The sequence below is a fragment of the Equus caballus genome, chromosome 5, assembly GCF_041296265.1.
Source record: "Equus caballus isolate H_3958 breed thoroughbred chromosome 5, TB-T2T, whole genome shotgun sequence".
NCBI classification, from domain to species: Eukaryota; Metazoa; Chordata; class Mammalia; order Perissodactyla; family Equidae; genus Equus; species Equus caballus.
The window spans coordinates 78712633-78768281 of NC_091688.1; the positions used below are offsets into that span (position 1 = coordinate 78712633).

At 42.6% G+C, this 55649-nt stretch overlaps 1 pseudogene; it reads right to left on the minus strand.

Moving 5' to 3' along the window:
• Positions 1-856: 856 nt before the first annotated feature.
• LOC100060537 (peptidyl-prolyl cis-trans isomerase G-like) lies at positions 857-24423 on the minus strand (annotated as a pseudogene).
• Between the last annotated feature and the right edge of the window lie 31226 nt (positions 24424-55649).

The following is a 55649-nucleotide window of genomic DNA, read 5'->3' on the forward strand; positions in this document are numbered from 1 at the left end:
ATGATTACTTGGTTTTCTGCACATATATTTCCTATTTTAAATGCAATATGGTGATATAGCTCTTGTTTAATTGCCTTTCAGTATAGGTGGTTTTCTTCACCAACTGTGTAAATTATCTTTATAATTCTCATGCATCAACTCGGTATTTTTTTATGTAGCTTGAGAGGCACTTAGATGCTCTATAGAGTTTTGTTTTAATTAACATAATAAAAGTAGATGATTCAAAAGAGCAATCTCTGTCTTGCTTATTTTCACATTTCAATTCGGAAACCTTTCCACAAACTAACATATGCCTTAAAAATCCCTACATACTTCAGCAAAACAAAACGAAACAAAGCCACCCCATAGTATTCTGAAAGATTTAGAAAAATGTGCATAAACCTGCACTCACATATTATATGTTGTAGCTATAAAAATTTTTATTAAAAAAAATTAAAATTCAGTTGACATTAGCATTTTGCCTAAAGTAGCACCTTATGACAGTAGATGGCGTCGGTCTTTTAGAAACTACACACATGATAAAGTCATCTTTTTTTTTAGTTTCTGTATTGATCAGTTTGGAAACTTAAACCATTTACCATTTAGAAATTTAAACATTTTTAAAAAATCAAAAGAACTTTGCTATAATATTTTTTCTTATTTCAAGTTTATTAAAACTTTAGGCAGTACAAATTATCCAGGTTGCAGATTATTGAAATAATCAGCTCAATGAAGTCTGCCTTAAAAAAAAAGGGAACAAACATAAAACAACCCAAAAACAATGAAAAGAGGAAAACAACATAAAGGAGATTCACCAGCAGGCCTCTAAAACTTAAAATTTGAGACAGAATGGAAATAAGAAGTTTATACAACTCACTCATCCACTTTTGTCTTCATTTGTTCAGGGCTTGATACATGATCAAGGTGATTATTTTTATCATGTATATATTTGGTCGTTTCTTAACCTTTGGATTTTTTCTTTTCCTTTCCCATCGAGGATCTGGTCTTCTCACCTTCTCACGTATTTTCCAGTGTGGAGAACTTTTAATTCATTGTCCTGACTACTTTGTTTTACTTTTGAGAATGGCCTTTGATCTCTATCAGCCTTTTTTTCTCCTCTTATTTGAACTATTATGATCATGATTTTAAGAATACATTCTTTTATCACCTTCAGAATTTTCTTTCCCGTGTGAACTCTTACTTTCCTGGTTTCTGTATTTTTCTTTGTTTCTCCTTTGCCTTGCTTCTCTCTCTAAGCTCTGGGAACCTCTCCTTCATCTCTTCCTATCCTTACTTCCTGGTGTGGCTCTTCCATCTCAGCTCCCTGACCTTCCTCCTCTCCTATGCTCCTGTCCTGTGTCTTTGGTACTCCTCGCTTCTGCTGCAATCTCAGTCATGGTTCCTAGATCGCATGCTTCTGCTCTTGTTCCTATCTCTGCTTCCTTCTGTTGTTCCACCATTGTAGCTGTTTGCCTTTAGTTATATCACCTTTTCTCCTAGACTGTGCATGTCCATTCTTTTCCTTACTTGTAATACAATCACGCTCATTACTTCTTAATTCTGTTTAGACTTCTATTTTCTTCTATTCCTTTCCTGATCTTTTCCTTTACAATGAGACTTCTTTTTCTTTAATATCCTCGTGATCCCTTTCTTTACTCTTTTGCCTCATTCTTTGTTCTCCATGTCTGTTATGCTTTGTATCTCTTTCCTTGCTCTTGGATTTCTCTTTGCTCTTACTCCTACTTTTAGATTTGGCCCTTTTCTTCACCGTGTTTTTATTATACTTATCTTTTTCTGAATTTCTTCTGATGTCTCTCTCTTTGCTCTTAGATTTATGGTCTTTAACTTCCTTTCATTTTTTTCTGTTTGGACTCTCAGATATATGCCTGTGATCAGTTATATATTTCTCTTTTATTCTAACTGGGCTTCTTTGATTTTCTATTTCGTTTAACTCACTCTTATCCCCTTTGATCTTTCTTTTACCACTTCATACTCTCATTCTTTGAGCTCTCTGCATCTCTTGCCTCCAATGTGAAGGGTCTCACTGTCTGAAGCGATCCTGGATTTAGGTCTGGAAGGAGTTTAGTAGCACCTTGGTCCTCTTCCTTTCGTGTTTCTGCCAGACCTAGTAACTAGAAGTCGCCTCTGGTATGAAGCTGCCTGGGAGTTAAGTGGATTATATTCACCTCTCTGTCTCTGTCTCTATCTCTGTCTCTCTCTCTCTCTCTCTCTCTCTGTGTTTCCTTTCTTTTTCATCAGCTTTAGGAGCACCTTTTTCTGGTTAGGAATCTATTTTCACGTATAGGAGGGAACTCTTCTGGACAGTAGACTGAGGTTATCCTTCAAGAGTTTCAGCCTCCCTTTCACTAGATGCACTTTTCTTGACTTTCTCCCTATTCTTTTCTTTCTTGTGTTTTTGGGAATTTTTACCATGTTTCCTTTTCCTTTTTCTTTGTAAAGTTTCTCTTCAGAAGCAATTGCAGAATCAGAAGAGGACTGAGAATTTCTTGAACTGAGTCACTGGATGATGAGGAGGGGAAAGAGGAGAGTTTATGCCTTTTCTTCTGTCTTAGCTTTAGTTGAGGAATTAGCTCTTCACAACTGAGTGTCTTTGCCTCAGTAAATGGTTTGCTAGCTGTATCTGTTTTCTCTCTGCATCTGCATCTCTCACAATTTCTTGACCAGAAATCACCCCAAAACAATGTGATGGCCATCTAAATAAGGAATTAGTTTCATTGTTATGAACTGTGAACAATTTGTATCCTTCCCTCTGTTGGCTATTGATAGGAGAAATTCTCCGTTGTGTTCAACAGAAACTCTGATCTTAAGAAAATCCTCCATTAATAGATTATCCTCCTCCATTTCCTTCACTAAAGTCATTACCTTGAACCATAAAATCTTAGACAAGTCTGTGAAAGAGACCACTCTTATAATGTAATGGCTTCTGAGTTGATTTCCCCGCCCCTTCTCACCTGTACAAAGACAATGGAAGTTCTCCTGTGTTTTGGGGCACACATCAGAAAATAATTCAAAGACAACTCTTCCGGTAGATTGATTGTTAATGATGATGTCAAAAAATATTTGAGGATGCTGAACCCTTATTCCAATGGCTCCAATACTTCAATCGTTAAATAGAGAAAAAACAGGGAAACTGATCCAACCCTTTCAGTCCTGCACCGGTACACTCTCCTCTTCCTGGGGTCCTGTTCTTTAAAGCTTCAAATCTATCGCCACCAGAAGAGACACTAAAGCCCGTTAGTACAATCTTTTTTAGTGACTAGCTTACTACAAGAGTTTTATTTTACTTTAAAAGTTACTTTAATTTTTCCTTTCTGTTGTTATCTATTTTTAAATAAGGGAAATAACTGAATAGTACAATAAAAAAAAAAAAAACTTAGAGATTCTAATTCAAAATTTCAACTTAAAGAAGGGAAAATTGAGCTCCCCAAAATACTAAATTACTTGCCTATAGTTTCCCAGCTAATAATTTGTAGAACCAGAACTGAGCTCAGGTTGGTTTCATACTTTTCTTACTTCAGTTCCTAAGTAATAGTTATGGCTCATGCTTGCTTTTGTAAACTTTTTATCTTTTGATCAGAAATGTAGAACATATTTTACCCTCTTCTTCCTTAAACATATTAAAGAATTCTTTTCTAGCTATGAACCATAATAGTTCAATTCTAAATCTAATCTTACCCATGGTTGTTACACTTATATTTTTAAAATATTGCATACACATGTTGTAGTGTATGGTGTATGTAGATTAGAATGGTCTTGCTCTGCATTACTGTTTGAAAACAACCAAATATCTTATTGTTCTTTCATTCAATTTGGTTATTGAACAGCTGCTTTATACTACCCGTTGTACTATGAACTAGTCCTAGAAAGATGAATATGACCAGGTCATGTTTTAAGGGGCTCATAGATAATTCAGGTAACGGTGATCAAAATACAGCAAAAATATGTGGCCCTTTAAAGTTATCAAGGTTTTTAAAACATTAATATCATCACCATTAAATGATATTACCAAATATCTCTGATTTTGAGCGTTTTCTAGACTCTACATAAGATTTATAGTGTCTGGACTTCTTAAAGAGGTAACATGCAGTCATAGTCAAATTTACAAAAAAGCAAGCTACACACTCCTTTGGACAGTGGATTATAAAGAGTGAAGTTAGAGGATGGAGTAAACTTGGAGAGGAACAACAGATCACTGAGGGAACAGACTGATAGCTGATGGAAGGAAAAGAAGAGGTAGGGAAAGGGACTGAGGCATCCTCCTCTGGCCGAGTGATGTCAGGACCATTTATATGCAAATAATATATGTAATTAAGACTACAATTTGGGCTGAAAGGAAATTATAAAATCAAGCCCTTATCAATAATATATAAAGTAACCCATGATTTTAACTAAAGAAAAATATTTTAGTTGGTAGACTTTTTATTCATTATGGAAAGATAAAGTATTTACAATGTAGTTTTAGATGGAAATGATAAAACATACATCCTTCCCTACTTTGATATATTAACCAATGTTTTTGGTTGTTTTTTTCCTGTTGCTTCCTTCATTGAGGCAACCAGACTATGAAGTAGACATTCCTCAAGGGAGGGTTGTCAAATACTTGATTTTTTTTTATTTTTATTTTTATTTTTTATTTCAAAAGCCAAGTTCCAGACTTGAGAAAAAAGAATTGGAAAAATAACTGATGGGTCAAAACCTGTTTTCCGTGTCCCCAAAATCAAAGATTCTCTAGATTTGTGGAAAAAGAGAGAAGTCAGAAGAAAAGAAAAGAGCTTATATGCTGGGTACCTGAAAAAGGACCTAGGCCCAGCTCTCTTTTGGATTTAATCTAAAGTAGCGTATGGTAACGTTTAGGCAATAATAGAACACTCCTCTCTGTATAACTTTGGAGATTCAAGAGCAGAAGGAATGTCATTTTTCCTGTTTAACTTGAGAAAGTGGCAAGACCCCAGACTTCTCCCTCATTCCCCCATGCTAACGGCATAGAAGCAATAGAGATGGGAGTGTGGCTTGTCAGAGTTAAAAAGGGGGACTGACAATCTCTGAGTGACTCCACTCATATGTGGAAGTTAGACATGTAGACAAAGAGAACAGATTAGTGGTTACTAGGGGGAAGGTGGGGTGGGCAGTGGGCGAAGTGGTGCACCTAGAACACGACTGACAATAATGTACAACTGAAATTTCACAGGATTGTAAACTATCATAATCTTAATAAAAAGTTAATAAAAAAGAAAAAAGGGAAAGTAGCAGATTGTATTAACTAGGTTTGCTGTGTATCAAACAACATAAAAATCCTAATGTTTTTTTATTGCTCATGTGTCTGTGTGTGTGTCATACAGAAATAGAAATTAATCTTGAGCAACAACTGGATTCTTCTGAAGTAGTAGCAGTTAAAAAGATCATCTAATCTTTACACAGATTTCATTAAAGTGACTTATAATGTATTAAAGACTTCACAAGAATAAATCTCCAAATAAAGAAAGGAATAGTTCATGTCCAGATGGAAAAAAAAAAGGGGGGTTTGCTGAGCTGGGCTCATAGAGTTGCTTTGTGTCCCAGGATGGCATGGGGAGCAGCAGAAACATTTCCCGTGAGCCAGAGGCTGGTAGGGGGATGAGGTAGGGTCTTCTAGTGCCCCATTCCTTTTCTTATTCTCCCAAAAGTCACAAAGCTAGTGTCCAGCACGAGAGGATATAGCTGTAAACTTTGTGGACGGGCAATCAGGAACAGAATGTGTCCCAGCAGATAGAAGCATAGACAGATGACAACAGCTGACAACAGGTGATAGCCCCCTGGAGCATATGTGCAATCCCAGTGTCAGGGGAGGGGAAACTTGAGTTGACTGAGAGTGTTTCTCCAACATTTAGTGGATTGGGGGCTTGAAACAGAAAAGAAAACTTAACATTTCTTGCATACTTGAGTTTATGGACTGAGTTCATGGACTGAGATTTGTACCCACTATATTTATAATAGTGATAGATTTGTGCAAGAAGTCTCATTTCCTAATATTATTAGTAACAAATAATGTCTTCTTCAGATTCAATATGATCTTTCAAACACATTACAACACACTAATCTCATGTAAAAATTCAGATCTGAGTCTCAGGCAGACGCTCAAATGGTAAACATACCTCCTTTTTAAAAAAAACTTACTACCATAATTACCCTCAGTACTAGCTAACATTATTGAATATGCACTATGTGTTGGAACTTGTTCTAAGCCTTATAGATGGGGGATTTGGTTTAATCCTTTCAATTGTCCTAATAAGGTGAATTCTCTCATTATGTATATATTCTATAGATGAGGAAGCTAAATAAATTGCCAAATGTGACAAAGCTTGAACTTTGTGTGATTCAAGAATCCTTTGCATAAGCATTATGCCATTCTGCCTAGAAATGAATGAAATACTGGCTACATTTTTAAAGTTACATCAAATCATCAAAATCCAAGTCTTTCCTAATCTTCAGAGTTTTTGTGTTGAGAATATAAGGCAAATTCAAAAGCGCTCTTAGCCAAGACGCATCCTACAGCCTCTGTCTCCAGTTCAACTCTAGTTTCCAGAGAAGCAAACGCCTTATATCATCTGGTCCTTGTGCTAGGCCTTTCCCCTTTGCAGGTCACCTATCAATATCAGCAGTCATCGCTTCCTCCCATTTTGCCCCAAACTCTCAGATCACTATTTTGTTTTTGTTTTCACATTTAGCTTCTATACTTTTTTATTTTTGTGTGTGTGAGGAAGATTGGCCCTGAGCTAACATCTGTTGCCAATCTTCCTCTTTTTGCTTGAGGAAGATTGTCACTGAGCTAGCATCTGTGCCAATCTTCCTCTATTTTATGTGGGATGCTACCCATGTCGCTTGACAAGGGGTGCTAGGTCCGTGCCTGAGATCCGGGCCTGCAAACCCTGGGCCGCCAAAGTGGAGTGCGTGAACTTAACCACTATGCCACTGGGCCGGTCCCTAAACTTCTATACTATCTGCTTTTCTGACCTGTCTCTGGGTCCCTAAAGACTATTTGTTTATCTTTTCTAGGTCAATGACTTCATTCTGAAACCCAATACTTTAGAGAGAGAGAGAGAGAAAGAAAGGAGGTCCTGTTTTCAACAAAATACTCTTAGTAAGGGCCGCTTGGTTTCGTCTGGAGTGCTGTGTTATAAGGTTTCTCTGCTGCTCTCAGTGTAAACTGGCCTAAATAAGACAGTGAAGAAACAACTCTTTGTGACCTTTCTGGGATCATCATACTGCAGTAACAGCTGCTTGAAATATGACTCTCATCTTGCCATTTTTTCCCCCATAATAGATAGTTATACATGATTTTTTTCCACATCTCTCATCCAGAAATATATTGTTTTGAAGAAAAGTTTGAAAGTTAAACACAAGTCTTTCCTGAGAATATTTGATATCTCTCATAAAAATATGACTGAATAAAGTTACTCTTGAAGTTCTATTTTTATCCTTAAATTAAAGTTTAAAGAAAAGGGATTAGCAGTTATTATTAGATTTTTGTGTTAAAAATTATGAACTTTCAATATATAAATTTCCGGTTTTCCCCAATAGGCTTTATTACTTCCTCTGATTGTCTTTTCATTTTCCTGTGCTGTCCATCAACCGTTTCCTATCCTTTTGGGATTTTCCTCAATTTCTGTTTGCAGTACAGTGTCATGTTTCTTTTATTTTAAATTATTTTAATTTCATTTTTAATATATAGTGAGAACACACTGTAATAAGTTCATTTCACTACTTCCCACTTTCAAAATAACTTTGTCTTTCGAAATTTTGGCTTCCTAAAATAAGTCAAGCATTTTAGAGTCTTCATAGCAAGAAATATTCTCTTTTCTCTTTGCGTTTTCTATGTTTATAGAAAAGAGCTTCATGTGCCCAAACACTTTTCTAAAGTAGAGGTGTTTAGCAAAATATAATCTCCAGTGTAATAAATATTTCTCCATTTGGATATTTCCACTGACAAAATTATGTAAAGTAATTTATGGCTTTATGCTCTTATGATCGAAGAAAGATTGCGTTCTTTCTTTTTTCTTCTTCACAATAAAAAGAACTTTATTGAATTTTTTTTACTATGAGAGAAGCACATGCTTATTTACAATACCTATACTATAAAAATAATTCAGCAATAGACTAGTACACATAGCAACATAGGTATAAAAAACATAGGACTAAGCGAAAAATGAAAGAAACAGAATGTGATGCTAAGTAAATTTAAAATACCTGTACAAAAAAACCAAAAAATATACTTTATAGGAATACAAAATACATGTAGGAATATATACAAATTAAAAGATTTACATCGAATGCATTAGAATAGTTGTCATTGGGGAGTGGTTTGGGTGATACAAGTAAGAAATGGGGGAAAAAGAGAATAAAAGAAGAAATTTCAGAGAATACAGAAATGTACAAAGAAGTTAAAATCACCCTCAGTCTAACTACTTGGTGGTAATCACAGATTGCATATTTTGGAATAGAGCCATCCAGATACATATACACACATGCACCCACACTTTAAGATGGGATTATAATCTGTTCTTTAATCTTTATTTTCATTTAACAATACCATATAAATGTGTTGACATACACAATCATTTTTTATGTAGTACGTGCATGGGTGTGCATAACATTTAATGATTACCCTATTGATATACACTCAGAATGTTTCCAGCTTTTTTTATAACTGATGGTTCAATGAGCATTCTTAAACCTACATCTTTATCTATTCGCCTTTCACTAGAAATGCACGTTCAAATTACTGAAACAAATTGGGAAATTGCCCTCCAGAAATACCATTTTTACATTCCCAATATGGAACTTTCTGATTCCTACAAGGATCTAAAACTTAAAATGCTTGTAAAACAAATCAACAAACAGAAACAAAGTTATCTCCACATTCCAGGCTGTCCAAATGTTCAGATCTCAGCAGAGAGTAAATTACTCACAGAGTCCTTTCTGCTCAGTGGGAGATCCAAGGCTACAAAATGTGTTAATGTCAACACACAACTGACAACGGAGTACTGCGTTTGCCTGATCTAAACACCAGGGACTGAATGAACCACAGCAAGAGAAAGCAGAAAGGATGCACCCAGAACCACCGCTCATCCCATTCGTATGTATTCATTAAGTGGCCCATCAACTTTTTTGCACTTGAACATGCATCAGAATCTTGAAGTTAAAACAAAACAAAACAAAAAAAAAAAGGAAGACTTTGATTACTAATAGTGGGAGCTGCATTCTAGGTAACTAGGAGTTTTCTATTTATCAACCTGATTCCTAAAGTGCCTTTTTCTTGAAGGTTCTGACTTCATTAGTAACCTTATGCCCCAAACAGTGAAATGAGTTTTCAGACATAGCTACCAATCAGGCAGCAGTGTGAATGCCCGCACTGGAGCAGCCTGGTGGGGTGGGGCGCCGAGCTGTGGAGCCGCTCAGACTCGCGGCTTTGTCCAAACTCCTGTGCTGCATGGCCTTGAGCTAGTCCCTAAACTCCTGTGTCCCATTTTCCTCGACTATTACTTGGAGATAGGACATCCACTTGACTGTATCTCCAGCATCTAGAGCAAATATTTCAACAAAGATTTGTTAGTCAGTTAACTCCAGGTAACAATTAGGAATAACGAATGTGAAATGTCTGGAACCAAGCAAATACTCATTAAGTGGTAGGTATTGTCAATATTAAGATAAAATATGGCAGTGTTGTTGAAGGAGAGAAGCAGAGAGCAAAAAATTCCAGATAGTCCTGACGGTGGGTGAGAGGCCCAGTTTAGGTGCTAGGGTTAGTGTGAGTCTAAAAATGTGGGGATTAATAATGACAGGTTAGAAGAAGGGAGGGAGTTGTCCTGACTTACACTCGGCATTCAGTGTTACCAACAGCCTCTCCGAATGGAAAATACCCGTGTGGCTTTTAACAATGTGTGAATGTGAATAATCAACTCACCAAGGTAAAGTCCTTAAGCTTTTTCTACCCAATATCATTGCTATACCCAAAGCCGCATTGCAGAAACAATTGCTAAATGCGTATTTTCCTAATGTTACTATGTGGCAGGAATTCAAGTTGATAATCTCTTTTCAAGGCACATCTTTATTAAAAGGGAATTATTCAAAGCCTTCTGAGTGGTAATTACTATATAAAGGCTAATTGACCTAATTAATCTAATGTGGGTCAATGGCTGTGTAGTACCCAAAGAAGAGCATTTTCAAATGAGAAAAAAAAAAAAAGAAACTCCGAAAGGAATTTCTGTAAGCCAACATCCTTAAATTTAGTGAGTCTGATTTATTTCTTGCACACAGATATTATATTGCTGCATATTATATTGCTGGAGTGGCTGAGCTGGGATAAAAAGAGATAGAGAGACTAATTCTCTGAGGATACTGAGGAATATTCTGTTCATCACTCAGGGGAAGGCACTATATAAATTACATTATAACAACATTGCCTCTTTCTGATAACGTAGCACTGAAAGAAGAATTCAACATGACAAGAAGCCAAATTTACTATCATACTGTTCTGATTCTCTTGGTGATGTGAGAAAGTGCATGCTGATACCTCCCTTTTATTTGATTAACTTTGGCTTCTCTGAATGCCAACTTGTCCCATTTGAAGTATTGGCTGCAAAATATAAACTGGGACTGATAATATCTAGGCCCTGTGACTGAGGAGAGAATGTTATAATCCACACATGTGATAGACAAAATAAAGCTGCCAAAGATGTCCACGTTTTAACCCCCAAAATTGTGAATATGTCACATTACACAGTAAAAAGGACTTTGCATGTGTGAAGTTAAGGATCTTGAGATGGGGAGATTATTCTGAATTATCTGGGTGAGCCCAATGTACTCCTAAGTGTCCTTATAAGTGAAGGAGGAAGGCAGGAGAGTGAGTCAGAGATGGAGATGAGAGGATGGAAGCAAAGATCAGATAGCAGCGTAGGGGAGAGAGATTTGAAGATGCTGTGTTGCTAGCTTTGGAGATGGAGAAAGGGAACACAAGTCAGGGGATGCTGGCAGCCTCTAAAAGCTGGAAAAGGTAAGGTGATGCATTCTCCCCTAGAGCCTCCAGAACGAATGTTGCCCTGGATTTTAAAATCAAGCAACCTTGACTTTAGCCGAGTGAGACTGATTTTTGGGCTTTTGACCTCCAGAGCTCTAAGATAATAAAGATGTGTTGTTTTAAGCCATTAAATTTGTGGCAATTTGTCATAGCAGCAATAGATACTAATGCACCACATTTGGGCTCATGGCACAGAGCTACACTGCCATCATTTTAGTTGGATTGAAATAATGTTCCCATGCTGTGCCTATAATCCAAGACAGAGCTGGGACCGTCACCCAGAGGCCCTGCCGCGGAAGCTGTTGCTTTGCCTTCTGTTCATCACAAGCTCACTTTGCTCCTATTTATTTTCAGGCCTTTTGAGAACTGGAGTGTCAGTGAGGTTCCTAAGCAGAGGAAGGAAGTTTCATGGCTTAATTCTCCTCTCCCAGGTTTTTAAAACCCAAAGACATTTTCTAAAAAGATATTTACAACTATACACAATGTCTTTTAATCAACTGGGCCTCTGTTCTGTGCTCAAAATTAAACAAGAGTGAACCACGTGGAGGATGAAGAGAATGTTTATGTTCACAAAGTCTTTAGAAAATGGGTAGGTGTCTTCATCAGAGTCACGAGTTTGGGATATGCCCTTGGGCTAATACGGTAGGCTGGGGAGGAGCTTTGGGCAGCTGATTAAAATTAAAATTGCACATGGGGCCAAGGAGTTGAATAACAGTAATATTAACCGCTACTGTGCTAAGCAGCACTTATAAGGAACATAGGCATTATCCTATTATCCTGTTCTTACTATCGCTATTGTCAGCTGCGTAAATTAAAGCTTAAGGAATGGCACCATCCGGGGCCAGCCTGGTGGTGTAGTGATTAGGTTCGTGCGCTCTGCTCTGGCAGCCCGGGGTTCATAGGCGCGGATCCCAAAGACCTAGCACTGCTTGTCAAGCCATGCTGTGGTGGCATCCCACATAAAGTAGAGGAAGATTGGCACAGATGTTAGCTCAGCAATAATCTTCCTCAAGTAAAAAGAGGAAGATTGGCAACAGGTGTTAGCTCACGGCCAATATTCCTCACACACACACACACACAAGAAAACAACACAAAAACAAAATCACAACGAAAAAGAAATGGCACCATGCCCCCATCATCTACAGCAGACTCACTGTCAATTTGGCTCACTCGAAGCTGGGCTGTTAGTCACTACTCCGTGTCCTTTCTCTGCCTGAGCTGCTCTGCGGCTGACAACTTGGAAAGTTTTCCATATGACAGAGTCATGGCAGATTTGTTGTTTTCTTGATGTTCTAAGTGTGCTACCCCAGCAAATTCTTGAGAATGCAGGAAGGGCTTCCTAGATGAAACATATGCATCGTATATGACACCAAGCAAAGTCCTATTGCCATATGCAGTCAGAGAATGGGCAGACTGTGCAGGGCAAGCTTGGCTTTCTCAGAAGTGCGTTCGTTCTTATGGGCCCAATGGAAAAGCTAGCTAACTGATGTCATGATAGTGACTCCATTAAAAGTAGGGCAAATGATGAAAACGAATAAGTGCACATTTTGATTCTTACCACTGCCATGGTCCACTGAGGATGAAAAGCTGGAGGAATCCAATGAGACCAATTAGGTTGGACGGCAAGCTTTGTGGTGAGTGTGGATGAAAGGTGAACGGGATGACACATACTAAGGTCTCGGAGTAATTCAAGTCTTGGAGGAAGACTAGTGTTCAGAACCAGGTAAAAATGTTAAAGAAAGTAAGAAATTCAGAGTAGGAAGAGTTCTGGGAAGGGAAAGGCCCCCAGCTTGAAAATAATGATGCTGGGTTGGCGTATAATAGCAGCAGAACTTCTCCACTCCTATTCTACTACCTTTTTTTACTGGGTAAGGAGATTACTCATCAGAGTTGGCCAGAAAGGGTGGAACAAATGTTGACAAGAAAGAATTGGCATCCCAACTTGTTCAAGACTCCACATTTGAACCATTGCATCCCAAGGGAAGGTAACACGATATATTGATTGAGAAAACAGGCTTTGGAGTCAGACAGACCTAGAGTCTACGTTGTTCTCCTGGAAAGCTACTCAACAGCTCTAAATTTCAGTTTCTTCACCTATAAAATTGGGATAATAGTATATACCTCTTAGGGCCAGGGTGACAATTCAGTGTAAAACACTTTAACACAGCACCTGGCACATAATAAATACTTGATGCATGGTAGCTATTCATTTTATCATTATTATTTTTATAGACTAAGTAGTTGAAATGACATCAGAAATCTTTAAGAAATTGAGAGGAAAGAATAAATATTGTGAATAAGTAAACAGTCGATAAAACTAGAACTAATTATTTTAAAGATAGTCTTACCAGTTTCCACAGTAAACAGTGATCTCTAGGCATCGTGGAGGTTCAGTAAGAATGCATCATACCAACCCAAATGCATTTTCCTTTCTCTAAAGGGCTATATAATCCTGCAAATCAGAGAAATTTTATAGACAACTACTGGAATTTCAGCATGACCAAGAATCCCATGATATGCTTGTGGAACAACCGTGGGCTGGTTGTTACACGTAGGAGGATTTTTAACCTGTTGAATAATCCAAATGGTGTTGGTTAAGAAATATTATAACTCCAGAGGGAGATTTCCAGGAAGAATAACTTAGAGGTTAGTCCCTAAGCCCTAAATTGTTCAACATTTCCACTAATGACTTTTATGCTAACATCTGCAGCATGCTGATCAATGAAAGAACGCTGAATTACAGAATTAGGATTCAAAAAATTCTCATATGGCTGAAACAGACCAAATCTAACATTACGAAATTTGCCCACAAAAATTCTAGTCTTTTACTTTAGTCCAATATCAAACTCTATAAGCAGAGTATGGGGTACATGTCTTGGCAGCTTGTATTTTTTTAAAAAAATGTTTTATTTAAGAGCAAAGTTAGTATAAGTCGACCACGTGGCTTTGCTTCCATCCTTGGAGATGTCAAAGCACAGAGCAGACAACCGCTGGACAGGACTTTATTGAAAGGATTCCGCTGTCGATGCGCGTCTGTACTAGACGACCACTAAGATCCTAGGACCAACCGTTCATTAGAGCCTGGTGTATTCTCCGCCCTACCACGAAACATGGCCTGAGGATCTGAGATGTGGTTCAGCAGAGTCCTGCTGTGATGAAGGTGAGGAAAACAGGCATCCTAAAGAGAGGCCAAAAGGCCAGAAGTGGTACCTTCCGTTTTGCCGGTCAGAGATGAGGAGAAAACATGGCGCCTGCTGAAAGTGGTGGGCAGCCCAGCCGTAACCACGCGATCACCGTTCTGCTGGCACTGGGGCAGGTGGCGCCGGGGCAGGTGGCACCCTCTATGCCTCACCTGAGGGCTGATGTGGGGTGTGGCTTGAGCAGGGACTGACTGCAGCACCGGCAGAGTGATGACAGCAGGGAAGCTGCAGGCACGGCTACTGGCTGCTGGGACTCAGCTGCCATCCCCTGTGTAATAGAATTGAGTTGACCTGAGCTGCCATCCACTTGCACTAGGGTTGAGATTAACTTTTCCTTCCCTTCTCAAACTTTAATGTGCATATGCATTTCTGGGGATCTCATTAAGATGTAGATTAAAACAATATATAATACAGGTGTCTGAGCAACTCCTAAATCATTCTCTACTGTAGTTATAAGTGCACTTGGCACATTAGTGTCTGATCTATGGTTAAAAAATAAAAACCAGGGGCCAGCCCAGTGGCATAGTGGTTAAGTTCACACACTCCACTTCAGCAACCCGGGGTTCGCAGGATCCTGGGTGTGGATCTACACACTACTCAGTAAGCCATGCTGTGGCGGAGTCCCATATGCAAAACGAGGAAGGTTGGCAACAGATGGTAGCTCAGGACTGATCTTCCTCACCAAAAAATAAATAAAATAAAATAAAAATAAAAATCATTCCAAATGTGAAAACTTTTGTGATAATATTAGACAAATATTCGTGTAGATGATGGCATTAAAAAGTAATTCAATATATACCATCTCATGCCCATTAGGATGGCTACTATCAAAAAGACAGAAAATAAGGGGCTGGCCTGGTGGCAGAGTGATTGGGTTTGTGTGCTCCACTTTTGTGGCCTGGGGTTCCCAGGTTTAGATCCTGGGCACAGACCTACATACTGCTCAGCAAGCCGTGCTGTGGCAGTGTCCCACATGCAAAATAGAGGAAGATTGGCACAGATGTTACCTCAGGGCCAATCTTCCTCACCAAAAAGAAAAAAAAAACCAACCTAGAAAATAAGTATTGGTAAAAATATGGAGAAATTAGAAGCCTTGTGTGCTATTGGTGGGAATGTAAAATGGTACAGCCACTCTGGAAAATATGGTGATTCCTCAAAAAATTAAAAACAAGGCAAGGGAAACAAAAGAAAAAGCAAACAAATGAGACTACATCAAACTGAAAAGCCTCTGCATGGCAAAGGAAACCATCAACAAAAGGAAAAGACAACCAGGTGTGGACCTACTCCACTCACCAGCCATGCTGTGGAGGCATCCCACACACAAAATGGAGGAAGACTGGCACAGATGTTAGCTCAGGGCTAATCTTCCTCAAGTAAAAAACGAGGAAGATTGGCAATGGATATTAGCTCAGGGCCAATCTGCCTCACCAAAAAAAGAAAAAATTAAAATAGAACTACCATATGATCCAGCTATTCCACTTCTGGGTATTTATCCAAAGAACATGAAAATACTAATACAAAAAGATATTTGCACCGCTATGCTCATCGCAGCATTATTCACAACAGCCAAGACTTGCAAACAGCCTAAGTGCCCATCAATGGATGAATGGATAAAGAAGATGTGGTATATATACACATATACAATGGAATACTACTCAGCCATAAAAAAGGTGAAACCTTGCCATTTGTGACAACATAGACGGCCCCTGAGGGGAATATGCTAAGCAAAATAAGTCAGACAGAGAAAGTCAAATACCATATGATCTTATTTATATGTGAAACATAAAAAAACAACATCAACAAACAAACACATAAATACAGAAAATAGATTGGTGGTTACCAGATGGGAAGAGGGGACGACAGAGGAGGGAAGGCAAAAGGGGTAAAAGGGCACATTTGCATGGTGACAGATGCAACTAGACTTTTGGTGGTAAACACGATATAGTCTATACAGAAGTCGAAATATAATGATGTACACCTGAAGTTTATATAATATTATAAACTAGTGTTACCTCAATAAGAAAATAAATTTAAACGAATAAATAAATAAAAATTAAAAATAGAATTACCACATGATCCAGCAATTCCTCTTTTGGATATATACCCGGAAGAATCTAAGCAGAATCTCAGAGACATTCATACACCCATGGTCATAGCAGCATCGACTCACAATAGCCAACAGGTGGAAGCCAAAAGGTGTCTATTGATGGACGAACGGATAAACGAAATGTGGTATATATACATACAATGGAATATTATTAAGCCTTAAAAAGAAAGGAAATTCTGACATATTACAACACGGATTAACCTTGAGGACAATATGCTAAGTGAAATAAGCCAGTCACAAAAGGACAGATACTGTACGATCCCACTTATATGAGGTCCCTAGAGTAGTCAAAGTCTTAGAGACAGACAGTGGAATGGTGGCTGCCGGGACCAGGGGAGGAGGAGAATGGGGAGTTATTGTTCAATGGGCACAGAGTTTCAGTTTTGCAAGGTGAACAGAGTTCTGGAGATGGATGCCCGTAATGGCTGCACAACAGTGTGAATATTTGATACTATTGAACTGTCCACTTCAAAATGGTTAAGATGGCAAATTGTATGTTATATGAATTACACCATAATTTTTTTTTAAAAGTATACCAATGTAAAATCATAAATATACCAAGAGCAACTTGATACAAGATGGAATCTTTTATTATTAGATACCTTGCATTTTATATCTTTTAAAATTTTGATACTCAGAATAATATTGTGAGATGGATTAGAATATGAGCTCCATTTCTAAAATTAAAGAAACTGAGGCTCAGAGAGATGAGACTAGAGCCCAGGACTGCTGACTCGTAAGGCCAGGGATCGTTTCCTTCCAAGTGCTCCCTGCCACACTTTGCTCCCAGTGGCTGGGTTTTGAGGTGAGTGTGGGATTGCGGTAGCTACATTAACATTGTGCTGGATGCTTTGTGGTTATAAACATCTCTGATAGGTTGATGTGGTAGGGATGTTTGTCTCTTTGCCAAGCTGGTGACAATTTAATGATAATATTGTCAACTGGTGTCTTCGATGATTATACACATTTATCAGACAGTATAATCATCTCTACTCTGCCAGTTGCTCACACACCAGAAATGAAGCTCCAGAAGAGTCTATTATTCTGACAAGGATAATAGGTCATTATTACCAAATCAGCAGCGCAGAGCTTTATAAATAAACGACCCAGCTTCCCATCATTATTTTTCACAAGTGCCTCAGGTTCATCTTAGCATCTAACAGCAGGAGACAATTATCTCATAATATTCTTCTATTTTTTTTTTAGTATATCTTAACTGGCCTTAAATGGTAAATAGAATGTTTCTGTTGATCTCAGAGTAGAAGCATGGGTGGTTTTACGGGAGCATTAATAGAAAATGGGTAGAATTTATGTTATCTGCACACCAAATGCATATAATCTTTTCCTTTTCCATCCAATTCTGTTGAAAAAAGAATGACCAGCTGGGAAGATGGGAGTGAGAGGGGAAAAGGAGAAGTGCTATGTACTTATCACATGAATTAAGGTGAGGTTTTTTTTTTTTTAGGATGACGGAGTTTACAGGGGAGACTAGAGATGGAGGAGATGGAATGGTGAGGGGATGTGAATGGTACAAAGGAGACAAGAGAAGCAATGAGACTAGAGGTGGGGGCATGATGGTGGTGAGAGAAGCTGGGACCAGGGCTGGCTTCATGGGTGTGAGACCTCAGGTGAGGTTTTTTTCTTTTTTGGAAGATTAGCCCTGAGCTAACTGCTGCCAATCCTCCTCTTTTGCTGAGGAAGACTGACCCTGAGCTAACATCCGTGCCCATCTTCCTCTACTTTATATGTGGGACGCCTACCGCAGCATGGCTTGTCAGGCAGTGCCATGTCCGCACTGGTATCCGAACCAGTGAACCCTGGGCCCCCAAAGGGGAACATGTGAACTTATCTGCTGCACCACCAGGCCAGCCCCTCAGGTGAGTTTTTCATGTCCTCTTAATAGTGGTCAATTGGGCAATCAGAGTATACAAACAGTCCCCAAACGCTGCCCCTTCCCTGTGTAGAGTGTTTTAAAAGGGAAACTCATAACAGGAAAAATTCTCCTCCACTCACCCAGGAGTCGCCCTCCTTCTCCCCTCCTCAGACACGACCGCCTGAAGAGGCCTGAGGGGTCTTCCCAGGGCTGGACACCTGCTCATACCACCTGGCAAGAGGCTGTGCTCAAGGAGCAGCCCTCCTTGTACTGAACACTGGATTAAACCACAGCCCCGGCCCGCGGTTGTACAGCACCTACAGCTGCCATTGGGGAGGAGGCCCCGGGAGGACAGAGCACTGTCTTCTAAGGAGGGAAGGGGGAGAGCGGGCTGGGTGAGGAACCATGTTTCTCTGGCAAATGAGAACAGTCCTGTTCAAGGTGGCCACTGGCTTTCCAAACAAAAAGAAGCTTGTAACTATAAAAGGCTACCATGGGCTTCCTGCTCCCCCACCCTTTTAGAGGCAAAACCTATTTATGAGGCTTTATTAAGTGCAAATAAGTCCCTCGGCTGCAACGGAGAAGCAGCAGCTGCTGAAGATTTGGTCATTTGCATATAAATGACATGATTTCAGCTCAGAGAAGAATATTGAAAAATATACATGTCGACAATGGAATCCTGATAGATTCACACATATTAAGGTCAGATATTGTAATTTTTAAGGCTGCCGCATGCTGACGACTGCATCATATCACACATTCAGTTCTGTTTGGGTTATATGAGTTTTATCTTCTACGAAATGGAGGATTTTTATTGTGAATTAATTAAACTACATTTTTTTTCCTAAACATGAGAACATTCAGGTCAATAAGCTAAATGCTCTACAAATGCAGAGGCTCTGTGACAGCCAAAGTTACCAACTGCAAACTTGGTTTTCTGCACAGCCAACAAAGAGGGCTGCGTGCCTGGGTGTCTCCTGGGAAGAGACGGCAGCGTGTTCTCTGATTTTGGCCTGTCCGCTGCAGGGTCAGCCTCTTTTTTTTAAATTGAGGTCATAATAGTTTACAACATTGTGAAATTTCAGTTGTACATTATTACTTGTCAGTCCCCGTATACGTGTCCCCCTTCACCCCCTGTGCCGACCCCTCACCCCGCTTCCCCTGGTAACCACTGAACCATTCTTTTTGTGTGTTTATCTTCAACATATGAGTGAAATCATATGGTGTTTGTCTTTCTCAGTCTGGCTTATTTCACTTAATACCCTCCAGGTCCACCCATGTTGTTGTGAATGGGATAATTTTGTCTTTTTTTTATGGCTGAGTAGTATTCCATTGTGTGTGTGTGTGTGTGTATGTATATATACCTCATCATTATCCAGTCGTCAGTTGATGGGCACTTGGGTTGCTTCCACGTCTTGGCTATGGTTAATAACGCTGCAGCGAACATAGGGGTGGCTAAGTCTGTTTGGATTGTTGATTTCAGGTTCTTTGGATAAAGACCCAGTAGTGGGATAGCTGGGCCATATGGTATTCTATTTTTAATTTTTTGAGAAATCTCCATACTGTTGTCCATAGTGGCTGCACCAGTTTTCATTCCCACCAGCAGTGTATGAGGGTTCCCTTTTCTCCACAACCTCTCTAACATTTGTTATTTTTTGTCTCAGTGATTATAGCCATTCTGACAGGCATAAGGTGATATCTTAGTGTAGTTTTGATTTGCATTTCCCTGATGATTAGTAACAAATGTCTTTTCATGTGCCTGTTGGCCATCTGTGTATCTTCTTTAGAGAAGTGTCTGCTCATATCCTCCAGGTCAGCCTCTTTTTGAAGAGCCAAAGGAGGCTCCAGTTTCCATATTCTAAGAAGTTTCCAAAAGCCTGGCTAAAAGAGTAGGAAAGGAAATTCTTGTAGTTCAGGAATTCCCACACATTGCCAAGTGCCCACCATTGTTCGCTGGCTCCGTGGCCTGTGGCTTGAGGTTCGCAGCTGGTAAGAGACAGATCCTGGGATCGTCTGCTCTGCTTCCACACAGGTGTCCTCCGTGCCACCCGGAGGAAGTAGATGGGCTCCTCTGAAATCTGCTGCAAACTCTGGCCCTGCATCAGTCTGGGTGCTGACTGGCTCTCCTGCAACACAGAGCTTGTTTAGAAACTGCTGGTTGTCTACTGGCTGCTGGAAAGGCCACAGAAATCCCTAACACTGCTTTCACCTCACCAACCAGCCCTCACCTCCCCCAGGGAGAACCCTGTCCTGCAAGTGATCATCACTTAAGTGATAACTTCAGATTTCCTCGTAGAAAAATAGTATCCTATGTTCCTTTAAGTAACAGACTTTATTCATATCAACATTTGATCATTGAATTATTTACTTATTAAATAAGTCAGGTAACTAATTCTTAACATATTTTTAAATCGTACGCATTAACATTTACTGGATAAATAAAATCCTTGGTATACACACACTTTTTAAAAGACATAATTATAGATGACTAATAAACAATTCAATAGCTAGCTGAGAAAAATGAAAATTTAGAAACTCACCATAAATATATGTGTTTCATAGAGAACCTTATTTAGAGAACTCTATTATGCTAATTGGAAAAAGAGAATCTCAACATCACTTTGCTGATGTATTCGATTTATTCTCTTAAAATGATTTATGGAGATACACATGACATTTTAGGTTTAATAAAGATTATTATTATTATTTTTTTCATGAGGAAGATTGTCGCTGAGCTAACATCTGTGCCAATCTTCCTCTATTTTTTACATGGGATGCCTCCACAGCATGGCTTGATGAGTGGTGTGTAGGTCTGCGCCTGGGATCTGAACCTGCAAACTCCGGGCCCCTGAAGCAAAGGGCATGAACTTAACCACTACACAACTGGGCTGGCCCCATGTTTAACAAAGATTTTTAAACTATATATTCTAAAAATCTTATTTCTGGTAATTGATCAAATTATACACATAGAAGATGATTCTATCATCCAAAGTCTGGTCTCCCAGAATTAGAGAAGGGTGAGTAAACCCCCGGGGGGGTGGGGGGGCGGCGGATCCAGGTGCTGTGAGGCCTGAAGCTTATACAGTTTGGAGGGCTCTCTTTAAGAAAAAGAATACACCATTACTCATACAAAATTGGGCACAAAAGTGAATATTTACCTAGGTTGAGAAAAAAATCACAACAAATTATAAATTTAAAAAAAGAAATTGCAATAGATTACAAACCTCACAAAAGCCACAAAACTAACATACTTTGATTGATTCTCTGGCTACAAACCTCTATAACACTTTTTCTCTACAACTGACAATCTCTTCAGTCTATCCTCTAATGTGGTTGATAAAAATTGGTTTATATTAATGATAGTTTTAAAAAGTTTATTTCATCTCCAAAATGATAGGTAATGTCATATAAAGTTTAAGGATTGTTGCCACATTGGAGAAAACCTCTATTTCTTTCATACATGACCTGTAAAATTTCAGGGAATTTCAAGTTTTCTGTGGAGTGACTAATCTTTAATATTTCCACATTTTCCTACTAGCTAAGGCCATAAGACACACTGTTTCTACTGCCATGAGCTCTCAAGTCCCACACTTTTGTGTCCCTGGAAATAGTGTTTATGGAAGCTGCCCCTATATCAGGACCATTAGCAATATCTTTACTATATAGAGAATGGACTATGAAACATATAATTAAATGTGTTCTCAACTCAACTTTGACAAGGGTGAAGGGAAAATGAGTCTCAGAACGAGCCCTGATGAAAGAGTTCTGGCCCGCTCTGCCTTTGCACAGTCTGCTGGTTCATATACGCCTGGTCATTGCTGATTTTCAAGGCACAGGGTCTGTGATGAGAGAAGAGGGCTTGTGAAAGCAGCAGAAGACAGTTGCACAGAGTTTCCCTCGGGCAGCACAAGCCCCTTAAAGTTAAAAAAAAAAAAAAAAGCTGTTCTCTAACTTCATGAAAACAATACCCTCCAGACTCCCTCCTACCAGCATTCGCTGTCCATCAGCTCAGTTAGGCCAGCGTGGAATTAAAACCAGAAATGCCATGAGAAATAGAAAGAGCCCCAAGTGGATACCAGTCTCTCTGGGGTGTGATTGACTGAACACAACCAATTCTCTAGTGCATCCACGGCCGTCATCCTCCGGAAGAGCTTTGCTAAAAGCAGCGCATCCCGGAGCTGCCAGAGATGAAATGGACACTGTGCTCTGTCCTAGAAAGAAGATGAAGCTGGCAGTTTAGATTGCTGAAAAACAGTTTGAGATAAGCTTGTAGTTCCATAGAAATTAATCCGTGCCTCTAGATAGCATGTAAGCCTATTGGAAAGCTTCTTCAATTCAAGCAGTTAATAATATATCAACTCTTGTAGCTTAAGGGATACGATTTTCAAAATTATTGTACTGAGGGAATCATAAATTCCACCAAGAGGAAGGTTGTAGTCCAGATATTTTATTTTAGATTTCCATCTAGGGTGCATTATGACACTCCACATGAAAGTCAAATTGTCCATGTAAAATGGTTTCCAGGTGACAAGTTTACCCCAAGGGGTCCACTGAAGTAATACATTCAGAGTTATATCTGACTTTCACAATCTATAAAGACTAGTTATCAATTTTTTGAAAGATTTGATAAGCAGGAACAAAAAAATAGCTTATGGATGCTGACATTTGTCTCATTAATGGGAGCAGCATAAGAAGTACAAGCTCCTTCTGGATTTGGCTGTAAATACACCACTGACATACATTTTGGAAGGTTGCTGTTTTGTGCTGGTGGGAACGTATTTGTCTAACCTTGCACCGACTATAATAGACGTAAGGAAGCAGTGATGTGACTGTCAGCCACATTCAGCTTTTTAAAACAGGGGCACCCACTCTGCCAATATCTGTCACATTCCAGGCCACTGCATATTAAAAATTATGTTCCATCAACACCGTCTGGCCTAGTGGAAGTTTTATTAGGAAATAATTCTCCTGTTGTGTTTGGGGAAGGGAAGAAAAAAATCCCACTTCACCCAATAGGATTCAAAGGAATAATTAATGTTTCTTCCATCCTCAGAATAGGAAGGCTGTTGACTTCTCTGGTGTTTCATGTGGAATATCACAACCCCATCTGGCAAGGGCAGAACGAATAAACAAGTTAGAAACAGCCAGGAGGCCCAAGTACTAATTACTTGCCAGTTTGTTGCCGATCACTGCATCATTCTGTGTATTGTAAAGCAGTATTTTCATAAGTTATTCCCTTGTTACCAGGGAAAAAGAATTAGATTCTTTTTTTCAGGAAGATAGTATTGGTAGGTTTGTTGGAGATGCTTATTAAAACAATAATAGTAATAACAAGGTGCTTACATTTGCTTGGCTTTGGTTAAAAACTTTGTAGTTTAAAGTGCATTCTGGGAGGATGCTGACTGCCCAGACTGCAGAAGACATGCTGTGAGCCTCCTGCATCATCTCCTGAGTTCCTGGAGTTGGAACTCAGTTTCAAACCGGCTAACTGGCAACCAGTTAGCAATTGATGATTAGGTAGCTGGTAACTAAAGATTTTTTTCCTTTTTGCAACTGCTGATTATAGCATTTAGCTGTTCATCAGCCCATTGTCAACTGTGCTGCTTAGTCAATATGCTATCTGACTCCCACTAGGTTCCTACAGATAACATCTCCCTGGCACCTGGGTCACCATGGTAATGGGTGTTTGAGCTGTTTTTCAGGAATTAGGACCCCCTTGTCCAGTTCAGGCCTGTTGAGACCACCAACCCATCAACTGGGCCCTCCAGATGACCAATAAGTGACCTTCTGATATCAAGAAGCTAAAAACTCCACCCTCAGATGATGCTAACACCGCCATTTTGTGAACACGAATCCTATGAAGAGCTATGAAGGTTGACTGCACTTGCACAGATCATCAATTACCTCACCTCTCCTCACCTCCAATCATCTATCTCCACACTGCAGACCACCTTGTCCCCTACCCCATAAACATCCCTGAGTCCCCATTTGGGAGGGGGCGGATTTGAGACTCATTCTCCCGCTTCCTCACTTGGCTGCCTTGGGGTTAAAACCCTCTCTCTGCTGCAATCTCTGGTCTCGGTGTTTGGCTTTCTGGGTGATGAGCAAAAATGAACCTGGTTTGGTAACAGAGTGAAATACAAGGAATGGCTACATTACTCACCTGTCCAGAATTTAACACTAGACCCATGCTTCAAAAACTCACCACGCACTCGAACAAAAGTATATTGCAGTAATACCTCCTTTACCTAGCTAACGCATCAGTAAATGGGTTGTTTTCCATCAAAGCAAAATTTCCAAATAACTAAATGATAGTTTTATTTCAAACTTCAGTGTAACCATATTGCATTTTAGCCTTTCTAAAATAACTGCAAACCTCCCTACCTTTTGGACTTCAGTGAACCCCTACTAACTTTTTCTTCGTGAAAACAAATTATTGTTACCAGTTACCACCTAGTAATGGCCGCTGGGCTACTGAGCTGCATATGGCTCTTCGGCTGTGGCTTCCAGGCTCCTTCTTTATGTTGTTAGCATTTTCCTCTCCCGCTTAGCTCATGTGTGTGTACTTGTAAGTCTCACCACTTCTCATCTGAGGAGGCGACTGAGAGGGGGGGTTTTGGAGTTCAACATTTTGGGGTGAATTCCAGCTCCACCACTTACTACCTGTGTGAACCTGAACATTAATTTCCTCACTTAGAAAACGCAGAAGAAATCCCTACCTTACAGCTGTAGTGAGATGTGAAGGGATTTTAGCACAGACTTCTGGGGGCGGAGGCACAGTTCATCAGGCTTCTACAGAGAACACCTGAAAGTGCGTCGGTTCTAGGAGAGGCCCCCAGGGCTCCGTGAGCCCTCAGCGGACGGTTCAGGGACCGCCTTTACTTCCTCGTGTGTCCGTTGCTGGCTGTGGAGGGCTGATCTTGCCAGCACATTGCCCCTGACTCCGTGGACAGACCACAGCGTGCCTCATGACTTAAAGCAGCACCGTCTAGTGTCTTCTCTGCTTTTTGTTCATCTATCTATAAATAAAATTGTTTCTTTTTTATTGTTTTTCCATTACCTGGAAATGACTGAGCAGATTCGGAGCCCCGACGTTGCACATAAGCTAAACAGAATGCCCCACATTAACTCCAGGAAGACCCGAAGGGTGAGCGGGGGCCTCAGGTGGGTGATTCTCAGACTTGAGCCAGCATCCTCGTCCTCTGGAGGGCTGGTTAGAACAGATTCCTGAGCATCCCTCCCAGTTTCTGATTCAGCAGGTCTGGGGTGGGACTGGAGAATTTACATGTCTAACAAGTCCCAGATGAAGCTGATGCTGATGTCGTTGGTCTGGGGACCACACGCAGAGAACCGCTGCCTTGGGTAATCCAAAGTAGGATTGGTGTGTTGATTTGCAATCAGCCAGCCGCACACATGTGCTGCTCTGTGGGCTGATGATTCTCCAGGGGCCGGCTGGGAGGCCAGCTAGTCTGCTAAAGTAAGGCCTGCTCTTAGGAGCAAGTGGTTGCAACTTGATTCCTAAAAAGAGTATGACGGAGGTGAGATGTAAGGCAGGTTTTCTTGTAGCCTTAATTCCTTCCCACACGCCATTGCCTAGTAAGTGCAAATAGCTAGGACACACTCTCCAGTACCTGTCTTCTCTTATTTCCTCCCCTAAGTCCACAGTGGTTGATTAACTTGGGGGCTGAATGGGGCTTGTGGTCTGAATTATTAGCTCTTGGGTAAGGTGAGACCCATTTAAATTGTTCTTAATGTCCCACCACACACTTGGTTGAGAAGAAAGCAATTTTGTAACTGTTTGCAAGCCGGAAATTGTATTCATATAATATTTAATTGAGATAAACTCATGTTTCTAAAATCCAAATCACATATAGTTAATTGAAATGGAAAACAGCTTTCTGAGACCCGGTCTCAGGGTCCCTGACATTGCAAGTGAAGGTGTTGCAGGAAACTCTTGGCCAGACCAGGCTTATCTCAGACCAGGCAGGCTTATCCTGCCCTGAGGAGAAAAGCGGGGCAGTGGGAAATCCTGGGGGGAGGGGGTTGTTGCGGGAGTGGCCAAGGAACCTTTAAGAACAGGAATAACTAATTTTCAAATTAATTGTTTGATGTGTCGTTTTGTTGTATAACCGCTAACTTAGGATGAGCCTGCTGCATACACTGCTCTGTATTATCAGGGTTTATGGCGGTTGTGATCTCCACAGGAGGAGAGAGGAGAGCAGCCCAAGAGGATTCTGACACCTGTCAGATGGGCAGTCAGCAGGCCCAGGGAGTTAGTGAGAGATCGAACTCAGAGAGTGTCAGCCCAGGGATTTCCTGGGATCCAGCGGGGAGGTCACTAGACTTCCCATGACATTTGGCCCACAAGACTTGAGGTGTTCTCATTTAAATAGTAAAGAAAAAGGTGACCTAAAAGGGGACACCCAGGTGACAGACTTCTGGGTAACCTGAGGTTACAGGAAGATTCTAAAATCAACAGCTCTGATTGGTTTTGCCTCGATCCTTTTTCAGATTTCTCCAATCTGAAAAGTGCATTCATTAATTCACTAATATTTCTGAGCAGCTGCTGGAGGCCTGGCTGTGTGCCGGGTGCTGAGGATGTCATGATGGCCATGAGGCAGGCCCTGATCTCAGGAGCTTGTTTTTCCAGTCATCCTCCCACGTCTTCTCTTCCTCCAAAGCCCAATTCCACTTTCATCTTCTGTGCTCGCACCAATGACCCACTCTCAGACCCAGTCTCAGCCTGACTTATTAAACAACCGTGTGCCAGGCACTGTTTGGGAACACTATCCTGTTCAGTAGTCAACAGAATAGACAAAAATCCCCGCTTTCTTTGGGTGGGAGGAGACAGACAATAAACAGGATAAAATATAGCAAAGAAATAGTATGTTAAAGGTTAGTATGTTAGCCAGTGACAAAGAGGAAAAATAAAGCAGGGAAGGGAAACCAAAGAGTCTAGTGTAGGGGTTAGAGGGACCAGCCAGGGCACAGCCTCTCTGAGAAGGAATGACGACAGGAAGGAATGGCAAACACAAAAGCCTGAGGTAGAAGCTCACTGTGGGCATCAAGAGGAAGAGCAGGGAGGCTGCTGTGGCTGGAGCAGGGTACAGGAGGAGCAGGAGACCAGGTCAGACTGAGCTGGGGCTGGGAAGCAGACCAGGTAGGTCCTAGAGGGCTTAATAAGGACTCAGTTTTACCCTATGTGCTGTGAGAAGTCATAGGGGGGTTTCAGCTGAGTGGTGACATGGACTGTCGTAGTGTTAGCAGGGTCACTCTGGCTGCTGTGGGGGAGTGGGTTGAAGGAGAGGAAGGAGGAATAATCTGGAGGCTACTGCAGAATGCAGGCAAGAGATGATGGTGGCCTGGACCAGGGAGTCATGGTGGAGATGGTGAGAAGTGATCAAATCCAGGATATATTTTTAAGGTACAGCCAACAGCGTTTGTTGGTAGATTATAAGATCTGAGAGAAAGGACCTAAAGAACTTGAATAGATATTTTTCCAAAGAGGATATACAAATAGCTAACAGGTACATGAAAAGGTGCTCAGCATCACTAATCATCAGGGAAATGCAAATCAAAACCACAACGAGATATCACCTCACACCTATTAGATAGAATGGCTATTATCAAAAAGACAAGAGATAACTGCTGGCAAGGATGTGGAGAAAAGGGACCCCTTGTGCACTATTGGTGGGAATGTAAATTGGTGCAACCACTATGGAGAACAATATGGAAGTTCCTCAAGAAATTAAAACTAGAACTACCATATGACCCAGCAATCCCACTTCTGGGTATACAGCCAAAGGGAATGAAATCACTATTTTGAAGAGATATCTGTGCTCCCATGTTCGTTGCAGCTTTATTTACATAGCCAAGACATGGAAACAACCTAAGTGTCCATTGACAGATGACTGAGTAAAGAAAATGTGGTATATACGTACAATGGGATATTATTCAGCATGAGAAAGAAGGAAATCCTGCCATTTGTGATAACATAGATGAACCTAAAGGGCATTATGCTAAGTAAAAGAAATCAGAGAAAGACAAATACTATATGATCTCACTTATATGTGAAATCTAAAAAAAAAAAAACTGAACTCATAGAAACAAAGAGTAGATTGGCGCTTGTCAGGGGCAAGGGGTGGGCGTGTGGGGGAAATGGGTAAAGATGGTCAAAAGGTACAAAATTCCAGTTATAAGATGAATAACTTCTGGGGATCTAATGTACAGCATGGTGAAGATATTAACAATGCTGTAATGGACTCTTGAGAGTTGCTAAGAGAGTAGAGCTTAATAGTTCTCACCACACAAAGAAAAAGTGAGATGATGGATGTGTTAACCAACCTTATTGTGGTAATCATTTTGCAAAATACATGTATATCAAATTTTCATGTTGTACACCTTAAACTTACACAATGTTATATGTCAATTATATCTCAATAAAGCTGGCGGGGGGGGGGGGGAGGTGCTGGAGAGAAAGGACTTAAAGATGACGACTATCTTGACCTGAGCAATTAGTAGAAAGGGTCACCATTTACTAAAACAGAGGAGACTGCAAGAAGAGCAGATGAAAAGATCATGAACGTGATTTTGGACCTAAGAGTTTGAGAAGCCTGTTAGACATCCAAGTGGAGATGTCAAAGAAGCAACTGGATATGTGACTGTAGTTAGGAGAGAAGTCCGGGCTTGAGATGTAAATTTTGGAGTAATTATAATGATTGACCACGGACTTAAGCTCAGAAAAGAGGACGTGAGGGGGTTGAGGGACTGTGAAAGGGGAAAGGATCAATGGGTCCGGAGGAGCAGAGTCACAGAAGAAGCAATGTCCTCAAAAGAGTGAGTTTCACCAAGAAGGGAGCGTTCAGACAACAGGTGGATACAGGGATTTTGTTGATGACTGGCGGTGAATTCCAGAGAACACAGAGGGAGAATTTCAAGAGAAAAGGAGACGTTGGAGATGGGGTTAGGAAATGTGACACACTGGATTGAATATGCATGAAGTGTCCAGGGGATAGGGGATGATATTTGAGTTTGCAGCGTCTCATGGGGAAAGACGTAAATAAGGATAAAGAGCATGAGAAGACTGGACCTGCGGGTCCCAATAGCCGAGGAGTAGCCGTGGATGGGAATGTGCGCATGCGCACAGGGAGGGCCTGGCAGGAAGTGTCCCCACGCGACTCGAGAGCCCGCTTCACGCGGTTCTCTTTCCAGCCTTGGCCTTGGCCTTGGGCTATGCTGGTTCTCCGTTCCTTGTAAGCCTCCAGTCGGGTCCCTTTTCCTGCTGGGCTCGTTGACTGCGGGCCCCGCAGACCTCTGTCCTGAGCTGGGCCTCCTCCTCCACTTGAATCCTTGGGGAGCATCAGCGCTTACGATGGCTCCGCTACTGCTTCGCGCAGGCGCTGTGCTCTCGCCACTTTCAGGTGCCTGAAAGAAAGGATGCGTTTGGGACTCAGGGGATTCCCCGATGTGTGCCTGGACCGAATTCTCCTTCATAAACGGTGACGTTTTCCCATCGTCTTTATTGCTATTCCCTTTCTCTCATATCCACCCCCTTAACCAGCCATTAATAAAGCTGGACATTTTAAAGTCAGTTTTTTGCGTTCCTTATTTTTAATTTTTTAAAAAAAGTTAAAGTCAACTTCTGTCTTCTTTGTGGACTTTTTGGAAAAAAAATCCTTTTTTATCTATAAGAATGGTAGCCTTCTGTGATAAAAGGATTCCATTATCCTCTTCTAGCCCTTGGAAGCACTTATTTTCCCACAGAATTTTTGGGGGCACCTATCTGGGGACAGTGGCCTGCCCACAGCCTGGGGTTTCTACCCTGTGGCCCACATTGTCTGGGCTCCTCTTCCTAACCACCCACTGGGCATTGGCTGTCCAGAACCTCATCCGTCTTTGAGCAATTCCAAATGCAAAAAAGTCACCCGGCAGCAGAGAAATGCAAGAGGGTGTTTGATTTACCACCCACGCAAGAATGAGCGCGACCAGAAAAGGCTCATCGCAAGGGGCACTGTCAGATCAAAAGTACAAGGGCAATTAGAAGGACAGAGAGAAGAAAGCCTTCAGTGGCCTGGTTATTCTCTCTGGCGATGCAGTGTTTTTCAGCGAGTGTTTGCAGCCCTGCCAACAGCTTTCCCGTCAGAGATTCCAGGGCAGAAGGAAACTAATCACCATTAAATGTTCATTAGCAGCTACCACAGAGTTGGAGCAGAGCAAGTGATTGCTGGGTTCTGGTTTTTAACTTTTCTTCCAACACATGCGCACAACATTTGGTCATCCTGGCCGGCAGGCAGCTGGGCCTGCACCCCACTTCTGCCGGGCTCCTCAGAACACGTTTGTTAAAGATCCGGGAGGACTACGTCTCCCATGATGCACTGCGCATCCGCTGCTGCAGCGTGTTTTGCCACGTTGGACGCGTCCCCTTCTGAATTATGATGACAATCCAAAGCTCGAGCCCCTTTGGAAAGTCATCCATCTGCCTGTGTGCGTGTGCTGTGTGTGTGTGTGTGTGTGTGTGTGTGTTTTCCCAGAAAAGAAAAACCATCGGTTTCCTGTTTGGAGTGTCTTGTCACGCTATTCCTTTTAGAGAAAGGAATAGGGGCAGTGGGCATGGGAGCGGGTTCTACCTAAGGTTTTTTTTAATATAGAAAATGATAAATGGATAGAAAAATGGAGTTAACAGAACAGACAAAACAAAATTTTAAATTGTTTTAAGTAACTTTTTGAGTGTCTGCTAGATGTTGCAGGCATATTATATGCAAGAACTTGCTTAAACTCTAGAATAGTCCCCACTAGGTAGGTGTTATTAACCCTGTTTTATAGACAAGGCAAAATAACCTGCTGAAGAATAGGTGGTTAATAAGAGACAAAACAGAGGGTTTTACTCTTTCTATAAAGTCCATGTTTAGTCCCTTACATCATGATGACTTTTAAAGAGACCATATGGCTCATCTATAAGGTGAAAATGTCCTTTGCCTCGAAAATAACCAATAGAAGTTTGCTAACTACTGACCAGGTGGGCAGCACCTCACACCGTCACAAGGGATAGGAGTGAATTCACCTGAGTTACAGCTGGGAGGGTGGCATGTCTCTTACTATGTCAAGCTTGCCTCTCAGGTAGCAAGAGAGGAACCTGCTGATGCTGTTTGTCTGAAGGAGGCAGAAAAGACCTCGGCATATTCTACACAGGGAAAGGGCAGACTTGGCTTGTGTATCTGCCCTGATATAAATTGTCGTACTGCCTGGAACTGTGTCTCCGGCTCGGCTCAGAAGGCAGTCCTGGTTGAACTGTATTCTGGCTGGACCGTGACGCACACACTCCTCTTCACACTTTACCTGCCCCTAGCGGACGCAAATCAGGAGCGATCAGCAGAGCCTGCCAAGGGTCTCCGTTCGGGCAACCCTGCCCATGTCTGGGGTTAGGATTACAAGTTGTAGCAAGTTGCTCCTATCTCCTCTCTGATGTTTTGAAAGAGCCATGGCCACATCTGGTCAAAGTAACCTTGTTTTTCCCAGAGGGAAGCTTTCTGAGAATTTTCCTTTCTTGCAAAGTCCGGATTTAAAATAGCCTCAAAACAAAACTATATAGAGAGATATGGATATAGGTAGAGATAGATATAGGTATATAGATAATATATAGTATATTATTAGTAATTATTGCTAATAATTCATAATTATCTATAATATATAGTTGTATATACTATATGTTATATTACATATTATATATTATAACTATATTATCTATAACTATGTATAGATAGATATAGAGAGGAATATACACATATAGATATAAGTGTAGATATATAGATATAGGTATGTTATATCTATAATCTATATCTATATATCCTTACTCCTTCATTGTTTTCAGTTATATAATTTAATAAATTTAATATAATTTAAGTACTTCTGGCTTAGATACTATATCTATATAACTGTGCCTGTGTCCATATCTATCCACTCCTTTCTGAAGAGGCACGAGCCTCCTCTCCTGTGGGCCTTGCTGAGAGGCACTTTGCCTTCCCACATTAGGTACAGAAAGGGTGCTACCCAGACCCCACTGTTCTTGCTGGGTCCATACAAGAGTGTGGGGAACCCAGGCTATTTGGTTGTTCTAGGTGTTTTGCCAAGGCCACTGCCACTGAACACTTTGGGCAGCAGCCCCAAGTCTTATCCTGGTCCAGACAACCAGCCAAAAGCAAGGAGGTAACTCAGGGGCAGGGAAAATGTATGCCAGGATCCTGGAGTTTGTCCTGCTATTGGCCATCTTTCCCCAAAAGGAGCCACCAAAGCAATTAAAAATCAAACAAAAGAGAGGCCATGCACAACTTCCACCCGCCCCCCTCCCCCGCGCCCCCCCCCCCCCCCCGATTCTGGAAAAGAGATCCCAAGGGGAAAATAAAATTTAGGAGGTTTGTTGAACCCACTGTAGAGCTGATACAGAATTTAAATTGATTCCATAATTTATTGCATTTTAATTAGCAATCACAAGAGACCAAGTATTGTTTACTCTCTTGTTAGGAGTGCTAGCTGGAAACAAATACCAGAGAGTCTTAATAAGGATGAGTTATATTTACTGTTTTCCATTTTACAGTCTTGTTATAATCATCACAAGAAGAGATTCATTTAGTGTTCATCTGTTCTTGGTATGACATTTGTTGACCACTAGGGTGACATAAAATCAGAACATACCCCATAAGAAAAAGCCCCTCCACCGCCACCCCACCCCATGCTTACTCCTTCATTGTTTTCAATAATATAATTTAATGTGGAATACTTCTGCCTTAGGTTAGATGACATGAGTCCCCATGTGCCATCATCACCCAAAATGCATCTAAATGACTGCTGTTGGTTATTTATTTAGAGAAGAATAATGCCACAAACAGCAGACAGCTTGCATTTATATGTGGCACTCCAACATGGAAACGGCAGCCTGGTCAGGCAGCCAAGAAGCTGTCTGTTTGGTGCAGTGTACACCCATCGGCTTATAAGGGCACGCATCTGATGGGTTATCACACTTGTTTCAATCTATATTTTTGTTTTGGGAGTTAATAGAATATTAGTTCTTTTCAATGACATTTCCCCAAGGCCAGAGCTTTCGGGGTTTCCAAACAGCTCTTGCTATTATTACTCAAGCAGGAAGAACCTGAACTTCTACTTGTGGGATGGGACTCTCTGGGACAATGCATTTCTTTGGGAGCACTCTGGGTCCCTGTTCCTCATTGGGAACAATATGAAGTGCTTTTTAAATACCTCTGCATTTTATGACAGTGAGTCCCATCGGTCACCCGCAGCTCTGCCTCTTGGATTGGGCACCCCCCGCAGGTAATAGAGCTCATTATCTCAACTCTAAAGGATATTTCATTAAACGAAGTACGAGGATTTGATTCCAAAAGGCCCCCCTCAAAAAAGGGATGTTTTGTGTAACCCAAATACATATACCATTTTGAGGCTTTTCATTCAAACTGGACTTGTTTCCCCAAAAGCAGGTGCCCTTGCTTATTTATTCCTCTTTCTCTTTTTTAACCCAGTTTTTCCACCCAGCCACAGAGGCACCAATCTGATGCTTGGGTTTTAATTAAAACTTGTTCCCTGTTAAAAAGCTCCTATTGTTCTTTTCATTTAAATAGGATTCTTCTTAGATCTTTAACAAGACCACAGAGGAGTAATAAATCTAAGTAATTGTCCTTATTAAGAGGAGATTATTCTCACAAGACTATAACAGTCACCAAAGTAACTAAAGCCATTTCCAGGTGGCACTTGGACTATCCTCCTCCCACCCAAACACAGAAATGCCTCGTTAGTCACTTGCTTCGCAGCTCAAATTAAATTAGATGGCATTCTATTTATTTTTCATATCTTTTGCTAACAGAAGGGGATTTTCCCTTTGATGATATTAATCAGGAAACCTCAAGTCCAACTGGACTGAGTTCATAAGATGGAGATGACCTCTCCCTCCCTCCCTTCCTTCTTTCCCTCCTACATTTCACAGCTGATGCCTGAATTCCTGCTATGCCAGGCACTCTGCAAAGCATTAGTGGTTCAAAGATGAAAGACATGGTCCCTTGGATGTTATATTATCCATTCATCTAATAGTTACTAAACATCTTCCATGTGCAAGACATTGTAGTAGGAGCTGAGTTTTCAGAGGGGAAAAACCAGACATAGTACTTGCGTTCTTGGAACTTGAAATGTTGCAAGAATGTAGACATAGATCCAATAATTCCATAATTGATTAATTACAACCATAGCAAAAAGTTGTGAAAGAGGGGACAGGGTGCCATGTGAGCATGTCCCAGGGAGTTAGAAGCAGTCCCCTTAGAAATATTCACTTAGTTTGTTCTATTACCAATGAGCAGACCTCTGCTTTCCTATTCTACAAAACCACTAGGGAAGCTTTCTCATTTCCCAAGATCTTATGTAGGCACTGCCTCCGGATGTTTTCAGTTTTTATTTAAAACCCATGTTCTAAACTAGCCTTCCTTGGTTAGAGAAAGCTACCTAAACATGTGTAGAATAGAGTTATCAAAGCAAAAAAATGGCAGCAGACTCAAGCACCCATGAAGACCTTACTTCAGTAGTGTGCATGTGGGTGCATGTTTGTATAGATGGGAGCCTGCCAAGAAACAGGAGCTTGGGGAGGGAGCTCTCCACTGGAAAAGAGAAGTACTAGTTCTCAACTTTATTGGCCACTGTCTTTGTTTGCAGATCTTGAGGACACAGCTTATGTCAGCTCAGCTCTTAGACACACTTCGTGTTGAGTATACTGTGATTTCTTATTTAGGAATTGCTAATAAGAACTGATAACTTTCTTGCCTCCAAAATTGCCTGTAACATAGAAATTATGAGTGTTACTTGCAAATTCATTCTTGGCACATGAAAGAGCAGCAACCTAGAGCTGGGGAGAGATGAGGATTGAAAGCTTGCCGTTTGAAATGGAAACTATGCATCGTATGACAATGGAGAAAATGAGATCTCTTTCACTCGCCCAACAAGTCCAAAGGTTTTCCCGAAGAACGAGATCAGCAGCCCGTCTGCTGGGAGGCTTGACTCGTGGCCAGCGCGGCCTTGTGGATTGTCCATGGACTGGTCTAGACTTCAGCTTTGCAGACTCAGAACTTTAACAACCCACCAAGAGCAGATCCAGTTTTTTGGGTAGACGCTCATTAGCCAAATAGTGAGACCGAAGGATAAAAGCAATATGCCAGGTACTAATTGGCAACGAGAAGTAACTGTCATAGAGACCAAAATGCTCAAAAGTCTACACCAGCATTCTTTTCCTGAAGGCGGACTCTAAGGCATGATCAGAAGATTGCTTGGCGGGTAGAGGGAGAGTTACAGAATCAGAACAAGAAGAGTTAGAGGACTCGAATGTTTAGTGAAATCAAACAATATAGACCTGTGCTGCCATCTGGCAAAAGAGCTAGAACTGACTGGGGCAAGAAGACTAGAACTCAACTGGCCTCAGCCCTCTGCATCCATCTTCACATTGTAGGTGTCTTTGCCAACTCGACCCAGTGACTCAGTTTGTTGAGTCAGACTCCCTCTAACCTGGAGGAAGCTTCCCCAAGCAGCACTTTGCTAGTCACAATAAAGTAATTGAGAGAGCAGTCAGTCTCTTCAGAGCCTTTTTGAGATCCTAAATATAAAGCTACTTCCTGTTTACCAAGGGGTAATTTTTTAGGAAATAATCCTTATCTTATATTTGAGCATATATGATAAACATTTATAATTAAGTTAAGAATCAATAATTATGTTCCAGAACCATTACCTCTATAGGGTAAGATTCCTTTCCATGGCTTCCTATTGCCTCTGAAAAGCTTGGTTTTTGGGAGAAACAAGATATTACAGTATTGGCTCTCTAAAGAAAGGAACAGGAGGAAAAGGGGTCCTAAAAAATAGTTAAAAAGGAGAAAACAGAAGGGCACTGAAGATAATGCACCTACTTCATCATTTTGGGGTCCAGTCCCAATTCCTTTGCACTGGCATTCAAGGCCCTCTGCTTATGCCATCAGCACATGCCCCTGATTCTCTCCTTTTTCTAGGCTTCCAGGGCTGACTAGCTGCCCTTCTAATGGACATATTCTTCCTTTATGTACATCACACCTTCCCTGCATTGCTAGTTGGGGCTCTCCTTCAAGTGGCTTTGCTTGCTTGCTCTGGTGTTGATGTTATTGTTTGGTTCTCAAAAGGCAATCTTATTTCCTGTTTCTTGAGGAAGTGGGGTGAGGTGGGGGAGCACCGTACTGAGGCTACAGGTACACAAATAAAGGCACTACCGTCATAGCACTCTTCAAACTTTCCACATGGACAGGGATGGGATTTCGGCAGGTACCAGGATGCGTATGGGTGAAAACACATACACACCCACACTTCCTCCTCTTTAGTCACTACTTCGAGATCCTCTAATGAAAATTTCTTTTGAATGAAGACGTGATTACCCAACATAACAAAGGGGAAATTTGCATTTTCTCTAGGCTTAATAGAATTCATCTTTTAGCTTTGTCTAGGACAACTTAGTACAACAGATTTTTCAGTGACAAATATTTGCAGATAATGATCAGAAAACTATCAAGTGCTTTAGGTCTAACCATATATTGCCAGTTAGGAAGAGAATGATATTTTTACAACTTGAGATTGACTCATAATTCGGGGTATGACACATCTTCTAGGCTTATTTATGGGTCTCCAGCGAAATAGGGGGATTTGTCTTTCTTACTAGTTCTCTGTACAGAATTCTTACGGTATATGTCACTGCATTTCTTGTATTAGTAGATCTATTTCTTGACAAGCCCAGAGGCTGTCCCCACATGTTCCCTGTCCTAACACACAGGGCTGTCCCGTGGCTCTGGGCAGGAGACGGGCCATTCAGAACACCTCTGTCAAAGGGTCTCTGGTTTGATGACTATGGATCTAGAGGAAAAAAGCCTGGTAGATGAGAGAGAAAAATTCCAGGAAGAATGGAAAATGACCTTTTACCTTTAAAATTGTCTCCAGTGGAAGTGGCAAAGTGGCTCCCCCTACTGTGTGTGGCTGAGACTGTTGGTGCTCACTCAGACCCCCAGGTATGTATGCCACTTGGTGACCTGGCCTCTAAAATGCCCAGCAAGATGTTCCCTGTTCCCTCACTTCGTCATCTCTACCTGGAGCAAAGGACGCTGATATGGCAGAACCACACATGATGTCAGGAGCTGGACCCCTAAACTCATGATTTAGAGTCACTCAACCAGTGACGGTCACATTGGACTTTCTGTGAATGAAGAATGGCTTTCATCATGTTAAGTCACTGAGATTATGTACTTCTCTGTTACCACGCTTAACCTAGTATAGCCTGACCCGGAAGCAGGTGAGCCCAGTGAGTAAGATGCTGCCAATAGTCAATGGCTTTCATCCTCAGGCACATCCTTTTTGTTCTGATATATGAACACAGGATGCACCTACCACCCAGGACATTCTTTCTCTGGGAATCCAGCCAGCTCCCTACTTTATAGCACATGTGCAAATGATTTTCTTATTATAAATATTCCAGATGGAAAAGCCCATCAGACCTAAATTGCACCCAAACTTACCTGGGACCTATACAAAGATAGCCTCTGCTTTAAGGCTGGATCTGAACCAAGGCCCTTGAGGAGTAATCAGATCAAAGCTTGAACCCAAGTGTAAGCCAGTGCCTGGCACATAATGGAATCTCCACAAACACTGATGGAATAGCCAGATCCTGAGGGACAAGCAAGAAACAAAGTCAAGGGTTAGGAGCTGGCAGAAATTGTAGTGCAGCAGGAAGGAGCAATCTGAGAATGGCGTGCTGGTGGAGCCACGGCTGGCTGCATTGGCAGGGAAGGGTTGTATGGTGTAGTGAGCTGCCTAGTGGCACATTTTTTCTTTAAGCCCAGTTTCAGGTTCACAGCAAAATTAGGGAAAAAGTACTGACAGTTCCCATATACCAGCTGCCCCTACGCATGCAGAGCCCCCCCATTATCAACATCCCCCACTAGAGTGGCAGAGTTGTTACATGTCATTATCAGCCAAAGTCAACAGTTTACATTAGGGTTCACCCTTGGTGTCGTATATTTTATAGGTTTCGATAAACTTACGATGGCATGTATCCACCATTATGGGATTACCAGAGTAGTTTCACTGCCCTAAAAATCAGAGTTATATTTTTACAGTGGACACAAATGAATGAATTTGTCCACAGCTTTCTCTTAGGAGCCATTTTCCCAGTACACAGCAAAAGACCCCAAGAATTCGTCAGATATCCATGTGGGAAAGGAAAGCCCATCTAGGATCCTGGCAGATGTGAGTGGAGCCTGTGGCTCCATTCCCAGCATTCTCTGGAGTTTAGCTTGAGAAAATAATAAGAATCCTATAGGATCAGTGATCTCACTCATTTGGACTACAGTAAATCTCTTCTATATTACTGCTCAGCCTCTGAGAATATTATATTGGGTCTCATTTTATTAAAGAATATCTTGCATACCCAGAAGTCGCTATTTAATTTTTAGCTGCAAGATACAATTTTGAAAAACCATTATCTAGAAAGTGCAATAATCAAACAATGTAATCATGAATGTTAAACCTCCTTGGAATATTATTTTAAATGCTTGCCAGCTGGAAGCAAGAGTTGACAAGGAAGCGTGTGACTTGCTAGGCTTTCTAATTTGTCAAAGCAGCTACACTTTCCAACAAGATGTGTTTGTTAAAATGTTTTTTCTCTGTGTGATTGTTTTGAAACTAACAAAGAATGCAAAATCCTTAAACAAGGAAGACAGATTTGCATTTTCTATTTGTTCCAGCCTAAGATTTAGGATTAAATCACTTTAAGAGACACAATTGAATCCTTTCTCAGAGGAGCCAGACGGTCCACATACATCACCAGTTGCCTCTGAGCTTTCTGGCTGCTCCATGAGATCAGACTCGTAAATTTTGTGACATATGGAAAATATCAGAAAACCATAGCATGCATTTTAAGAGGGTCCAGAAAGCAGGACTCACACTGTCATGAAACATCCCATTCTTCCCCTTACCCGCCCCTGAATCTCTACAGAAAGCCAACTGGGTATTTGGCCTGTGGCTGGGAAGCTCAGGGGCGAGCCAGCTGTTTGGGGGGGATGGGCCACCCTCCCTGACCAAAGGGGGTCCAGCAGGGCTATGGGTCATAGTGCAGTGCCCAGGAAGGATGTCCTCTTTTATGGCTCTGAACATCAGCACATGCAACTCCTCCCATCTGCAAGACCCTTCTCTCCCATTCAGTCCCCTCTCTGGTCCCACACACTTCCTACCTCCCCCTCTCTCAACACTTGTTTCATTGTTTCATTGTGCTATAACTTCCATGTCTGTCTTCACTGTCCGGCATTGAACTTACAGAGGCCCCGGCCTAGGCTTCATTTTCTTCGTATGCCCTGAACTTAGCAGGTACTCAAACTGATGAATGGATGAATGTGACCACCTTTGTGGGGAGCTTGGGGATAGAGCAAGGATTGATCTTAGCTCCTGCCTTCTCTTACTCACACCAGCTTCATGGCCTCAGGCAAGAGAGTTAACCTTTCTATGCCTGACTTGCCTTGTCTATAAAAATGGGAATGATAATGGTATCTACCTCATAGGATGTTGTGAATACTGAATGATTTATCCATATATTATACTTAAATGGTATCTTGCACTAGTGAGAGCTCAATAAATCTTGGCTAACAAAGTGAGCTCTCAAAAAAAGTGAGTTGTCCTTATCAGTCGTAATAACATCATTCCAAATGGTCCAGCTCCGTTGGTCTCCCTGCGACAGCCCAGGTCTCCATGTGACTCAGTGAGGGGGCCTGGATTTACTTGGGGGAGTGATTTGCTGGGGGTCTCAGGGATTCTGGTAAAGACAGATGGGGATTTTTTTTTCCTGGAATGGGCTTTCCTTAGCTGTTTTAATGACCTAATAGTTGGGCTTAATCAACGTCTGCTCTGTGAAAGGAAGACCAGAAACACGACCTTCACACTTCTCTCCTCTCCAAAGCCATCTGTAAGGGGTTCTTGGATGACTCTGGGAAGGGTGGTGAAGTCTGGACCTGGCCTTAGCCAGTCCTCCAAGCTCTAATGTCCCTAAAAGTTCCAGAGAGAACGCTGAAGGGAAGTGGGGAGTGAAGGCCATGCAGGTAGTGAGCCCACCCTGTGGGAAGATGGGAGATGCCCTGGATGCCAGCGGAGGTTACTTAGTGACCTCAGAAGCAGAAACCGTCACACATCAAACATTTCTAGGCAAAAGGAAATGGGGATGTTTGGAGGAAGGGAGTGGGCAGGGGTTAGAGGTGGACAGAGGTGAAAAGTCGCCCTGGACACAGAGGCAGGACTCCATCCTCAGACCTGCCTGGCGCTCTGAGCAGGGGGCTGTGAACTGAGGGAGCAACATATCTGGGTGTCTTCTGAGGGTGGCAGAGAATGCAGAATAAGAATGAGCCACCCTGGAGCTGTTTCCATTGCAGACTCTCCCGAAATTGAGAGGCCCTCACCCACAAGGGAAGAGACTCTGTGATGTCGGCCCTGGGTCCACAAGCAGATGACCCAGGAGCAGGTCCCAGCTCTCTGTCTGCCTCTTTGGGGCCTTTGGGTGGTTACTTAGCCTTGCCGAGTGTTTCCCTCTCCTCCTGTAAGATGGAGTTAACGTGCCTCCCTCACAGAGCCATGGCCAGTCTCTGATGAAATAAAGCTTGTGATACGTTCTGAGAGCTGTAAAGTGACAGATTAATAGCAGAAATCTTATCTATAATTATCAGTATCTATGATGGTTTAGACTCCTGGGTAGAGAGACCTGAGCCAAGTTTGGTCTTTGGAGGCCCGCAGCCATGGTAGCAATGGAAGGGCACAGCCACAGGCTTTGATGCCCCTTCCCAAACTGGCCTCTCTCCCTCCTCCTTCCTCCACAGCCCGGATAAAACTAACAGTGTGGGGCAGTGGTCGAGGGTCTGGGGGACCAGGCTGCCTGCATTTGAATCCCGCCTCTGTCATGGACCAGCTTCATGGCCTTAGGTAAGATGCTTAACCTGTCTATTCCTCAGTTTCCTCATCTGTAACATGGGGTTGCTACTGGCACCTGCTTCATGGGGTGTCATAAATGCTGAATGGTTAATTACATGTATTATCATTAAAATGATAGCTAACAAAGTGAGCGCTCAAAAAATGTGAGCTCAGATGATGTCACTTCAAATGGCCCATGTCCATTGACCTTATTGCTCATTCAAAGAAAACTGGGACCTTTCCACCCTGGCAAGCCAGTCAGAAAGCTGGGAAGAAAAACATTAAAAATCTCCGAAAAAATGAAAATGTCTTTCTGGGGTGGGGGAGGTGAAAACGGAGTGGCTGCAGACCCTGAGAAGCTTGTACAATTGACTCAGAACCCAGGAGAGCTAAACCCGGGGCTGTCTGCAGACGGGCCGGTCTGACTTCCTGTGGATGGAGGCTCCAATCCTCCACCGTCTTAGATCAGTGGGACCAGACCTCATCTGCTCCCCCAGTGCTATTTCCCGTAAAGAATCAGCACTTTAAGCCTGGAAAGGACTCTAGAAGATCACGCGAGTCAATGGGATCGTGGGGTTCCTGGGGAGAAAGCCAGTTGACTGAGGAAGCTCTGTTCTTGAGGGGAAAAACCACAACCAGCCTCCCAGGGCCGAATGTAGAGCAGAAAATAGGCTGCTGTGCTGCCGAAGGGAGGACTGGTGACACATCCCAACAGTACTCTCGACACTCCCTGGGCACCTGCCCCAGCCCCGAGCCGTCAACAGTCTCACAGTTTCGTGGAGGGAGGCACATGGCAGCACAGTGTGGTTGGAGCCATGTTGTGGGTATTCCTGGGGTGCTGTGAGGGCCGAGGGTGAGGTCCCCAAGCCAGTCAGGGAGTGTCTACAGAGGTGCTTTGGAGGAGCTGGTGACACTTGAGCTAACTTTGGGGAGAGGAAGAGGAGTAAACTCAGGGGGGAGAAATGGAAAGACCCTCCCACCAGAGTTCAGGGAATGAACAAGCAGATCAGTGTGACTGGAGGCTGATGTGCCAGAGAGAGTGGAGGCAGATGAGGCTGGAGAGACGGGGGCCAGCGTGTACAGGGCCTCCTGTGTCATGTTGAAGACTCAAGCCTGGAGAATGGGAGCCATCATGGGGTTTTCAGCAGAGAACTCTGCCATCAGAGGCGCAGTCTGGAGCAGCCGTTCAGGGGGTGGCTGGGTGGAGGACGGACTGGAGCGGGCAGGCCTGGGGGAGGTTGTCCGGTTAGCTACCTTAAGGCTTGTCCTAGGCCTTTCCTTGGTTACTGGGTGAGCGGTAGGACTTCCCAGAGACCTAGGGTGCCAGAGACACACTGACATTTCACATGTGGTTACCACACGTCCACCCTCTCTCTCATGTTAATTTTTTTTTAAAGATTGGCACCTGAGCTAACAACTGTTGCCAATCTTTGTTTTTTTCCTGCTTTTTCTCTCCAAATCCCGCCAGTATATAGTTGTATATATATTTTTTTAGTTGTGGGTCCCTCTAGTTGTGGCGTGTGGGATGCCACCTCAACATGGCCTGATGAGTGGTGCCGTGTCCCCGCCCAGGATCCGAACCCGTGAAACCCTGGGCCACTGAAGCGGAGTGCCCGAACTTAACCACTCAGCCACAGGGCCGACCCCTTAACTACTCTTAATCATCCAGTTATTTCCCTCAGCCCAACACAGCCCATGTGCTTCAGGGAGAAACTTGGCTGCTCTCTTGGGGCATGAAGCTTAGGCTCAAGTGAACGAACTCAACTCTATTCCCATGGTCACCGTGTTTGCTTTAAGATTGGGCAAGCGATTCAATTTAGACCACTGAGATCCGAGGCAGCATTTGTGCGTGTGTGGTCGGGGGAGGCTCCAGAAGGTGAAATGTGCAGATATGAGGCTAGAACTACTGCAGCTGTTTTCTAAGATGAGGGAAGGCAGCCCTAGAACAAGGCTGGCTTGTGGAGAGCAGAAAAACAGACCCAAGACCCTGATGATGGGGGGTGGGGGGGGGGGGGTGAAACTGGATCAAACCAGACCTGAAGCACATATCCCTCTTCCCAGAACAAACCTCTGAACTTTTCAGCTACATGAGCCAATAAATTCTGTTTTATAAACTTTTTTTTATTGATCTCAAAAGTTCAGAGCTCAGGAATGATAATTTAAGGCACAGGGGTCAGAACTGACTAGTTCTAAACATGTTAAAAAAAAATCACCAGGAGGTTTTCCTGACATCATTTTAGGAAACTTAAAAATTGTTTTAAATTAAAGGCATTTTGCAAAGCTCTCTGCTGGATGGGACTTGCCTCTCAAATCCACTTTTCTGGGTCTCTCTAAAGCAGTGGTGCACTGCCACCTGCTGGTCACAAAGCAGAATGTGCCCAGAAAGTAGACGGCATGTTAATACTGGAAAAGGCCTTACAGATCACTGTGGGGAATGGAAAGAGGAAATTCATTCTCTGCTAATGTATATTTCTGAGCTGTTTCAATTTCGATTAGTATGTGTTATTCTTATAATCATAAAAATAGATATATTCACTTTGGGAAATATGGTATTTCATATCTTGTGATGTTTGTTTACTATACTTCACTGTTTTTTGTCAACACCTGCTGTTCCTTGAAAAGCAACAACTACAACCACCACACCACAACGAAAACTCTTTTCCCCATCTTTCTTTGCATATCTGGACACACACACACACTCATATACACTTTCCCTACTAACTCTGTCTGACGCAGCAGCCACCTGTCCTTTACTCCTGCTCCCAGGGCAGCCAGCCTGCCCATTTCTAGCCTGTTAAATCTAGGCAGAAGTCAGAGCCTGGTCTCTCCGTTCAGGAAATACTGAGCAAGCTCTCCAAGTGTTCTCCTTACAGCCTGCCTCCAGGCTTGATGCAAGGAGCAGCTGCAGACTCCCTCGCACCAACCCTGGGAGGGATGGGGATTTCATAGCAGCTAGCTCCGAAAATTCTTTTTGCAAATCCTTTTTACCTTTTCTTGTGGTTAAGGAATTTGAGAGCTGTTTGCCCCGTTCTTAATACTACTTGAAATTTCTGCACAGTGTCCCCTTTGGAATCTAGTGTACGCATACCTCAACCCGAACTGAGATAGGAGGAATCCTACCATAAATGCTGGTACAAATTCCCTCCCGGCCTCCATTTGAGGCGGACCTGACCAGGATCAGGAGACAAGCAGCAGCCTCAGCCCACCAGCAGGTGGCGCCCATATCAGCCTTCTTGCCAAGGCTCCACTAGGACAGACCCTCACCTCCCTGCCAACCTTCCCTCCACTACAGGCCCCCTTCAGCCTGCTAGGTACTCACTTAGATATTACCTGGGCTTGGGTTTCTCCTCCTGGTAAGCCCTGAAGCTCTCACAGGCCTGGATACCGGCCGGCTCCTCTGGCCCCTCCTACAGGGGTCTTTTCCTATGTGCTCCCAACCCCAATCCCCTCACCACTGCCTAGGGCTGACTTGGCCGGGCACTTCCCTCGTGGGCTTCCATAGCCACTTCCTGCCCTGCATCAGAACATGTTCTGTGATCATGCCCTGTTGTACCAAGTTTGAATTTTCTAGTCCCCTTTGGACATGCACCCTGGGCCATCAACCAAGCTCAGAGGAGCTCGCCCTGTAGCCAAGCTAGCTTTCCCTGGCCCCTTCCCCACTGGTGCCTCGAGGCAGTGTTGAGGCTGCTCCCTCGTATCCCAGTATATAGGCACTTACCGCCTGGAGCCTGCAAGGCCCAATATGGTCTCGCGTCACCCCAGTCTCATTTCTTCCCCTTCTTTCCCCGTCTTCCCCAGTGACTCTGTTGACTTTCCTCTTTTCCTCAGACAGATGTGTTCAAAGCTACAGGAAACCAAGCTCACACCTGCTTCAGGGCCTTTGCACTACTGTTCCCTCTGCACTCCAGCTCATGCCCACCCCTATCTTCCCATTCAGGTCTCACTCAAATGTCACGTCCTCAGAGAAGCCTTCCCTGACATTTCTGTCTAGACTATCAACTGCCATTGCCCTCTATGCTCCTGTCCTATTTTCTTCACATGTGTGTCGCTCTCTGAAATGGTCTTATATACTTTTTATTTACTTGTGTATTATCTGGTCAGATAATAAACTCTACCTAGAATATAAGCTCCATGAGCACAAGGACCTCGTCTGTCTTGTGCACTGCTGTGTCTCCAACATCTGACACAGAGCATGGCATCAGCGGGGACTCAAGTGATACATGTTAACAAATGTGTGGACATGTGGATGAACCATGCCCCAGGCCGCCCTGCCTGAGTGTCACATCCCCTGCACCTGCAGTGCAGTTTATCTGCATGAATCAGAGCCACCGCATCTCGTCCAATGACATTTCTGCGTCTCCACCTGTGCCTTTTGGTAGAACCTCCAATGGCCTTTAGAAACCAACCATCCAGCTATTTCAAGTCTTCAGCTTGCTCCCACCGGCTGCCACGTGGGGCCTGGCATTTTTCTCTAGTCCAGTTCCGGGTGGCGTGTCTGCTGCTCAGGTTGCTGAGGCCCACAAGTCCCAGGAAGGTGCCCAGGCCCTGCTACAGTTGCCATTCCTCTCAGATGTCCACCCACGTTGTGTGGTGTCACCCTTCACTGCCACAGCTCTGGGCCTTGAGGGCTCAGTGACACAGGCAGCCTCCTCTCCTCTGCCCTCCTGTTGACCTGCTCTGTGTGACCAGAATGTCCTTCCCCTTCTGTCCCTCTCTCATCCTTTAGGAATCAGCATTAATGATGGCTATGGTCTGAATGCATCCCCCCAAATTCCTATGCTGAAATCCTCACCCCCAGGGTGATGGTGTGAGGAGGCGGGGCCTTTGGGAGGTGATCAGGTCATGAGGGTGGAGCCTCATGGATGGGATTAGTGCTCTTATGAAAGTGCTCTGTGGATGGCGCTCTATAAAAGTCCATCCCAGGGCTGGCCCGGTGGCGCAGCGGTTAAGTTCGCATGTTCCGCTTCTCGGCTGACCTTGGTTCGCCGGTTTGGATCCCGGGTGCGGACATGGCTCCGCTTGGCAAAAGCCATGCTGTGGTAGGCATCCCACATATAAAGTAGAGGAAGATGGGCACGGATGTTAGCTCAGGGCCAGGCTTCCTCAGCAAAAAAGAGAAGGACAGGCAGTAGTTAGCTCAGGGCTAATCTTCCTCAAAAAAAGTCTACCCCACAGCGCTCCTTAGCCCCTCCCGCCATGTTGGACACAACGAGACGTCTGCGACCTGGAAGAGGCCCTCAGCCGACCATGCTGGCACCCTGATCTCAGACTTCCAGCTTCCAGAAATTCGAGCAATAAATTTCTGCTGTTTGTAAGCCACCCATCTGTGGTATTGGTTATGGCGGCTTGAATGGACTCAAACAATGACCTCTGTGACACTGCCCCTGCCCCTGGAACACTTGGCTTGCTCACCTGCCTTGAGGGCACAGCACCTTCCCCTTGGTCCTGAGCTCCTCTGGCCCAGCCTCCTCAGTGCTCCTGCCTCTTAAGCCCCACATTGATCTCTGCTGGCTGGTTACACCAGGTCTCTTGGAGTCTCTCTGCTGTGGGGTCAGGAGTAAAGTGTACCTGGGTTCAAAACCTGGCTTCTCCACTCACTAGTGCTGTGTGACCTAGGGCAAGAAACTGAACCTCTCTTAGCCTCTGTCACCTCTTCTGTAAAATGAGATTGATAATAGTATTGGCCCCATAGGGTAGCTGTGAGGCTCGAAGGAGATAGGCACATAAAGCACTTACTAAAGGGCCTGGCACAGAGTTCACTTTCCATAAACAGCAGCTATTATTACCACAGAAACCAAGGCTGCTGCCAACATCTCTCTCTTCTCTGGCAGCAGCTACGTTTGAAGACAGAACTAAGTCTCCTGACCTTTACATTCCCAGCACCCAGGATGGTGCCGGATACACAGCGGGTGCTCAAATGTTCGTTGCGTTGAAGTATTTGATAGGACTAAGTTCTCTCTTCTCATTTAGATTTTATCTTTGCTAAGGATAAATATCACATTTTTTTTTACAGCATCACTTTTTATTGTGGCAAAATATACATCACGTGAAAGTTACCGTTTTAACCATTTTTAACTGTACAGTCAGTAGCATTCTGTTCACATTGTTGGGCAACTGTGTGGTATTTTTTTTAACCCCCAGCAGCCCACACTGGCCTGGGAATGGAAGCTGAGTCTGCGTGGGCTCAGTGGGCACGAATGAAGACACCTTCTGCTTCGGTCCCAAGGACACTGTGCCTGCCCGGGCACTTGGCACGGCTGCTGCACACAGTAGGTGCTCAGTGAACGTCACTGGGCTGCCACCAGGGGTGGCACACAGTCAGGGAAACAGGACACAGCCTTCAGATGCATCATTTAGGGCCCGCAGTGTTGGTTTTGGCTTTTTTTTGTTTTTAAGAAGTTGTTTTGAATAAGTTGCAATCTCACAGGCAAAAATCCATGTTGTAGAGTGAAAAACAGAAGGCTCTGGCAACTTTGGACCTGGACTCTCGGACGGCAGTCCCCTGCTTTTGCGGAGTAATGGCTGCCCCTGCGGACGGGGCGTGTGCTCTTCAGGCCGCGACTGTCCCCTGGTTTCTCCTCTGTCCCGTAGCATTTGAGACTGAGACCCCTGCGTCAGAGTCAGATGAAAGTGGCTTAAGACCCCTCCTCAACTTACTAGCAAGTCAGTCAGCCCTCAGAGCCTCCGTGTCCTCATCTGTAGGTGGCAAGGACAGCAGCGTCCTCACTGGGTTTCTGGGAAGAGTATTAGGGAACAGCGCATAGGAGAGTGTGTGAGAAAGCGTCCAGGCTCTTACACACATTAGCCCTGCATAGCCCGCCTATGGGCCGCGTCTTTTGTGCCTGCAGCATCTGGAAGAGCTAGGGCACTGTCTGGTCAGCACGTGGCAGCTGACAGGCAGCCCCAATACCCGTCAGTTTTCTCAGGGCTTTCACAAAGTCCCCGCCTGACACGCAGCCACAGGCCTGCTCCAGCATCTTCCTTCTGGGAGCCCTTCAAAACACCAGGCAGCAGCCTGCCAGGCACGTGAGTCCACGTACACATAAGGGCAGAAATATACTGCAGATTTGCCACATCTTGAAACTGCTCCTAGGATAGGGGTTTTGGCATCATAACAACCGCCAATTTCCCTTCTCTTCTCTTCCTTCCCCTTTGGAGCTGAGGCTGGGTTTCTGTGGAAACTTTTCAGCCTCAAAAACTAAAGGAAAGGAGGGCTCTTTCCCTTTAAGATGTTTTAAAGGCTCCTTCCTCACAATTCACTTCAAAACTCAGGTCAACTGTGTTTCATTAGTAACATCTTGATCCTGAAGATTTCAAGACAGGCAATAAATAGGCAGGTAAGTCAGGTGATATGGTTTTGAAATAAAACAAGTCTGCCTAGTAACTGGTTCCAGATTGCCTTACAGTCTGGCTTGGCAGGTAGAGGTTTATTCCTGATAGCAAACCAGATGCCACACTTGCTCTTCTCAGACATTTTCTTTTATCTATGGCAGTTCCTAGTGGAACAGATGGAAAGGAAAAACTAGAGCCTTGTCGAAGCAGGCATGGCGTGTTTGCATCCTGACGCTGGAGCGGATCTGATCATGTGAGGGCTTCCAATCTAGGTCTTAACAGCTTTCAAAAATCAAACACGTTAAAACAAAACAATACAAAGCAAAAGCACAGAGAGGCCGCCACCTAGTTTGCAATCACGTGTGTAAGGAGGGAGAATGTGCATGTGATACAGGAACCACCTACAACAAGAGATGTGTGGTTTGGCTCTTCCAGAAGAAAACGCAGCCTCCAGAAATTGGCTGCTGGTTTTATAGAGGACCGTTTGACAATATTGCACTATAACAACGACGCTGGAAACTCCTCTGAGGCTCATTTCTCCTGCACCCGGGCTTGCAGCAGCCTCCGCCCTTTTTCTGCACCTCCCTTTCCTCCCACTCTCCACACTGCTGTCCTGGTGGGACTTCCTGGATTAGCTAATGTAAGCGCTCAGGCTCTCACTTTGCAAACTGGTTTAAGCTAGACAGCACAGCCCTCAGGACCTCAGCAGCGCTGGTTCACGGACCTTCTCTTCACACCTCTGTCGTTAACAGGAATCAGCTCCCAACTACTGGCCTCAGGGTCTCTTAGCTCAAGATCTAGAGAGAGACTGTTTGCTCCAGCTTGGCTCACATGTCTGTGCTGCTCCAGTCAGCTCAGGCCAGGTAGGAGGGTCTCCTGTGAACATGGTTGTCGAGGTTCATCCAGAAGTTGAGGGAGTATCCAGACGCTTCAGGAGGAATCCACCACTTTCCATGACTTGGTTTTGATGGTGGCTATGGCAGGGCTGGCGGAGGTTCTGTGGAGAGTGACTCCCAGAAAGAGGCTTATTTATGCACGATGGGAGATGGCACAGTGAATTGAGGGGCTGTGGGTGGCAGGGGTGTATGTTAGTTTTCTATTGCTTCCATAACAAATTACCACAAACTTACTGGCCTGAAACACCACCAAGGTGCTGTCTTACATTCCGCAGGTAAGAGGTCTGACGACAGGTCTCATTGGGCTAAGATCGCGGTGTCAGCAGGGCCAAATTCCATTCTGGAGGCTTTAGGGGAGAATATGCTTTCTTCTGGCTTCTGAGGCCAGCAGCGTTTCTTGACTTGTGGCCCCTTCCTCCATCTTCAAAGCCAGCAATACTGCCTGTCTCTGACCCTGCTTTTGTTATCGCACCTCTCTCTCACTGACCCCAGAAGAGACAGTTTTAGGAACACATGTGACTAGATTGGATGGCTCAGGAAATTCTCCCCATCACATGGTCCTTAACTTTTATCATATCTGCAATGTCTCTTGTTATGGGTCCAACTGTGTCTCCTCTAAATTCACATGTCGAAGTCCTAAACCCCAGAATGTGAGCCTATGTGGAAAAAGGGTCCTTGCAAATGCAATCAGTCAAGATTAGATCCTCAGGGTGGGCCTTAATCCAACAGGGCTGGTGCCCTTATTAAAAGGGGAAGTTTGGACACAGACTCACATAGAAGAAAGATGGTGTGAAGCAATGCAGGGAGAAGACAGCTGTCTGCAAGCCAAGGAGAGAGGCCTGGAACAGATCCTTCCCTCACAGCCCTCAGAAGGAGCCAATCGTGCTGACATCTTGATTTTGAATTTCTAGCCCTCAGAACTGTGACAGAATAAACTTTTGTTGTTCAAGCTACCCAGTGTGGTACTTTGCTGCAGCAACCCTAGCAGACTACTATCCTTTGCCATGTAAGGTAACATCTTCATGGTTTGGGGGATTAGGATGGGGACATCTTTGGGAGGGCCATTATTCTGCTTACCACAGGTTTAAGCAGTAGATCCTAGCCAAATGTTATTTACTTGACTTTGTCTTGGCCCTGTGCACAGTAGCTGCTATACCAGGAATGAAATAATGGACCGGCCACAGGATTGTTGCTCACAAACACCTGCTAGCATGAGAGCAGACTTAAAACAATTGGTCTTTGCATGGGCTCATTGTTTAGCTTCAGGCACACTGGATTTTGTAAACCACAATGCAAAGGTGCTGGATTTATTGCCATTTTTGAAGGGGAGGCATTGTGTTTGCAGAGTTCAGTGACCTGGATGTTGTTAGCTACTTTCTTAGAACAAATAAAAACCTGGGAGTGATGTCAGCAAAATGGTGGAATAGTTTTCTACTGTATTGGCCCCAAAGAACAGTAAGTTTGACAATCACCATGGAGGAGAGTGCCTTTGTGGCAGTCCAGGCGTCCAGTGGAGAAGTTCCAGCATATCATCGGAGAAAAAAACTGAAAAGCAAAAAACCCCTGAGAGTGGATGGATTGAAGAAGATAAGAGGAACAGTTTCAGTTCATGGGTGTCACCCCTCCCCCAAGGCTGCACAGATCAATGCTAAGAGAGACCTGAGATTTCTTTTGCGGGGGAGAATGAGTGTGTCAGTGAGCACCTGGCTTTCCCAGCTGTGCAGAATGCTACCAGAGAGGCCCGCTTCTCTCTCACCCCATCCAGTATACTGAGGTGTGTGGCACAACTTGGGGGCAGAAAGGGACTGGGAGAACAGCAGACCAGGCTCTCAGAGGGCATCAAAGGGACACAAATCCTACTAACTGCTTTGTGGAATCCATCAGGAAGACTGCCCACAAGCTGCTGGGGGTGTCTCACCTGCAGATCTCCCCAGCTGGCCCACGGGCACCCCAAGCACTCCATTTGCCTCAACCACACTTACCCCCATCCTGTGGCTGGTTCCCTGTATGTCCCCCAAGAGTGGTGAATGGGAGCCTTTGTAGACAGCTAGTGAGCATGGGCAGAAAGCTGGCCCAACTCTGCAAAATTGGGAGAGAGCACACTAACTTGAGCAACAGCGGCACCCTAAGGAGAGCAGACAGGAGGCTGTAGGCACTCAGCTTAGCTTTGCAGGGTCAAGAGAAACAGACAATTTTACCAATTCCCCCCAAAGAGGGAACAAGAAGTGGGCAGCAGGTGTATCCATAGAAAAGGTCTGAGAAAGCCTCAGAATTCCTAGCAGGGCTCTCAGAAGGTAATTTTTTTCCAAAGCCAGTCAGCAAAGACTGGAGGAGGTGGCTACTTCTTCAAATGTGAAGACTGCAGTGCACGACTCCAAGGAACATGAAAAATAAAGGAAATGCGACACCACCAAAGGAACACAATTTTTCAGTAACCAACCCCAAAGAAATAATAGATCTGTGGTTTGCCTGATAAGAATTCAAAATAGCTGTTTTAAAGAAGCTCAGTAAGCTACAAGAAAACACAGAAAGACAATTCAACAAAATCAGGAAAACAATACACAAAAAAACCCAAGAAATTTAACAGAGATCAAAATCATAAAAGGGAAGCAAAGAGAAATTCTGGAGCTGAAGATAATGAATGAAATGAAAAATGCAATAGAGATCATCAGTATCAGCCTTGATCAAGCAGAAGAAAGAATCTGTGAAGTTCGTGACAGATCATTTGAAATTATCCAGTCAGGGGAGAACAAAGTAAAAAGAATAAAAAAGAGTGAGGAAAGCCTACATGAATTATGGCATACCATCAAGCAAAACAATCTACGCGTAATTAGAGTCACAGAAGAAGAAAGGATGAAAGGGGCAGAAAGCTTATTCAAAGAAATAATGGCTAAGAACTTCCCACATCTGGGGAGAGATTTGCAAATCCAAATTCATGAAGCTTATAAGTCCCCAAAAGATTCAACCCAGAATGATCCTCTCTAAGATACCTTATAATAAAACTGTCTAAAATCAAAGACAAAGAGAATTTTAAAAGCAGCAAGAGAAAAAAATTCCTCACACAATGGAATGCCTATAAGGCAATCATCAGATTTCTCAGCAGAAATCTTGCAGGCCAGGAGAAAGTGGGATGATATATTCAAAGTACTGAAAGAAAAAAATGGCCAACCGAGAAACTATACCCAGCAAAGCTGTCTTTCAGAAATGAAGGAGAAATAAAGACTTATCCAGTTAAACAAAAGCTGAAGGAGGGGGCCAGCCCTGTGGCTGAGTGGTTAAGTTCGTGCTGTCTGCTTTGGTGGCCCAGGGTTTCACGGTTCAGATCCTAGACATGGACATGGCACTGCTAGTCAGGCCTTGTTGAGGCAGCATCCCACATACCACAACTAGAAGGACCCACAACTAAAAATATATACAATTATATACTTGGGGGATTTGGGGAGAAAAAGCAGAAAAAAAAAGATTAGCAACAGTTGTTAGCTCAGGTGCCAATCTTTAAAAAAAAAAAAAAAATAGCTGAGGGTATTCATCACCACTAGACCTTCCTTACAAGAAATGCTGAAAGGAGTTCTTCAAGTTGAAAAGAAAAGATGGTAGTTAGTAACATGAACACATGAAAATATAAAACAGTCTGGTAAAGGTAAGTATATAGTCAAATTTGGAATACTCCATACTGAAAAATGGTGGTATATTAATCACTTAACTCTAGTATAAAGATTAAAGAGCAAAAATATTTAAAATTAGCTAAAATAATTTGTTAATGGATATACAATATAAAAAGATGTAAATTATGACATCAAAAACATAAAGGGGGAGTAGTAAAAGAGTTGAGTTTTTGTATGCGATCAAAGTTATCAGATTAAAACAAACTGTTATAAGATGTTTTGTGTAAGCCTCATGGTAACCACAAAGTAAAAACCTACAGTAAAGGATAAAGAGAAGGGACTCAAGGCATACCACTACAGGAAATCATCAATTCACAAAGGAAGACCATAAGAGAGGATGAAAGGAAAAAAAGAACTACACAACAGCCAGAAAACAATTAATAAGATGGCATTAGTAAGTCCTAACGTATCAATAATTATTTTAAATGTAAATGTATTAAATTTACAATGAAAAGAATGGCTGAGTTGATTAAAAAACAAGACCCAACTATATGCTACTTACAAAAGACTCACTTTAGCTTTAAAGACACGCATAGGCTCAAGGTAAAGGGATGTAAAAAGATACTCCATGCAAATGGAAACAAAAAGAGAGCAGGGTAGTTATAATTACATCAGACAAAGTAGACTTTAAATAAAAAACTGTAAAAAGAGAGAAAATGTCATTATATAGTGATAAAATGGTCAATCAAGAGGCTATAACAATCGTAAATATTTATGCACACAATATAAGAGCACCTAAATATACAAAGCAACTACTATTAGATTTGAAGGGAGAAATAGACAAGAGTATAACAGTAGCAAGAGATTTCAATACCCCACTTTCGAAAATGGATAGATCATGCAGACAGAAAATCAATAAGGAAACATTGGACTTGAACTGTACTTTAGACCAAATGGACCTAACAGACATATGCTGAACATTTCATCCAATAGCAAGAAGAAAACACATTCTTCTTAAGCACACACAGAACATTCTCCAGGATGGATCATATGTGAGGTCACAAAAAGAAGTCTTAGCAAATTTAGCAAGGTTAAAGAATCATACCAAGCATCTTTTCCAACCACAGTAGTATGATACTAGAAATTGATTACAAGAGGAAATTGGAAAAATCACAAATATGAGGAAATTAAAAAACACAATCCTGAAAAACCAATGGGTCAACCACGAAATCAAAAGAGAAATTAAAAATATCATGAAACAAACTAAAATGGAAACACAACATACCAAAACTAATGGGATGTAGCAAAAGTAGTTCTAAGAAGAAAGTTTATAATGATAAATGCCTACATGAAGAAAAACAAAAGATCTCAAACAAACCACCTGACTTTATACCTCAAGGAACTAGAAAAAACAAACTTAGCTCAACGTTAGTAGAAGGAAGGAAATAACAAAGATCAGAGCAGAAATAAATGAAACAGAGACCAGAGAAACAACAAAAAGATTCAGGAACCTAAAGCTGGTTTTTTGAAAAGATAAACAAAATTGACAAACCTTTAGCTAGACTAAGAAAAAAAGAGAGAAGACTCAAATAAATAAAATCAGAAATGAAAGAGGAGAAATTACAACTGATACCAATGAAATACAAAGGATCATAAGAGACTACTACGAACAATTATACACCAGCAAATTGAATAAACTAGAAGAAAAAGATGAATTCCTAGACACATACAACCTACCAACCTTCTATTTTATGAAGAAATAGAAAATCTGAGCAGACCAATTACTAGTAAGGAGATTGAATCAGTAATAAAAAAATCTCCTAAAAAAGAAAAGTCCAGGACCAGATGGCTTCACTGGTGAATTCTACCAAACATTTAAAGAATTAATACCAATCCTCAAACTCTTCCAAAAAATTCAGGAAAAGGGAGCAGACCCAAACTCATTTTACGAGGCCAGAATTACCCTGATACCAAAGTTGAAATCCTCAACAAAATACTAGCAAATTGAATTCTATAGCACATTAAAAGAGTCATAACCTATGATCAAATGGGATTTGCCTTTCAAACATAAGGATGGTTCAATGTATGCAAATCGGTAAGTGTGATATACTACATTAACAGAATGAAGGATAAAATCATATGATCATCTCAACAGATGCAGAAAGAGCATTTGACAAAATTTGACATCTTTTTGTGATAAAATCTCTCAACAAATTAGTTATAGAAGGAATGTACCTCTATCTAATAAAGGCTGTATATGGCAAGCCCACAGCTAACATCATACTCAATGGTGAAAGCTGAAAACTTTTCCTGTAAGGTCAGGACCAAGACGTGGCCGATTCTTGCCACTTCTATTCAACATAGTACTGGAAGTCTTAGTTAGAGCAATTAGGCGAGAAAAAGAAATAAAAGATATACAAATTGGAAAGGAAGAAGTAAAATTTCCTCTGTTTGCAGATGACAAGAACTTACATGGAGAGAACCCCAGGGAGTGCGGAAAAAAATAGAGAGAGTCGTAGACTCCACCAAAGAACTATTAGAACTAATCAACGAATTCAATAAAGTTGCAGGATATAACATCAATATAC